Below are 72089 nucleotides of genomic sequence, written 5' to 3'. Positions count from 1 at the left end.
GAGGGAACCCTCGTGCTACTAGGCTCTTATTTTAATTATTACCCGTCCTAAATGCTATGCATAGAAATCAGCAACTTTTCCATCATCTCACACGGCATTTAGACATATTTCAACTACTCTACCCTCCCATCAATCAAATGTTGCATTGTTGTATAGATTTATAGGGCATTTTGCCATCATTTTATGTATAAAAAACGGGAAAAACCACACTAGAATAAGAAGGTAGGGTTGAACTGAGGCAAATCCTCATGCTTCAGTCCCCACAAACATTCACAAACATTGCTCTTATTTATCATTAATTTTCCGCACCCAAAATGCATTTTTCTCTTACTTTTAGTGATTTTTCTCCATTTTTCCTTGTATTTTCCCTTATTTTTTGCATTATTTAATTACTAAAAATTCAAGATAGGTTATGGGCTGTGGCCCTTAGTTCCTTCTTGCAATAAAAATGAAAATTTAGTTGGTGTTCCTATTCATTTTTCCATTTTTATGCCCAAAAACATCATTTTCCCTTGATTTTCCATATTTTACGTGTTTTAGTGTATTATTTTGAACCAGAAGATGCATATTTTTTTGATTTTCTGATTATGACCAGCAAGTACTCATGGAAAACAGCAACATAAACAATTTTTAGCCCACATGAACAACATTTTATCAATCAAAAGCTATGAAATCTTAAATTTCCTTTGAAAATTTTGAATTACCGCTTATTTGCGTGTTTCGGGTTTCATGTCCATGGCTGCAAATCTGAAAATCAGCAGCACTTCATGTCCAACACAATCACCAATCACCATTTCCAGCCCGTGGAGCAATCCGATCCATGCCGGACAAGCCTCCATCATTCTTTCTTCTTCCTTCTTCTTCCCACATGAACTTGCCTTTAGAAGAGAGAGAGGGAGGAGAGAGAAAGACTGAAATCAGAGATCTTCAGAGAGGGCATCATTGCGCGAGCGAAGGGCAACGATAGAGTCAGGGTTCAGAGGGGAATCAATGCCCAATGTCGATTGGGGGGGTTGCTCACAGGCAGGAGATGGCTCCTCCATGATTGAAGCGCAAAAATCGGACGTGATGGCGCCTTCTCTCCTCCACGTTTTTTTCTTCATGCAAGACATCAAACTTTCATGTGACATTTAAAATTGGGCTCCCAAGGGTCACTTGCCCATTTTGGCCAAATTTTGTCCACCTCTTCGCATCTTGACTGGTTTCTTGGCCATTTCCCCGTCCGGACTCGGAATCGAGCTCTGAAAAATCCTGGGCGTCCGGCTTAGCATCCCGCATTGGCCAGTAGCTCTTGTCAACTCGCACGATTGTCTGAAAAATTATGAAAAATCAACAAGTGTCGCTCGGGCGCCTTTAAAGCACTTTGACACTTAAAATCGTCCTAGATCGAGCCGTCGCCTTTGACATTGAATATTTTTCCCTTGATATTCATAATTTTTAGCTATTTTTAAGCACTTCCTGTCATCTAAATTCTGCTCTCATTGGCGACCACGGGATAGGGCGACTCAGCCCATCGAATCCACGAACATATCTGCACATAAACAACCAAAGAAGCATCAAACTGATACAAAACGAATCGACAATAAAACTCAGCACAATGCTCCCCCCACCCCTGGACAGAACCAAGGCATGACATCCACAAGGAGTAGGCCTAGCATCATCTAATAGAAGATCCGAAGTGAGTCACTAACCAGCTGCTCCAACACATCCAAACTAAAAAAACCTATCAAAGAGGTTGCCCTAAGTGGTAGTCTGCACTACTTACCAACTAAAGACAACACAACTAGGAGCTCCTACAAGGCGAGGGCTCCTATAGCCTGATCAAAGAGTATTTTCTGTCAGTACAGTTCTTCTGTGAGGATTTTTATTTGATCAATATACTTGGGCATGTAAAAAGGAGGGAGCTGAGCGTAGTGACCCAAGGAGAACAGGCATCGGCCTCAGGACCTGTCTCGGCACCCAAGAACCTACCAAGCCCTCGCAAGGCGACACTTAATCCTTTTCTAACGTTCACTTTTATTTTCGCTCCAACCTTCCTTGTTTTGTCATCATCATTTTTCTTTCAGCAAGAAGCCACCCCTAGGAAGACGATGTATCGGCCCCGGGTCTAATTCGTCCACAAGAACCTACCAGGCCTTCGCAAGGCAATGATCAACTGCTTATATATTTCATTGCATTACTTTTCTTTGATAGGGGTTAGAACCCCTTTTTACACACCTTCGTATTTATATTCATCTTTTAGGATGTACAGAGTTTCTGGGCATCATCATTATTATCTTCTGGCAGGCTTCTCTAACTGCCTCACTACTAACAAGAACTCCTAGAACGGCTGCCTAGCGGGTTAGCAGAACAGGGCCACTAGGACGTCCTTCTAAAATAGGTCTTTCGGTGTCTGACAATGTCTTTACAGGAGGCAATGACTACTCCGACCTCCCTCAAACATACTCAACCTAAACCTGGGACTTCATGCCTTGGTTGCCGGTCCCCAACAAAAATGTATCCCCTCAACAAGTACAAATACACATATAACAGGAAAGAAAGGTACTCGTAAAGGAGAGATATCACCTGGATTGGCCACAAGAAGCTTCCATCGATGCCGCGACAAAGGCTCCCTCCAAGCTTGCCTTCAAACCTGTCTAGCACAGCACTTAAAACAAAAACCCAATTAAACGCACCCGCACTAGACAGGCAAATGGCCCTCTTGGCCTAATGAAATAAAACACTACAACGCATAACACCCTCCTGGAAACAACTATGATAGACATCAAAGCATACCATTCCCAGGGGAACAGGGCTCGTAGCCCTAAACTAGATGCATTAAATTATGACCCATCCCTCCTGCGTATATCGCAAGAGGTGTTCGCATCACATGTTGTCTAATCAGTCTATGGGTCCTAGATAATAAAGGGAGATGAGTCTCGCTTACCCTCTGCATCACCCAAATCAACCATCGTCTGCCAAAGAGGGCATGTTCAGAAAGCATACCCCACAAACGACCGGGTCCTGTCTCACCATCAATAGATATATCGGGACAAGGGCCACAATTAAAGAAGAGGTCTTCTTCATACGCGAAATTAGCCAATGAATCGGCAAACTGATTCCAATTCCGTGGAATCAACTGAAAAGACACTCTATCAATTTCGTCTAGCAGGGCTATGGCAGTATGATGGTACATGCAAAGGATGGGGTTTCGTACCATGTACGTCCCATTGAGTTGATTTAAAACCAACTGAGAGTCCCCTCTCACCAATAACTGGCGAATACCACCCTTCTTTGCAATATTCAAACCCATTATCAGGGCTTTGTATTATGCCATATTATTGGTAAAATTCGCCCCGAGATAAGCAGCTAACTTCATGACAATGCGTCGTCGGGGGTCTCGGATGACAACTCCTACACTTCCTTTTTTGCATGGACCCCTGGATGCCCCATCAAAGTACAAGGTGTACGTCCATAAAGGGTTTACATATCCCGCCATCCTGAACTCTACTCGTAATTATGGTAATCGAAATTCAGCATATTCAACGGGTGGACTGTAGGCTCCATCCCTCCATCATCATTGAATTCAACAGGGATGCTCGTCAAAATTTGTAGACAGTGATGGTAGAAGACCTTGATCTCCCAAATAAATGTCCCGCCCTCTTGCTCAATCACCTTGTATCCTTTGCTCCACCAAATGAGCTTTCCCTGATGATACCTCTGTTCTAAATATGGGTGTTCTAAATAAGGGATCAGACGACCCATCGAACTCTATCACGATTTCCTTGCAGATGTTTGATCGATCTCTCCTAGACCTGCAAGGCAGTCATAGCATTAGTGCAATGAGAAATAATAAGGTTTAATCTTATTAAGATTAACCTTATTTTTAAATTCTATCCCCTCCAGATCAGCTAACAAGACTGTGGATTTATTCTTTCATATCCTAACAAATCATATAGGGCCCATCCCATTTGGGCTCTAGCTTGCCTAGAAATAATTCACGTCGTGCATCATAATACAGAACAAGCTGTCCTTTCTTGAAGGTATATTTCTTGGCTTTGAGGTCGTGTAGCTGCTTCATTCGGCGCTTCGCCACTTCTTGGTGCAATAAGCTCTGCAACTTAAGCTCATCTAAATGTGCCAGTGTCGTCAAGCGCTCAAAAAGTGTGTCTTCATTGCTCAAAGAATGATTGATGGCAAACCGAATAGTCGGCAGCTCAATCTCTAAAGGCAAGACACACTCCTCCCCATATACTAACTTGAACGGGGTATGGCCAGTGGCTCGTTTGAATGTCGTATTATAGGCCCACACAGCCACATATAACTTTTTATCCCAATCCCGCTTCTTTTCCGACACAATTTTGGACAGGATGCCCACAAGCTGCTTGTTGGTGCTTTCAACTTGCCCATTGGCTTGCGGATTATATGGGGTTGTCTTGTTATGCTTGATTTGCCACAGCTCTGTCAAACTATACATGGGGAAGAGAAGTGATACCACCCGATTGCTTTTGCTAGTCGGAAGCTGGGGGTATCCGAAATCAATTATACCTCGAAAGCTACCTTACAAGGGTCACCCCATACAAACGAACAGCTAAAGGACAATAAATTTGTAAGCGGCAACGTTCTTTCTGCTAAGGCGTTGATAAATCTACGGTAGTAACCAGCCGAAGACAGAAAGCTATGAACCTCTTTCGGAGTGCGTGGTGGACCCATGGCAACTATAACTTTAACCTTCTCGGGGTCTGTCGCAATTCCTACCGAACTGACCACATGACCCAGCAATAGTCCATAAGGTACTCCAAAAACACACTTCTGTGGGTTTAGGGCGATGCAAAATTGTCTACAGCGCTCAAAGCATTTTCTTAAAATGATCAACTGCCTTCCTCTCACGGTGGCAGCCCCTAAGTCATCAATAAACACCTTCAACTCTTCAGGGGATATGTCACCGAATGTCTTATCTACTGTTCGTTGCCACGAATCAGGCGCATTGCATAAACCGAAGGCCATCACATGGTACGCAAAAGTACCAAATACATTGATAAAAGTTGTTTTCAACTTATCCTCTTCTGCAATTGCCATTTGGTTATATCCTGCAAAGCAATCCATAAACGAATATATCTCCCTCCCCGCTAATTGATTCAAATTTGGTCAATAAATGGCAACGGGTAGTAGTCCTTAACTGTCTGTTTATTCAGCTCCCTAAAGTCTACACATAAACGGATTTGATTATTCTCCTTCTTTCTTATCACAACCGGCGAACACCATTCCGTGTGTTGCACAGGAAAAATCAAACCCGCTTTTCGAAGCTTCTGTAACTCTTCAAACAGGCCGTCCCTCAGTTCGAAAGGCATACGCCTTACTTTCTGCCGTACCGGACGACTGCCCTCTGTTAGATATGATCAATGCCCCACCCTCATTAGGTACTACCAATGATCCATGGTGCTCAAAGTTGTAAGGGCCCCATTATGAGGAGAAGCCAAGTGTGAGCCCGGACATTGGTGGAGTCCTGACTTGTATATCAGATGAGGTCTATGTGACCGGATGGCAAAAAGGTGACCATTGTGGGTCTAATCTTTCGGTTAGACAGAGTGGTTAAGCTGGTAGCAACTTGAGGCACATTGCATTGAGTTGCGTAGTAAGGGAGTTAAAAGGGGCCCCTATTGTGGGGTCGCGGAAGCGGCCCCTGGCTGGGGGGTCCGAGGGGGGCCAGCGGCCCCCCTGGCGGGGGTCCGGGGGCAGCGCCCCCGGCCCGATGGTAAAGGGAATATTCCCTGGAATATTCCCTGGCCGACTAGTGGAGGCTCATATGGTAGGTCGGTCAGCAGGGCGACCTAACGACCTTCGCGGGCTATGAAAGCTAAACCCTTCGCAGCCATCTGACACTCATCTTTCACCCAGTCAGAGTTGTTGTTCCAGCTAGCCTTAAGCTCTTCACCTATCTTCTGTCTAGATCGCCATCTAAGCTTCATTTAGTGGAAGCGCACGGGTGGACAGAGCCATCTTTGTATCAGTTGTTTGGAGTTAAAGAATTTTACTGATTCTCCTCTTATCTGTTGTGTACTCTCTATCTCTTTCTCAGATTCTGTTCGCTGCGCCGTGTAATATTTTACATGGTATCAGAGCCCAGGGGGCTCTAGAGATCGGAGAGCGTGCAAGAGGCAAAGGCTTCAACAGCAAAGAGAAACGATGTCGACTCCGGGAAGCAGTTCTGGCGCATCAGGAAGCGGTGCAGGAGGTGGTGCTGCTGTACCGGCTATTCAAACACTGAGGATTCGTTCACCAACCTTCAGCGAAGGCAAGTTAGATGGTACAAACTACACCTTGTGGAAGTTCAAAATTACAACTATCATTGATTCTTATGAGCTTCTGGAGACTGTGCTGGGGACTGACGCAGAACCACAGCCTATCCCCGACCCATCAAATCCTAGTGTGATGATTCCTCCGAATGCAGATCTTCTACGAGCTTGGAAACGAAGGAATGCAGATGCATTGTGTGCCTTAGTTACAAGTTGTTCTGACAGTGTTTTGACTCTGATTCAGCATACAACCAAAGCGTCAGAGGCTTGGAATGTACTAAGGAGTCAGTATGAAACACGAAACCAAACAAGGATTCAAAACTTGGAGAATCAACTAGCAGCGGAGAAGTTTGCTGAAGGAGAGACGGTTGAAGCATTCATCACTCGGATTAAGAATCTGCGCGACCAGATGGCTGGCGCTGGGATACAAAAGACTAGCGAAGAGCTAGCTCGGAGGTGTCTTCGGATTTGTCCACAAAAGTTTGATGGACTAGTAACTGCCCTTAATACTCAGGTGAGACCTCAAGCTTTGAATTTTGAGGAGTTTTGTGCATTATTAATGGAGGAGGAGTTGAGGCTGAAAGCCCGAGAAGGAAGCAACAATGGAGATGCTGCATTCTCTGCCAATGCAAAAGGCAAAGGTGTTTCCTCCACCAAAAATGATGGTGACAAAAAGAAAAAGGGCGGCAAGAAGAAGTTTCAAGGAGAGTGCTTCTACTGTAAGAAGAAAGGACATGCAATTGCAGATTGTCGTGTCAAGAAGGCAGATGAAAAGAATGGTACCCTTAAAACTAAAGGGAAAGAGACAGCCAATACGGCTGAAGCAGAGTTGGAATTATTCATGGCGACCATTGAGGAAGTGTGCTCCTCGGCGCAAGAAGAATCTACCACTGACTCTTGGGTGTTGGATAGTGGGGCCTCCCGTCACATGACCAACAAGAAAAGTCTATACAGTTCTATGCAGCCTCTACAAGAATCCATCACTGTGACGGTTGGAAATGATGCTAAATGCCCTGCTGCGGGCACAGGTACTATTTCTTTTGTTGCTGCAAATGGTGAAGTCAAAAAGCTTTCAAATGTGTTGTATGTTCCCGAAATCAGGAGAAATCTCTTATCAGTTGCTGCCATAACTGATCTTGGTCATGAAGTGAGGTTCAAGAAGACAGGTGCAGAAATTATTGATAGTACTGGCACAATTGTTGGCAAAGGAGAAAGAAGGAACAACCTGTATGAGCTAAGTGCTCTTACAGCCACCGCTGGAGTGGGCACAAGTAAGCTTTGGCATGAAAGGTTTGGACACATCGGATTTGCAGTATTGAAGGAGATGCAAAAGCAAGGTATGGTTGCTCACCTACCTACAATAACTGAATTGAAGGAACCATGTGAAGCTTGTATGATGGGCAAGCAACAGAGAAAGGCATTTCCACAAGAAAGCAAGAATAGAGCACATGCTCCTCTAGAGTTGGTGCATGCTGACTTGTGTGGTAAGATGCCTACACAGGCCTTGGGGGGATCTTCTTATTTTATGTTGATTGTCGACGACTACAATAGGAAGATGTGGGTGTACTTCCTTCGTGATAAGGCTCAAGCTTTTGGTAAGTTTAAAGAATGGCTAATACTTGTTCAGAATGAAACAGGGAAAAGTGTGAAGAAATTTAGAACAGATGGTGGTGGTGAGTTCAACTCAAAGGAGTTTGAAGGCTTTTGCAAGAGCAAAGGGATCAAGCGTTAATTGACGACGCCTCACACACCTCAGCAGAATGGTGTTGTGGAACGCAGGAATCGTACCATTGTGGAGATGGCAAGATGCATGCTAAAGGGCAAGGGATTGCCTAACCATTTTTGGGCTGAAGCTGTTAATACTGCAATCTACATTCTAAATCGGAGCTACACAAAGGCTCTCAAGGGAAAAACACCTCATGAGGCTTACACTGGTAAGAAACCATCTGTTTCACATTTCAGAATTTTTGGATGTGAATGTTATGCACATGTTCCAGATGAGAAGAGAAACAAGTTACAACCAAAAAGCAAAAAATGTATCTTCTTGGGTTATAGTGATGAGCAGAAGGCTTACAAGTTATATGACCAAGAGGCAAAGAAGATCATCACGAGCCGTGATGTGGTGTTCAAGGAGGAGCCGCATACAGTGGAGGAGGAGAAGGCAAGGTCTTTCACTTTATCATCAAGTGAAGAAGTAGTCCACTATGAACCTGTCCCGAGAGCTATCCCTATCCTTAAGGAGGAGGAAGCATCATCTTCAGATGATGAGGAAAAAGTTCACCAACCTGACATCACCCCACCGGAAAAGCCATTGCCGCGCTGGGTGAAGCAGCTCTATGACCACAATAATCCTATGCCTGCATCTGTTGAGGAGAAGGCAGACGGACCAAGGAGGTCTCAGAGAATAGAGGAGCAAAGGAGGGCTTCTGCTCACATAGTCAACATGGCCTTGATGGTTGAGATTATGAGAGAAGTAAAGGAGCCAACTGACTTAGAAGAAGCACTTACAGATCCATCATGGAAGGCTGCTATGCAGGCGGAGTATGACAGCATAATGAAGAATGACACTTGGGAGCTAGTGGATCGGCCAGCAAAGCGGAAGATTATTGGCACCAAGTGGATCTGGAAGGTAAAGTACAAGGCTGATGGTACCTTAGAAAAGTACAAAACTAGACTGGTTGCCCAAGGATTTTCACAAGTTGAAGGGTTTGATTTTCAAGAGTCATTTGCCCCAACTGCTAGAATGACCACTATTCGCACGGTACTTGCAGTGGCTGCCCACAAGAAGTGGCCAGTGTACCAAATGGATGTTAAGTCAGCGTTCTTAAATGGTGACCTCAAGGAGGAGGTGTACGTGGCTCAGCCACCAGGGTTTGAGGCCCCCCATTCTGAGAACAAAGTGTGTAAACTGAAGAAGGCATTGTATGGGCTGAAACAAGCCCCCAGAGCATGGTACCAGCGGATAGATAGGTTCTTTTTAAACCTAAACTTCAAAAGATGTGCCTCAGATGCTAACTTGTATGTTTACAGGGATGGTAAAAAGTCTGTAGTGATTGTCCTATATGTGGACGACCTTCTTATTACAGGTGACTATGAAGATATGATCAACCAAACTCGAAAGGCTTTGAGTTTTGAGTTTGAAATGACAGACTTGGGCTTGCTGCACTATTGTTTGGGGATTGAAGTCTGGCAAGAGCCAGGAAAGATCTTCATCTCTCAGAAGAAGTATGCATGGGAGATCTTGAAGGCATTTGGCATGACCGAGTGCAAGGAGATAGCTACACCTATGGAGGTGAATGTAAAGTTATCCGTTGAGGATACATCAGCACTAGCAGACATTGGGAGGTATAGGAGGTTGGTCGGCAGTCTAATCTACTTGTGTAACACCAGACCAGATATCAGTTTTGCTGTTGGTGTTTTGAGCAGGTTCTCAAACAAACCTCATGAGAGTCATTGGAAGGCTGGGATGCGGGTGCTCAGATACTTGAAGAAAACTCTTGACTATGGTATCACATACAGTTTCGGAACTTCTCTTGTGGGGAACTGTGACTCAGATTGGGCAGGAGACATTGATTCCAGGAAGTCAGTTTCTGGTTATTATTTCTCTTTGGGTTCAGGAATTTTCTCTTGGATTAGTAAGAAGCAACCAACAGTGGCATTGTCTTCTACCGAAGCAGAGTACAAGGCAGCTTGTTTTGTTGCATGTGAGGCCGTATGGTTGAGAAGGATTCTATGGCATATGGGAGTGCAGGATGAAGAACCAACTGTGCTGAGATGTGACAATCAGAGTTGCATCGCCATTGCCAAAAATCCAGTGTTTCATGCACGCACAAAACATATAGAGATCCAGTATCACTATGTGCGTGATTTGATGGAGGATGGGATAGTGGAATTGGTCTACTGTCCAACAGAGGAGAATGGAGCAGATATCTTCACCAAAGCACTTACGAAGGATCTGCTTCAAGTTCATCTTCAGAGACTCGGCATTGGGCCGAGGAGATAGTTCACCTATGGGTGGACATTGAGGGGGGGTGTTAGATATGATCAATGCCCCACCCTCATTAGGTACTACCAATGATCCATGGTGCTCAAAGTTGTAAGGGCCCCATTATGAGGAGAAGCCAAGTGTGAGCCCGGACATTGGTGGAGTCCTGACTTGTATATCAGATGAGGTCTATGTGACCGGATGGCAAAAAGGTGACCATTGTGGGTCTAATCTTTCGGTTAGACAGAGTGGTTAAGCTGGTAGCAACTCGAGGCACATTGCATTGAGTTGCGTAGTAAGGGAGTTAAAAGGGGCCCCTATTGTGGGGTCGCGGAAGCGGCCCCTGGCTGGGGGGTCCGAGGGGGGCCAGCGGCCCCCCTGGCGGGGGTCCGGGGGCAGCGCCCCCGGCCCGATGGTAAAGGGAATATTCCCTGGAATATTCCCTGGCCGACTAGTGGAGGCTCATATGGTAGGTCGGTCAGCAGGGCGACCTAACGACCTTCGCGGGCTATAAAAGCTAAACCCTTCGCAGCCATCTGACACTCATCTTTCACCCACTCAGAGTTGTTGTTCCAGCTAGCCTTAAGCTCTTCACCTATCTTCTGTCTAGATCGCCATCTAAGCTTCATTTAGTGGAAGCGCACGGGTGGACAGAGCCATCTTTGTATCAGTTGTTTGGAGTTAAAGAATTTTACTGATTCTCCTCTTATCTGTTGTGTACTCTCTATCTCTTTCTCAGATTCTGTTCGCTGCGCCGTGTAATATTTTACACCCTCTTTCAACGGAATTGTATGCACAGCAAGACTAGGAGGGATGCCTCTCAACTCATCATAACTCTAGGCAAAGATATCACAGAATTCCTGGATCAAGGCCACATAGTCCTCCCTTTCTGTTGAGCTGAGCATAGAACCTAATTTGATTGGCCGCGAATCATCAAGCATACCAAGGTCTAGCTCGATAACATCTACATCTCTTATACGCTCTTGGCCCTCTATCGGCTCATTCAAAGTGATCTGATAGATGTCTTCCGTGGTGGATCCCTCTTTGGACTCATCACTCGATGATGTCTCACTGGCAGATAGATCTTCTAATGTCTCCAATTCTGTAGAAGATAGAGGAGCTCTCTCACTCTGCGGGGACTCAGGATAAGCATCAACTACCACACGCTGGGCACCTCTGCCGAATATCAGTCGACCGGCGGGTATATCTACTTGGCAGTCCGCTTGCAAGATCCAAGGTCGTCCGAGTAATACTTGGTAACTTGGACGGCCTGCAAAACGAATCACCCTAAAGTCCAACAAGCATTCTACATTGGCAACAGTAACATGGACCTTAGTAATGCAGCCTTCCGGCTATCTCAAACTATCATCTGCCATTCTGAGAATTGTGGAGGTATCTTTCTGGATCGCGAGACCCAACCTTTTCATCAGTTCAGAACTCATAATGTTAACAGATGATCCCGTGTCGACAATGACATAGTCTACTAATATCCCATTGACATAGGCTGCAACCCTTGGGCAATGCTTCTCAGCATGCTCGAACCAATCATCACCAACTCGCGCAATACTCAAAGGTTCTACGATATACCCGGTATGTAGAATCTTTCTAAATTCCTTACGTACTCCTGGGGAAAGCTTAATAAGCTGTAAAAGATTCACATCCGGCTTGACTTCTCAAAGAGAGCTCGCCAAATCGAATTCATGATAGTTTGATAGAGCTCGCTTTTCACGCCAAACCATCCGCTCTTTAGGTCGCTGAACTGGCTTTATTGCCTCTTTTTTAACTTTCACCTTATTCTTTTGTTCTTTATCCTTCTTAACATCGGCTTTACTCTCCACGTGCTTCAAAGGTCCCCCTTCCATGGAAGGATCCAAAACTTGCGTTCCTTCGTCGCCTTGTTTAGGGTTTCCGTCGACAGGCCTATCCTTGTCGGCTTCTCTACCCTTTTGACCTCTTGTAAGAACAGCTCGCAGATTAGAGGTTTCAGCATCATTAACGCGTACAGCCTCAATCAAACTAACCCCACTACCACTTGGTAGCTCCTCCACTGTAGTCTTTGGTCGTTGAAGTATTTTGTCTAGGCCCGTCCTCTCGTTGGGAATCATTTCCTTGGGCACGATGATTAATAGGCCCTGGTTGCCTACTTCCTCGCTGGAGGGAACTGATCTTACTCCAGCAAGTAGCTGCTAAATGGCCAGATTTTCCACAGATGTCGTACTTAACATTTGGGCAATTTCTTGGATAGTGCTGCCCTCCACACCATTTGCAACTAAACCTCGAAGGTGCACCCTCATCTGGATATCTACTTCCTATCAAGTTTTGTTGTTTTTTAAGGAAGTTGACATCCACGGCTATTTGTCGATACTGCTCCGTAATCATGTCGGTATAATGCTTCATCATGTCCTTAACCTCGCCAAGAACATTGGAAGAACTCAACTCATAGCCTTGGTCATTACCATGTCGTTCCATCGGCCTAACAATTCGATTAGGCACTGGTTGTTGAGCCACAGGCATGGTGTTAGAATTGACCGCCTGGCTTCCACCATTTGGAATCACTTGACTGCACGTAGGCATCGACATGCTAGGGGGAGCTGGTAATAAAGGGACATTCTGCATCATGTTCCCTCTCCCATTTAGGGTTAGCCATTGCTATCCCTTGGCCACTACTGCCATTGGCCATTGCCATATTGTTTCCCAATACTAAACCCATATTCGAATTGCCTCGAGAAGCATAGGCTGCTTATAGTCGGGATTCCACCTCTTGTGCTCGTGTAATGGCAGTATCTATATCCCCCAAGGGGACACTACTCAACTGCAATTGGATATTAAAGTCCAAACCATGTTGGAAATATTGCAATTGGGCAGTTGCGGGGATAGGAATAGAGGTGTCCAACTTACGGAAAACCTCTTTTATCTTCTTCGCATACGCACGGATATCCTTGTGTGGTTCTTGGCGGGTCACGTTAAGTACACGCAACCAATATTGCCCACCCCTTTCAGGGGCAAACTCCCTTCGAAAAGCTCCATAAAATGCATCAATGTTCAATATGGTTCCGGCTTCTAAACCATGATACCATATAGCGGCTCTTCCTTTGAGAGTCATATTGAAGAACATCATTAAATGTCCTTCTTCTTAAATGCGACAGTTGAACATCAGCTTTTGAAACTCCCTAATGTGGAGTTCCGCATCTTCCTCAACTAGCCCATTAAAAATGGGTAGCGGGTAACCTAGAGCCGGTAAATCCATCGTTCCTGCTGGAATTGCAATAGGCTGCGCCATGACGCGGATTGGATTTGCACTAGGAATAGGGGACGGTGGGGTTACATCTCCCGCAATTGACATGGACTGGCTTATGGCAAGAAGGGGAGCACTAGAGCTTCCACCTTCTCCTAACTTGCTGCTTGTGGCCCCAAGACCACTAGATCCACTCCCTCGTAAGGGTTCAGCACCGCTACGCTTAGGGGAATATCTCCTAAAAATTTCAGCATGTCGCCTAGCTCTTTCGTCTCTTTCTTACTTTTGGATTTCAGCTAGACGATGCTTATCAATAAATAACGGATCAATCTCAGTATCCTTTGGCATAAACTGCTAGTTGGTCCCTAGAAAACCAGGATTCGAGGACCGCCACTTTTAAGCAGCTCCCGGCAGACGCACCACTGATGGACCTAAAAACGGGCCGGCACTGGCTCATGCACTAGCCGGGCCTCGTCACTACGCACAAGACAACCCCTCGGCCTCGCGGCCAGGAGCGTCTATCAAAATCTCTGCCTTCCTAAACATTGTGTTTGTAATACGTTGTAGTCCAACTGACCCTAACCCAATATTACTCCTTAGAGGGAGTCCCTTGCACATAGCCAAAAGGCTCGAATCACATACACGTGGGGTTCCTCCTACGGCTGAATGCCGTCAACCCTCTACGACTCTCCTACCTCACCCACATATAAGGATAGTACTCCTCCCTCACCCACATGATGGCGTCGTGGTATGCAAGTTGATAGCGTCCACCCTCTGTCTGTGATTTCTCGTCCCTCTAGCCTTCTTGGCTTCTTGTAATTATTCTCGTGCCTCCGTTGCACTTCATAATATACATATCGAGTTACCTCATTTCCGTGTCGTGTTACCTTGCCCGTTACGTGTTACCTGCGGTTTTCCGTGACGCGTTCCGTGTTACCTCCAAAAACGTTTCCGCATTGCTGTGGGGCTACCGAATAGAGGGTGATCCCTCATGAGGCAGGCTCCATAGGGTGGGTGTTGCCTACCCAAAGACGGCACCGAGAGGTCATCGTCACACTTGGTATCAGAGCAAACTCCTCGGCTGGTGCGTAATGACCCCCGAGTGAGTGAGCCTGGGCAAAGTAGGATGGGTAAAAAGAAGAAAGGTGCTGGAAAAGTGAAAAATGAGCACAAAAGTGTGGATAGGCCTGAAAAAGAGGCTGAAAAACTGCAAAATGAGCAGTTTTATGCTGAAAAACACAAGATTTTGACTCACTGGTCCAAAAATTAGGCCGAAAAACGGCAAAATAATGATTTTTATGCGAAAAAAATGGAAAACGAGCAGAAAGAAGTGGAAAAAAACTGGTTTTCAGGCTGAAAAACGGCGATTTGAGCAGAAAGAAGCCGAAAAAACTGGTTTTGAGGCCGAAAAACGGCAAATTGAAGATTTTTATGCCGAAAAATACAAAATTTTGGCCCAATGGTTTGATTTTGAAAATGACAGAAGAGTTCTCTGGGCCACAAAAGTGAAGTGGCTGCAAGATGGCTATCCTTTTTCGAAGCATGAAGAAGTAGATCTAGACACGCAGTTGAAGCTTGTTAAGCAACAACAGATAAATCTCAAAATCAAGCTTGAAGAAGTCAATGATAACATGGTCGAGTGGTCTGAGGAACACAAGAAAAATATGGATTTCGACCTCGTGATGGTGGAGCGCAAATTGAAAATGTTCATGACACAAAAATATGGTGAAATCATTGCACAGGGAGGTATGCCAGATGACAAAAGGCAAATTGATATAATCCCAGTATGCCAGGTTACAGAAGATGCTGAAGGCTACTCCTCTGATAGTGAGTACGAGTCAGAAAGTCAGTCAGAAGAACAGTGTGCTGCTATGCATAATTCACATGCAGATTTGGAGTCAGAAAGTGCTAGCGTTGCACAACATCTATTGAATGATCCAGATTGTTTGTCTGCAGCAAAATGCACTATAGCCATGGCTGAATAGATGATATCACAGGGCCAACTAACTCCCGAACAGCAGATAATGCTACCTCAGATGGTAGAAAGAATGAAGCAAGCGCTGGCAGCACATAATCAACAAACTCAGGATACTGTTCAGTTACAGCTCAATAGTATGCATTCAGTATATACAGATTCCGATGCCGAAGATGAGCAAAGGGTCAATCAAGAAGAAGCAGACTATGAGTAGTATTATTGGAGAGCAGAAAGCTGGCGTGATGACTCAATTTATGATCAAAACACACAGGATAGCCATACTCCAGAAGTAAATGATCAGCAATATTATGAGCAACCATTGGGTCCAGATGAATCAGTTGTGGGCAGTGAGTCATATATGCAGAATCAGTATGAAGAACTCGTAGCGGCACGGGCGAGTATAAATGAAACCGTGGCCCAGAAGCCTCCAGGATACATATAAGGGGCCAGTATGCCCAGTTACATGGTAGATGGAGTGCTTATAGAAGAATATGAAGAATGGCAAGCGACCTCTGGGTCGGATTCCGATACAGAAGAACAGCATGAAGAACTCGTGGTGGCATGGGCGAGTATAAAGGAAACCGTGGCCAATCAACCTCCAGTATGCTTACCAGTGGCCTTTGGGCCTAGTTATTTATTTCATGACGTCTTGATAGAAGAATGTGCTGAAGAAAAGACGACCTCAGAGTCGCATCTATTATCAGATGGAGTGATACTGGAACAATGCAATGTCGTGGATGAGGCAATTTTAGCCCATTCCCAAGCAGTTTTCCCCCCTGATGGCATGGAGTCGAGTTCGAACTAGCATGATCCAGTCAGTTATGAAGACTCCTTGAGCCGGGAGGATAAACGAATGGCCAGATCACAAGGTGAAGACTCCTTGAGCTGGGAGGATAAATGAATGGCCATATTCCACGCTCACATCTTTGAAGACTCCTTGAGCCGGGAGAATAAACGAACGGCCAGAAGTCAGGAAGAAAACAAAGAAGAAGAAGAAGAAGTACAAGCAAAAGAAGAAGAAGACGAAGCAGAGCAGAATGCAAATCTTACACCAGACGAAGTCAAGTCAGAAGCAGATCAGGAAGATAATCGTCAGCAAGGGAGAGCGGTCTGTATCTCCTCACAACAGATTGACATGGCAAAGGTTATGCTCAGACGGGGTGACACCCTGAAGGGAACAAGCGCTCAGACGGAGTCGAGTTCGAACTCGCGGGCTGCTGACCATCCCATAAAGCTGCTGGAGGCCATCGTCAGGTTTGAAGAGGTGAAGGCAGAAACTGAGCTCCCAAGTTCAGATTATGACAATTTTCAAGATCAGTTATGGGATACTGAAAATCTACAGTTGAAGAAGACCGACATGGACCAGTTTATGCCGCGAGGGGGTGAAGCCCTCAAGGGAAAAAGGGGCCAGACGGAGCCGGATGCGAGTTCGCGGATTGGTGACCCTCCCTTTGGTATCGTCGAGCTGCTGGAGGTCATGGTCGTGTGTCAAGAAGATCAGCACAAAACCGAAATGTTATATTCAGATAGTGGCAGAATTGAAGACTCCCTGACCCAGGAGGATAAAGAACGGGCCGTACAAGAGATTGTGAACACATTCCTCCACTCCTTGACCCAGGAGGATAAAGATACGGTCCTTCACCATGAGCTACAATTAAACGACTCCTTGACCCAGGAGGATAAAGATACGGTCCTTCACCATGAGCAAAAATTAAACGACTCCTTTGGCCGGGAGAATAAAGAAACGGTGACATCTTATTGTGAAGACTCCTTTAGCCGGGAGAATAAAGAAACGGCCATCCTGGATGTCGAAGACTCCTTATGCCGGGAGGATAAACGAACGGTAACAGGTTATGTGGAAGACTTCTTATACCGGGAGGATAAACAAACGGTAACAGTTTATGTGGAAGACTCCTTATACCGGGAGGATAAACGAACGGTAACAGTTTGTGTTGAAGACTCCTTTTGCCGGGAGGATAAACGAACGGCCAAAGAGTTTGTTGAAGACTCCTTGCGCCGGGAGGATAAAGAAATGGCTATGCAGATTGATCATATTTTCGATCGCTCCTTGCGCCAGGAGGGTAAACGAATGGCCACACATCAAAATGAAGACTCCTGGTGCCGGGAGGATAAAGAAATGGCTATGCATATTGATTATCTTTTCGAAGGCTCCTTCTGCCAGGAGGGTAAACGAATGGCTATGCTTATTGATGATCTGTTCATAGACTCCCTGTGCCAGGAGGATAAAGAAACGGACAACTTTTCTTCACATTATGTTGAAGACTCCTTGCCGCGGGAGAATAAAGAAACGGGCATGTGTGCAGTTGAAGACTCCTTGCCGCGGGAGAATAAAGAAACGGGCATATCTTACCTTGAAGACTCCTTGCCGCGGGAGAATAAAGGAACGGGCACAGCTTACCTGGAAGACTCCTTGCCGCGGGAGAATAAAGAAACGGGCACTTGTTCTCTTGAAGACTCCTTGCCGCGGGAGAATAAAGAAACGGGCACTTCTCAGGTTCAGCCTGAAAATACACCAAGCTCCCTGCGCCAGGAGCCTAAACGAACGGCCATTTATCCAGTTACTATTTGGTACTTGAATAGAGTACAACTTCGAAGGATAAAGATCTCCCGTCGCCAGGAGTATAAAAGAATGGCTTATTTGCAAGCTGCTAGGAGAGCAGTCCAACACTCGCGGTGCCACGAGTATAAACGAACGGCTAGTTCCTCTTCACTGGGCGCTTTATGCGTCATTATAAGGATTGGAAACTCGCGTCGCCACGAGTATAAACGAACGGCAAGTCCTATTTCACTTGGTGCTGGAGGCGTCATCACAAGAGCTGCAAACTCGCGTCGCCACGAGTATAAAAGAACGGCTGCTGCTCGTTTAATTGGCGATGTAGCAGCCAAGACGAGGGCTGGAAACTCGCGTCGCCGCGAGTATAAAGGAACGGCTATCCCCCCTTTATTGGGTGCTTTATGCACCAACAAAAATGCTACCTTCGCAAGAAAAATGCTACCTCCTTGTTTTGTCATCATCATTTTTCTTTCAGCAAGAAGCCACCCCTAGGAAGACGAGGTATCGGCCCCGAGTCTAATTCGTCCCCAAGAACCTACCAGGCCTTCGCAAGGCAATGATCAACTGCTTATATATTTCATTGCATTTCTTTTCTTTGATAGGGGTTAGAACCCCTTTTTACACACCTTCGTATTTATATTCATCTTTTAGGATGTACAGAGTTTCTGGGCATCATCATTATTATCTTCTGGCAGGCTTCTCTAACTGCCTCACTACTAACAAGAACTCCTAGAACGGCTGCCTACCGGGTTAGCAGAACAGGGCCACTAGGACGTCCTTCTAAAACAGGTCTTTCGGTGTCTGACAATGTCTTTACAGGAGGCAATGACTACTCCGACCTCCCTCAAACATACTCAACCTAAACCTGGGACTTCATGCCTTGGTTGCCGGTCCCCAACAAAAATGTATCCCCTCAACAAGTACAAATACACATATAACAGGAAAGAAAGGTACTCGTAAAGGAGAGATATCACCTGGATTGGCCACAAGAAGCTTCCATCGATGCCGCGACAAAGGCTCCCTCCAAGCTTGCCTTCAAACCTGTCTAGCACAGCACTTAAAACAAAAACCCAATTAAACGCACCCGCACTAGACAGGCAAATGGCCCTCTTGGCCTAATGAAATAAAACACTACAACGCATAACACCCTCCTGGAAACAACTATGATAGACATCAAAGCATACCATTCCCAGGGGAACAGGGCTCGTAGCCCTAAACTAGATGCATTAAATTATGACCCATCCCTCCTGCGTATATCGCAAGAGGTGTTCGCATCACATGTCGTCTAATCAGTCTATGGGTCCCAGATAATAAAGGGAGACGAGTCTCGCTTACCCTCTGCATCACCCAAATCAACCATCGTCTGCCAAAGAGGGCATGTTCAGAAAGCATACCCCACAAACGACCGGGTCTTGTCTCACCATCAATAGATATATCGGGACAAGGGCCACAATTAAAGAAGAGGTCTTCTTCATACGCGAAATTAGCCAATGAATCGGCAAACTGATTCCAATTCCGTGGAATAAGCTGAAAAGACACTCTATCAATTTCGTCTAGCAGGGCTATGGTAGTATGATGGTACATGCAAAGGATGGGGTTTCGTACCATGTACGTCCCATTGAGTTGATTTAAAACCAACTGAGAGTCCCCTCTCACCAATAATTGGCGAATACCACCCTTCTTTGCAATATTCAAACCCATTATCAGGGCTTTGTATTCTGCCATATTATTGGTAAAATTCGCCCCGAGATAAGCAGCTAACTTCATGACAATGCGTCGTCGGGGGTCTCGGATGACAACTCCTACACTTCCTTTTTTGCATGGACCCCTGGATGCCCCATCAAAGTACAAGGTGTACGTCCATAAAGGGTTTACATATCCCGCCATCCTGAACTCTACTCGTAATTATGGTAATCGAAATTCAGCATATTCAACGGGTGGACTGTAGGCTCCATCCCTCCATCATCATTGAATTCAATAGGGATGCTCGTCAAAATTTGTAGACAGTGATGGCAGAAGACCTTGATCTCCCAAATAAATGTCCTGCCTTCTTGCTCAATCACCTTGTATCCTTTGCTCCACCAAATGAGCTTTCCCTGATGATACCTCTGTTCTAAATATGGGTGTTCTAAATAAGGGATCAGACGACCCATCGAACTCTATCACGATTTCCTTGCAGATGTTTGATTGATCTCTCCTAGACCTGCAAGGCAGTCATAGCATTAGTGCAATCAGAAATAATAAGGTTTAATCTTATTAAGATTAACCTTATTTTTAAATTCTATCCCCTCCAGGTCAGCTAACAAGACTGTGGATTTATTCTTTCCTATCCTAACAATCCTATAGGGCCCATCCCATTTGGGCTCTAGCTTGCCTAGAAATAATTCACGTCGTGCATCATAATACAGAACAAGTTGTCCTTTCTTGAAGGTGTATTTCTTGGCTTTGAGGTCGTGTAGCTGCTTCATTCGGCGCTTCGCCACTTCTTGGTGCAATAAGCTCTGCAACTTAAGCTCATCTAAATGTGCCAGTGTCGTCAAGCGCTCAAAAAGTGTGTCTTCATCGCTCAAAGAATGATTGATGGCAAACCGAATAGTCGGCAGCTCAATCTCTAAAGGCAAGACACACTCCTCCCCATATACTAACTTGAACGGGGTATGGCCAATGGCTCGTTTGAATGTCGTATTATAGGCCCACACAGCCACATATAACTTTTTATCCCAATCCCGCTTCTTTTCCGACACAATTTTGGACAGGATGCCCACAAGCTGCTTGTTGGTGCTTTCAACTTGCCCATTGGCTTGCGGATTATATGGGGTTGTCTTGTTATGCTTGATTTGCCACAGCTCTGTCAAACTATACATGGGGAAGAGAAGTGATACCACCCGATTGCTTTTGCTAGTCGGAAGCTGGGGGTATCCGAAATCAATTATACCTCGAATGCTACCTTACAAGGGTCACCCCATACAAACGAACAGCTAAAGGACAATAAATTTGTAAGCGGCAACGTTCTTTTTGCTAAGGCGTTGATAAATCTACGGTAGTAACCAACCGAAGACAGAAAGCTATGAACCTCTTTCGGAGTGCGTGGTGGACCCATGGCAACTATAACTTTAACCTTCTCGGGGTCTGTCGCAATTCCTACCGAACTGACCACATGACCCAGCAATAGTCCATAAGGTACTCCAAAAACACACTTCCGTGGGTTTAGGGCGATGCAAAATTGTCTACAGCGCTCAAAGCATTTTCTTAAAATGATCAACTGCCTTCCTCTCACGGTGGCAGCCCCTAAGTCATCAATAAACACCTTCAACTCTTCAGGGGATATGTCACCGAATGTCTTATCTGCTGTTCGTTGCCACGAATCAGACGCATTGCATAAACCGAAGGCCATCACATGGTACGCAAAAGTACCAAATACAGTGATAAAAGTTGTTTTCAACTTATCCTCTTCTGCAATTGCCATTTGGTTATATCCTGCAAAGCAATCCATAAACGAATATATCTCCCTACCCACTAATTGATCCAAAATTTGGTCAATAAATGACAACGGGTAGTAGTCCTTAACTGTCTGTTTATTCAGCTCCCTAAAGTCTACACATAAACGGATTTGATTATTCTTCTTCTTTCTTATCACAACCGGCGAACACCATTCCGTGTGTTGCACAGAAAAAATCAAACCCGCTTTTCGAAGCTTCTGTAACTCTTCAAACAGGCCGTCTCTCAGTTCGAAAGGCATACGCCTTACTTTCTGCCGTACCGGACGACTGCCCTCTTTCAATGGAATTGTATGCACAGTAAGACTAGGAGGGATGCCTCTCAACTCATCATAACTCCAGGCATAGATATCACAGAATTCCTGGATCAAGGCCACATAGTCCTCCCTTTCTGTTGAGCTGAGCATAGAACCTAATTTGATTGGCCGCGAATCATCAAGCATACCAAGGTCTAGCTCGATAACATCTACATCTCTTATACGCTCTTGGCCCTCTATCGGCTCATTCAAAGTGATCTGATAGATGTCTTCCGTGGTGGATCCCTCTTTGGACTCATCACTCGATGATGTCTCACTGGCAGATAGATCTTCTAATGTCTCCAATTCTGTAGAAGATAGAGGAGCTCTCTCACTCTGCGGGGACTCAGGATAAGCATCAACTACCACACGCTGGGCACCTCTGCCGAATATCAGTCGACCGGCGGGTATATCTACTTGGCAGTCCGCTTGCAAGATCCAAGGTCGTCCGAGTAATACTTGGTAACTTGGACGGCCTGCAAAACGAATCACCCTAAAGTCCAACAAGCATTCTACATTGGCAACAGTAACATGGACCTTAGTAATGCAGCCTTCCGGCTATCTCAAACTATCATCTGCCATTCTGAGAATTGTGGAGGTATCTTTCTGGATCGCGAGACCCAACCTTTTCATCAGTTCAGAACTCATAATGTTAACAGATGATCCCGTGTCGACAATGACATAGTCTACTAATATCCCATTGACATAGGCTGCAACCCTTGGGCAATGCTTCTCAGCATGCTCGAACCAATCATCACCAACTCGCGCAATACTCAAAGGTTCTACGATATACCCGGTATGTAGAATCTTTCTAAATTCCTTACATACTCCTGGGGAAAGCTTAATAAGCTGTAAAAGATTCACATCCGGCTTGACTTCGCAAAGAGAGCTCACCAAATCGAATTCATGATAGTTTGATAGAGCTCGCCTTTCACGCCAAACCATCCGCTCTTTAGGTCGCTGAACTGGCTTTATTGCCTCTTTTTTAACTTTCACCTTCTTCTTTTGTTCTTTATCCTTCTTAACATCGGCTTTACTCTCCACGTGCTTCAAAGGTCCCCCTTCCATGGAAGGATCCAAAACTTGCGTTCCTTCGTCGCCTTGTTTAGGGTTTCCGTCGACAGGATTATCCTTGTCGGCTTCTCTACCCTTTTGACCTCTTGTAAGAACAGCTCGCAGATTAGAGGTTTCAGCATCATTAACGCGGACAGCCTCAATCAAACTAACCCCACTACCACTTGGTAGCTCCTCCACTGTAGTCTTTGGTCGTTGAAGTATTTTGTCTAGGCCCGTCCTCTCGTTGGGAATCATTTCCTTGGGCACGATGATTAATAGGCCCTGGTTGCCTACTTCCTCGCTGGAGGGAACTGATCTTACTCCAACAAGTAGCTGCTAAATGGCCAGATTTTCCACAGATGTCGTACTTAAGATTTGGGCAATTTCTTGGATAGTGCTGCCCTCCACACCATTTGCAACTAAACCTCGAAGGTGCACCCTCATCTGGATATCTACTTCCTATCAAGTTTTGTTGTTTTTTAAGGAAGTTGACATCCACGGCTATTTTTCGATACTGCTCCGTAATCATGTCGGTATAATGCTTCATCATGTCCTTAACCTTGCCAAGAACATTCGAAGAACTCAACTCATAGCCTTGGTCATTACCATGTCGTTCCATTGGCCTAACAATTCGATTAGGCACTGGTTGTTGAGCCACAGGCATGGTGTTAGAATTGACCGCCTGGCTTCCACCATTTGGAATCATTTAACTGCCCGTAGGCATCGACATGCTAGGGGGAGCTGGTAATAAAGGGACATTCTGCATCATGTTCCCTCTCCCATTTAGGGTTAGCCATTGCTATCCCTTGGCCACTACTGCCATTGGCCATTGCCATATTGTTTCCCAATACTAAACCCATATTCGAATTGCCTCGAGAAGCATAGGCTGCTTATAGTCGGGATTCCACCTCTTGTGCTCGTGTAATGGCAGTATCTATATCCCCCAAGGGGACACTACTCAACTGCAATTGGATGTTAAAGTCCAAACCATGTAGGAAATATTGCAATTGGGCAGTTGCGGGGATAGGAATAGAGGTGTCCAACTTACGGAAAACCTCTTTTATCTTCTTCGCATACGCACGGATATCCTTGTGTGGTTCTTGGCGGGTCACGTTAAGTACACGCAACCAATATTGCCCACCCCTTTCAGGGGCAAACTCCCTTCGAAAAGCTCCATAAAATGCATCAATGTTCAATATGGTTCCGGCTTCTAAACCATGATACCATATAGCGGCTCTTCCTTTGAGAGTCATATTGAAGAACATCATTAAATGTCCTTCTTCTTGAATGCGACAGTTGAACATCAGCTTTTGAAACTCCCTAATGTGGAGTTCCGCATCTTCCTCAACTAGCCCCTTAAAAATGGGTAGCGGGTAACCTAGAGCCGGTAAATCCATCGTTCCTGCTGGAATTGCAATAGGCTGCGCCATGACGCGGATTGGATTTGCACTAGGAATAGGGGACGGTGGGGTTACACCTCCCGCAATTGACATGGACTGGCTTATGGCAAGAAGGGGAGCACTAGAGCTTCCACCTTCTCCTAACTTGCTGCTTGTGGCCCCAAGACCACTAGATCCACTCCCTCGTAAGGGTTCAGCACCGCTACGCTTAGGGGAATATCTCCTAAAAATTTCAGCACGTCGCCTAGCTCTTTCGTCTCTTTCTTACTTTTGGATTTCAGCTAGACGATGCTTATCAATAAATAACGGATCAATCTCAGTATCCTTTGGCATAAACTGCTAGTTGGTCCCTAGAAAACCAGGATTCGAGGACCGCCACTTTTAAGCAGCTCCCGGCAGACGCACCACTGATGGACCTAAAAACGGGCCGGCACTGGCTCATGCACTAGCCGGGCCTCGTCACTACGCACAAGACAACCCCTCGGCCTCGCGGCCAGGAGCGTCTATCAAAATCTCTGCCTTCCTAAACATTGTGTTTGTAATACGTTGTAGTCCAACTGATCCTAACCCAATATTACTCCTCAGAGGGAGTCCCTTGCACATAGCCAAAAGGCTCGAATCACATACACATGGGGTTCCTCCTACGGCTGAATGCCGTCAACCCTCTGCGACTCTCCTACACCTTGGGGATTGGCCCCTCGATGCGTCGCTCAACATATAAACATTTCGCACAAAAATCCACTCAAGGTACCATTTAATCGTATACAGGAATGTACCATTGTCCTTACTTCTCTTCTCCCTAGACCCCACGACTAGCCTATGGCTTAGGGTGTCCTGTCTCTCACTCAACGTAGGTCAATGTCCTAATGAAAACAATTGCTGTGCATCCAGGATTTCTGATACCTTTAAATATTTCCATGATTTATGCATATTGTGGATGCCAAGTGCTCAAACAGTTATGAAATCAATATTGTGCACATGTGGAAAACATCCTTTTCATGACTTCCAACTACCGTTCTTATGCGGCGTTGCACGGACCTAGCACCGAGGGAACCCTCGTGCTACTAGGCTCTTATTTTAATTATTACCCGTCCTAAATGCTATGCATAGAAATCAGCAACTTTTCCATCATCTCACACGGCATTTAGACATATTTCAACTACTCTACCCTCCCATCAATCAAATGTTGCATTGTTGTATAGATTTATAGGGCATTTTGCCATCATTTTATGTATAAAAAACGGGAAAAACCACACTAGAATAAGAAGGTAGGGTTGAACTGAGGCAAATCCTCATGCTTCAGTCCCCACAAACATTCACAAACATTGCTCTTATTTATCATTAATTTTCCGCACCCAAAATGCATTTTTCTCTTACTTTTAGTGATTTTTCTCCATTTTTCCTTGTATTTTCCCTTATTTTTTGCATTATTTTATTACTAAAAATTCAAGATAGGTTATGGGCTGTGGCCCTTAGTTCCTTCTTGCAATAAAAATGAAAATTTAGTTGGTGTTCCTATTCATTTTTCCATTTTTATGCCCAAAAACATCATTTTCCCTTGATTTTCCATATTTTACGTGTTTTAGTGTATTATTTTGAACCAGAAGATGCATATTTTTTTGATTTTCTGATTATGACCAGCAAGTACTCATGGAAAACAGCAACATAAACAATTTTTAGCCCACATGAACAACATTTTATCAATCAAAAGCTATGAAATCTTAAATTTCCTTTGAAAATTTTGAATTACCGCTTATTTGCGTGTTTCGGGTTTCATGTCCATGGCTGCAAATCTGAAAATCAGCAGCACTTCATGTCCAACACAATCACCAATCACCATTTCCAGCCCGTGGAGCAATCCGATCCATGCCGGACAAGCCTCCATCATTCTTTCTTCTTCCTTCTTCTTCCCACATGAACTTGCCTTTAGAAGAGAGAGAGGGAGGAGAGAGAAAGACTGAAATCAGAGATCTTCAGAGAGGGCATCATTGCGCGAGCGAAGGGCAACGATAGAGTCAGGGTTCAGAGGGGAATCAATGCCCAATGTCGATTGGGGGGGTTGCTCACAGGCAGGAGATGGCTCCTCCATGATTGAAGCGCAAAAATCGGACGTGATGGCGCCTTCTCTCCTCCACGTTTTTTTCTTCATGCAAGACATCAAACTTTCATGTGACATTTAAAATTGGGCTCCCAAGGGTCACTTGCCCATTTTGGCCAAATTTTGTCCACCTCTTCGCATCTTGACTGGTTTCTTGGCCATTTCCCCGTCCGGACTCGGAATCGAGCTCTGAAAAATCCTGGGCGTCCGGCTTAGCATCCCGCATTGGCCAGTAGCTCTTGTCAACTCGCACGACTGTCTGAAAATTTATGAAAAATCAACAAGTGTCGCTCGGGCGCCTTTAAAGCACTTTGACGCTTAAAATCATCCTAGATCGAGCCGCCGCCTTTGACATTGAATATTTTTCCCTGGATATTCATAATTTTTAGCTATTTTTAAGCACTTCCTGTCACCTAAATTCCGCTCTCAGGATTCCACAACTAAAAACTCCTATAATTGAAAGTGCTAGAAAGTATGTACCAACACAGGTTAGAGTTGCAGAAACACCAAATAGTGCATGGCCACTAAGAAGTTCAAAAAGCACAAGACATTGAGTGGAGAGACTAACTTTTAATGGTTATATGCATCTACATTATACGTATATAGTATCACATGGGTAGCTTATTGAACCCGCATGTTTTGAAGAGGCATTTGAGAATAAAGATTAGAGAGAAGCCATGGATGCTAACATGGACACTCTAGAAAAGAACAAAACTTAGGATATTGTTAACCTACTACATGCGGATGCTAAAATGGACACTCTATAACATAACAAAACATAGGATCTTGTCAGACTACTAGCAGAAAAGAAGGCTATTGGACGTAAGTGGGTGATTAAGGTCAAATGTAAAGTTCACGAGACACTTGAACAATATCAAGAAATGATGGTTACGAAAGTATTGCACAAACATATGATTCAAATCGTGATGAGACATCTAGTTCCATTGCTCAAATGACTACAGTGAATGATTGTTTTTGCTTTAGTTACCATATATGTTTGGAAAATATGGCATATGGACATCGAGAATGCTTTCTTACATGGAAACTTGGATGAGGAAATGTAAATGCAACAACTACAAGGCTATGTACATCCCAAATAGCTAGAGTATACATGCAAACTAAAAAAGGGATTGTAACATCACCTAGAGCTTGGTGTGAGAGAATCAATAGATTCTTGGAAAGTGTGGATTTCATGCAAGGGAAATCTTATTATTCTCTTTATGTGAAGTACAAAGATGATGTAAGGGTTTTGATAGTTATTGGCCTTATCATTACTTGAGGTAGTGATAAGGAAATTGCAAGTATCAAAGATGGATTGCATAAAAATTTTGGCATTCAAGACGGGACAACTTAAACACTTTTTGGAATTTGAAATGATAGATATCCCACATGCTATATGGCTCAACAAAGGTAGTATGCATTGGATATGATAAAAATGTGGGTTCGCACCATCCATGGCGAGACCGAGCCGAAGATTCCTTGGCTGTCGCGCAAAGCCTGGGAAGGTAGAGTCAATGTGGCTCCATGCGCGTGAATTCACTGATATTCGTTGAACTCCATCTGTGGACCTATTCTGCACATGCCACGTTGTCAAGCTTGCCATGCCGAACGTGCGAAACATGTGGTTTATGTGGGGGATGAGCGGAAAGTGTCTGAGAACTTTTTTAGGAATGGTTTGCCCTTGCAAGTCCTGTCGATACCTGTGAGCACCACACTTTGGACATGTCTCCATAGTCTCATATTCATCTTGAAATAGTATGCAGTCGTTGATACATGCATGGATGTTATTGTAGTCCATGCCAAGCTTCCGTAAAACATGTCGTGCATCATCACGAGACTCAGGCATGGTATTTACAGGTGGTAATATATGATATTTCAATAACCTGAAAAAAATCATAAAACACCTTGAAAAAGCACAAATGTTTGCAATAATACTGTAAAAAATAATAATCAATGAAGCCTATGTGCAAGGTACCTGAATAACTCGGTCACACTCGTATCGCTCCAACTGTATTTTGCTTGCACACTTAAGAGTGCAAGCAATGTCTTCAACCGAGATACTCGGCACCCATCATATAATGGTATGGATACTTCCTCTCTAAGCGGGTCAGATGTCTCAACATCCATGGGAATCAATGCATCAATCATTGCCTCCATCTCAGGCTCCATGATTGTAGGTAGGTCAGGAAGGTTGTCTGTCTCCTCTGGCATTGACGGTATAGATGGGCCTTGCGAGTGGTGGATTGGCTCCTGCAATCCATCCATCGCACGTCCACGAACTCTTCTAATTGGCCGCAAAGGGTGCACTCCCCCTTGGGTCGAGACATCACCCCCCTGGATAGAAAATTTGCCAACAATACCCAATCTTATTGTGTATGGTTTTCAATTAGCTTGCGAGTACAATGCATGATTAATATTAACTTCAAATTACCGTTTGCTAAAAATCCGCAATCGCCTGATCAATGATCTCAGATTGAAACTCGCCAAATCGTCGTATGTGTTCTATAGACAATTAGCGTTTTCGTCTAATTGCCAACTTGCATTGAGAGCAAGGACATGGGACACGCTAATTAAGATACGTCTTGCGATCTTGAACAATAAGACCTTCTTCGTTTTCCATCTTATCTACATTACAGCAAATGAGGCTTAAATGGATATCTTTATGGAGATGTATGTCAAGTTGCAAGTTGACCATAAATCTTGCATTGTACATAGTAGTTGAGAGATTTATTGATGTTATATCTCGGCCTTGTATCATGCTCAAGGATTTGTTTGTCCCGGTAGATAGTTATTCGTTATTGTAAAAAACTGCACTAGAGGGCTTTGAGTATAAGTAATCCATTTATGAGCATCATTGAGGATCTCTTAGTCTAATAATAAATTAGTCTCAATAAAAAGCATCTTAGAAATGTGGTTTTTTTGTCCTAGGATCGCGTATTAAAATTAATGCCATCTATGAAATTTATCAACTATAGCAATAAAATTTATTTCAATCAATTCTACTCATAGTCATAAGACCTGAGAGAAAATATCCTATACTCAATTTAAGGGATTCTTCTTCTATAACAATACTTTTGGGTTCATTTTGATGAAGTACCGTAATGACCATTAGCTAGGGTATCATTTTCTTTTAGTCCTTCCGTTGACTAGTTGGCATGATTTCTAATTTGTTATGCCTATAAAGTTAATACAAAAACAATGAATTATGCATATCACAATTAGATCCCCTACTTGGACATTATGAAGGACATGACCAATTTTAAGCCATCTTAAAGAGTCACCAATGTACGTGGCCCATGGCAAAGCACATTGCATACCATTATCGATAAGTCTATTATCGTGCATCTTAAATCTCCTAATTAGACTTTATAAACGGTATGACTAATTTTTAGCCCCCTTAAGGAGTCGATGTAATGGTACCCATAAAAAAAGTAAAGTGGATACCATTACCATAATCATGGATATGCTATCATTCCAATATATGTTATCTTTCTCTTTCTCTCCCTCTCCCTCCCTCTCTTTCTCTTTCTCTCGTATTTCCTCTCCCTCTCACAATATATCTTAACACTCTCCAAAAGCAAAAGGGAGAGGGAGAGAGAGAATGCACTCTCCCTCCCTCTCCCTCTCTTTCTCTTTCTCTCTCATTTCCTCTCCTAAACAAGCAAAAAATAAAGTGATTTAAACATTAAACAAGCAAAAGGGAGAGGGAGAGAGAGAATGCACTCTCCCTCCCTCTCCCTCTCCCTCTCTTTCTCTTTCTCTCCCTCTCTCATTTCATTCCCCTCCCTCTCCCTCTCCCTCTCTTTCTCTCATTCTCTCTCATTTCCTCTCCTGAATAAGCAAAAAATAAAGTGATTTAAACATTAAACAAGCAAAAGGGAGAGGGAGAGAGAGAATGCACTCTCCCTCCCTCTCCCTCTCCCTCTCTTTCTCTTTCTCTCCCTCTCTCATTTCCTCCCCCTCCCTCTCCCTCTCCCTCTCTCTCCCTCTCCCTCTCCCTCTCTTACTCTCTCGTTTCCTCTCCTAAACAAGCAAAAAAGAAAGTGATTTAAACATTAAACTAGCAAAAGGGAGAGGGAGAGAGAGAATGCACTCTCCCTCTCCCTCTCTTTCTCTTTCTCTCCCTCTCTCATTTCCTCCCCCTCCCTCTCCCTCTCCCTCTCCCTCTCTTTCTCTCCCTCTCTCTCCCTCTCCCTCTCTTTCTCTCTTATTTCCTCTCCTAAACAAGCAAAAGAGAAAGTGATTTAAACCTTAAACAAGCAAAAGAAAGAGAGAGGGAGACTCACCGATGAGATATGGCGAGCGTGGGGCGGCTCCTCTTTGCGATGAAGGCTCCTCCTCTCCTTCGCGAACAACGGCGGCGGCGGCAGCGGCAAGTCTTCTTCCTCTCCTTCTCTCACGACGGTCGCTCTCTCCCTCGCTCTCGCTCTCAAAACTTACAAGCCGCAAACGCGAAATGAAAACCGCGCTCAGTTTCGGTCGCTTTTTTTCCTTGTGGAGCGTCGCTATTTGCGTTGCGACGCAAATAGCGACGCCAATAGCGACACCACTATCCGCCGTCGCTACTAGCTCAAATCCTTGTAGTGATTATTCTTTAACAGGCTCCATATTCATTGGCCACGTTTAATGGCATTGGCCATGTTGAAGTAAATTTACTGCCTTCAAATAGCCTCATAAGCTCCTATGCTTCCAAATCACTCGGTGTGAGATTGAAAGCCTAAAAGCATGGCATTACACACACACACACACACACACACGCACACACACACACATACCATAAGCATTGCACCACACCTAGAGATCCTTAATTTAAGAACATGTGACAACCTTGCTTGGATGACTTTGTTTCTAACTCCTAGTTCCTCTTTCCGACCTCCCCCACATTCAATCAAGCCCCATCAAAGGTAGGACACACCTATAGAGTCTCAACTCACTTATGGTTAGATTTGTCTCCTTGAGTCACTTACACTATCCCCCTCTCCCATTTCTCTTCATCCAATGCCAATAAAACCATCATGAATGCAATGCAAAAAATGCCAATATAACCATTGTGAATACAAGGTAGAAAAGGCATATTAATAAAGAGCCACCAATTACTTCGACTCCTACTAGTTGTTGATCCATTAAAGAACCTTGCCCTTCAATATTTGCTTGGATGAACTCTATCCACCCTATCTTTCAAGTTGCCTTATGATCCTCTACAAAAATTCATTTTCCTTCAGCAACAATAAATTGTCCCATCTTCATCCACCAAAGTGTCGTGCTTCACTAAATACGATGATAAGAAGAACCTATGTAGTTGTCTTTTAATCACATTATAGCCTACATAAGCACACACACAAACACATTCACATAATATAAACCTAAACATGTATTAGGTCCTCAAATGTGGGGCAATACACCAAGATTGCTTGGAGTTCTACCCATCTCCCAATATAGTAACATATGTGTTGTACATACAAAAGAAGACTAGCAGCACTGCCCTTTCATGGATTTAGGAAGTACGGAGGGATAAAACATGAGGTAGGAAGTGGATAACCACCATGTGAGAGGTGCTAGCAATCGAGAGAGTGTACAATGCCCTTGAAGGGATAATGGCGCATTTATTTAGCCATATGGATTGTGGTCTTAGCCTTTCTATTTTTGGTTTATTGCCAAGACAAAATGTGAATACTACATTCTCCTAGTCTCTCTACATCCTCTTGGATAGAGGAATGATAATAGCGGTGATTGCTAGTAGGAGATGGACAAAATAAAGATCTACTTTTTGTTGCAATAAAGCATCGCTCTTTCAAGACCTATTTGACTAGGTAGGAAATCAAATGGGAAGGGAACCGGTCCACTAGTTGATCATAGATTAGTATTGGAAAGATGATAAGGTGAGTTGGATAGCCCCACAATTATCTTTAAAAACTAAAGAAAAACCGTAAAGATGCTCATCTCTTGTATGAGAGTGAATAGGTTGTAAGCAATCGTGAATTGCTCGTGCATGAGCATGCATACAAAGCACTAAATCATAACCTTTTGAAACAACAAAGCCACTTTTTCATCATTTGAAGCCTTTTAGAACACAAAATGGGCATCATTAGATATATCTATCTTTGTGTATAGCACTCAAAATGAGACCATAAGTCAAGCAAATGCATTACATTACATGTAGTTTACACTCATCAAAATAGACATCAAGAAGAGGGGCTTTTTTAAAAAATCATGTTTTTTGTGTTATTGATGATTTGGAATCATTTTGTGCATGTTGAATGCATGAGATGCCATATTTGGGAAAAATAGTGTGCCGTTTTTTCCATTAAAAAAGGGGGGGGGGGGGGGGGTGCAGTGGTCTGTTTGTTGTCATCTCCCTCTGAATCTTTTTTTTTTTTAAGCATTAAGATTTAAAGCTTAAAGCTTTTGTAACTTACCTTACTTGCCAAGTTTTAAACCTGTTTGGTCAATCGGTCAATCTTCGACTTATGGCTCACAACTCTCGTTCACGTGACAACTTCTACGTCAAATGGCTATGGTCCTTGTTAATATGGGAAATTTTCAAATTATGATCTTCGGGTCACTTTGCTTAAGATCTTCTCTATTTAATGTTTTAGAGTTATTCAAGTCCATTTTTGCAAGAAGTTAGGAAGATTTTAAATTAAAGTCGGGATATCACATCCTCTCCCCCTAGAGGAATCGAGATGTCCTCATCTTGAATGAAACTGGGGATATTGGTTACATAATGATTCATGGTCAATCCAAGTGGCATCCTCTTCAGGGTAGTCTTTCACTGGACAAGATATTATTCGAGCATAATAGATGGTTTTGATGAGTTTTTTTAGAATCACTTACTTTGCATCACTAGAACACTCAACCTTGCTTATATTGATTGCTAGAACATTGTCATGCATAGATTATTGCATTGCTTAGGTGATTGCACCTCAATCATCTTACATGGTTGAAAACCTATAGCTCAAATATAAAGAGAAAAAATACCTCAATTCTACATCCTCTAAACTCTTACTACCTCATAAAATCTCATTGTTTGATGATGTTTGAACCATTAGTTTTGAACACTAGACAAGGACATAGTATTATAACTTGCTTGTTTTGATGAAAGGGGCTCCCAAAAGCTTCAAATCAACAACTACTAAATAACTTAATTCTATTCTCTTTGTACTCTCACCATACTCAAGCACCAACATTTAAGATTTGATTTGCTAGAACACCTTGCATGCATATCACTTCAACCCATCTAGCGTAGCTAGAGACATTTGACCTTGCATTTTGTTTGTAGACCCATTGCTACTCGAATTTTACAAACTTGAGGTATTCTCACATGAATGCCTTGAGTCTAGTTCCATTATCCCAAATCTTTGCATTAATGCCTTGGAATTTCAAGTCAAAGTTCTTGGAAGACCTTGCTTAAACCCTTCATAGATCATATTTCCTTTAAGAGGCACATGACTTGTTGTTGCCTTGAAAATGGAGCCTTCATTCCATCCACAATACACTCTATGTATTGATGGAGTAAAACCTTAAATTTTGTGCACAAGGCTAAAACTTTCTATTTTAATTGTTTTTAACATCTAATCTTTAGCATCACCTTACTTGCATCACACTTGGACTAGTTGACCTATTGCAGAGGCCACCTTGATCTTAATTAGATTTGTTCCATCCTAACATTGAGGATACAAACTAAAGGTATCCCCCCTTGAATACACTGAGGCTTAGCCTAGCCTAGAGACATCCCATATATTGAACTTGACTTGAAGATGCTTCATACTTACAAGATGCATCAAGATTAATGTATTAAAGATTGAACAACTTGAATTGATACAACCACTACCAAGAACATCATTAGAAAGAGCTAGCCAATTGGAGTATTGTAGCAACACATCTAACTATCTTTGTTTGTGAGTTACCATATGAAATATATTATCTAATGAAGAGGACGACATGTTTGAGCTTAAAAGAGTATACCCTCAAGATATTGAGAAATATTGGTAAGGAAGAGGAAATGAGACACAATTGCAATCAATAACCAATGTCAATGCAATGAAAACTATGGCAATCTTTATACAATAGAGAAGGGTGGTTAGGGCTACCAAGTACAAGTGATGGTCTAATCCCCCAATCCAAGGTAGACCATTAAGGAGATCAATAACGCATACAATTGTAAGAGTTTTGGCTACACTCAACATGATTCTACACTCTCAATGCTACACCCTTGTGTGTGTGTGTGTGTGTGTGTGTGTGCGTGCATGTGTGTGTGTGTGTGTGTGCGTGTGCGTGTGCGTGTGCGTGTGCGTGTGCGTGTGCGTGTGTGTGTGCGTGTGTGTGTGTGTGTGCGTGCGTGTGTGTGTGCGTGTGTGTGTGTGTGCGTGCATGTGTACCTGTGTGTGTGTGTGTGTGTGTGCATGCATGCATGCATGTGTACGCGCGTGTGTGAGTATGTGAGTTAGTCAAGGGCTCCATTTTTCTTTTATATAATAGTTGATGTAAACTTGGGATTTGTGTTATCTTCCACCAACAAGAAATCAGTAGGACTTAAATGGATATGCAAGCTTAAATTTAACAAGGTAGATTTAAGTACATAAAGTTGGGTCAACTATTAAAGGATTTTCTCCAATATATGGTACTTACTATAAAGAGATTTATGCTCGTACGGCCAATATGAGCTCCATTAGGTTGTTGCTCTCTTTGGATACTCTTCACAAATGGAATCTATGGTATATGGATGTAATCAATGCCTTTCTTAATGGACAAATCGAATAAGAGGTCTACATGAAGCAACTAGAGAGCTATGTTGTGGCAATTAGAGAGCATTCAATATCAAAGCAAGCATATTAAAATATTGCTTAAATAGCGTAAGACACTCTAGAAGTGTAGCATTGACAATGTAAATTGGTGTTGAGTGTAGCCAATACTCTTATCATTGCATGCATTGCTATATAAGAATCGATCGACCTCCTTAGTGTTATTGTGGGTTTGGGGATTAGTTCATCACGTATACTTGGTAGCCACATCGATCCTTTTGTATTAAATGAAGGTTGCTAATATTTTCGATATTATCAATGTGTTACTAGTTGTAATTTTGTCTCATTTTCTCCTCCTCACCAAATTTTCTCATGCACATGATAAATTTTTGTGAGGAAGAGGAAATGAGATACAAATGCAATCAACAATAAAGGAAACAATAGTACTCTTTATTCAATAAGGAAGCATAGCTATGTCTACCAAGTACAAGTGCTAAGCTAATTTCCAAACCCAAAACCAACATTAAAGAGCTCAATCAACTCTAATATAGTAATGCATACAATGGTAATTGTATTGACTACACACACTTATAGAGAGTCAGACAAAGTGATATACTATAATAATGCTAACATTGAGAGTGTAGATTCATTCCCTTGAGGGAAGCTTTATAAGGCCTAGTCTTGCTCTATGTTTGAAGAAGAGCTCTCTCCTTAGAGCTTTAGTAAAAATATCAACAACATTCTCCTTATTTTCTATTTTTAGATTCCTAGATTGGTCAAGTTTCATAGATCAAGCTAGGAAGATACCACTAATAGAAGTTCATGTTATTATATTGAGGCTACACCATAAAATCCATGGTGCTTGGGGCTTAATAACAATAGATTCAAGTAATCCAAGCTTGATTGTGGAATTGTTTCCTTGAGGAAATGACTTGCTATGTGTAGCTCCTCTTTATGTGCTGAATGTATGTCTACTAAAGCATTGTTGTCTATCACTCCATATGAGGTTTGGCATGGCAAAAATCCATATGTTGCTCACTTAGATGGTTTTGGTTGTCTAGCTTAGGTATTACAAGTGCAACATCCCAAAAAGTTTGTGAAATGTATATTCATTGAGTAAAATCTAACAAATTCAACATATTTTGATAAGTCATAATGATGTCTTTGTGGAAGACGTTGTGTAACCTTTACTTTAGCGTACTAAGGAACAAATATATGTTAGAAGATTAATGCAAAATCTAACCTTGTGTCATTTTAGAGGGTTGAGGTGAGACATTGTCTTATGGGCAAAGGGGTCAATATGCTAGCTCCCTCTTGTTTCTTACCCTCTTTAAACCAAGTGCACTTCGATTTGGGCTAATTTGCACAAGCAATTGCCCATTAGCAACACTAGATAATTTGTGAGGTGACATTATTTGGACATTTAGTTTAAATGATGTGACGGGGTTATTTCTTTGTGTCGAGCAATGTGTATTGGGACATTGTTGCAAAGATTTGGTCTTCAAGAGTGCAAGCCTATTGCTACTCCTTCGAAGACAAGTTTGAAGTTGAGTCCTTGTGATGTTGAAGATGGCTTTGATCTCTTTCTCTATCAGCAAGTTGTTAAATGTTGGATTTATGTATGCATTATGAGGCCTTGATATTCAAATTGTAACCTCACAAATGACAAGGTTTACACATAGCCCAAGCTCCAAGCATTGATAGGTAGTAAAGTGTATATTTCACGATTTGAGTGGGACTTGGCACCTTGGGGTCATCTATCCCAAGTGGACATCGTGACCACCAATTTTTCATGCTTTTTTGGATTCTAACATGGCTGGGTTTTATAGCTTAGGTGTGTTTTGTGTTATGCTTGGAAAGCACTCATATGAAAGTTGAGAAAGAAGTAGCCCACTATGGCCGCTTCTAGTAGTGAAGCTAAGTACATGGCAACTTTCATTGTGACTATCAAATTTGTTTATTTTACATGCCCTTTTGTTGATTTGGATGTTGGATACCCATCTACCACTAGCTTCTTTGTTAATCATCATTATAGCACATTCCTTATTGCCCAAAATCTAGTATTCCATGCTCACACTAAACACATTGAGGTGCATTATCATTAGGGAGGGACTCTCTGCAGGAGAGATCAAATTGGCTTATGTACCAACACATGACAACCTTCATCACAACTTTAAGCTTACTCCCCTTTGTGGATTGTTCATAGTCCATTGAGCTCGGCACTTTCCTATACATGAGTGCTAACTCTAATTCATCATAACACTATTAGGGGGATTTCTTACCATATTTTAGTAGTGATGTCGGGTAGCATACTTAGGCCCACCCAAGACACCTTTGTCCCTCACTAGGTTATTTTTATCCTTTGTCCTTGTATATATTCCCATTTACTCTAGGGCAAACTTAATCTTGTAAATCTTTTACTTTATATTTCTTAGTACACTTTGTATTGTGTGCTCTTAAGCTTCTTCTTCTACAAGTTATATTTATGCATTTTTGCAACCTTGAATGTGGCAAATAGTTTTAAACTACATTGCCTAAAGTGCCTTTAAAGTGCACACCAATGGCAAAAAAATGCCACAATAAGAAGTTTGTGGAGTTGATGAAGATTTCAGAATCTAAAAAGTAGTTGATTTATGATGCTATAGGAAACCTACATCGAATGTTGGATTATGCCCATAAGATATGTGACATTACAACACAAGGAAAGTCATGCAAAAGTGAATACTTGTTCTTAAGTTTGCAAGGATTTTAATTGCAACTACAAATTTATACCATTGCTAGGATGATTTATAGTACCTCTATGTAAGCTTGAGCTCATGCCAATGGTAACAATTTGTTAAGTCCTTGGTGGAAATTGTAGCAAATTAGGTACACATGAGTTAAGCACAAGTAATGAAAAGGTTAAAGGAGATAGTTGCAAATAACGAGCAAATAAATAAACTTGACTATATTGAACCTAGAGGAATTCAAAGTTGAGAACCACAAGTAACTAGATTTTGAAGATAAACACATATCTTAAATCCAGTTAAACATTTATTAGAATTCACTTACTAGTATGTGGGTGATTTAAATGAGTGACACATGAAAGAATATAAAATGCTTCGCTCTTACATCCCCTTATATATTTGTATAGTAAATCTTTAGAGAAGTTTCATACTTGACATATGCTCAACAAATGAAAAGTAATGCAAGGATGATGTGCCAATGATGGGGAGACTTGCATAGATAAGAACAAGAAAGGGAACTTTTCAAACAAAGGAACTCCACAAACTTCTTAAGTCTCGTTGGAATCTAGCAACAAAGAATTATAGCTACAAAGCTTTAAGCATTTGTAGCATTTAGTATGTGGGTGATGTATACTTTAAAGGCTTCACCTTTCTTCTAACTTTTTTCCACCTTTCTACATTTGGCTTACATTCAAGTTCACAAAATCATGGTAATAGCCCTCCTTTTATTCAAGCGTTTCTTTTTGCACGTTACAAGCTTTAACTACATCCATTATCGACTTCTCACTTTGTCAATATGGAGAACATCAGAAGGTTGGTTTGTTTGAAAGTTACACTAAATGACATTTTAAAGGTAAAGCAACCAACAAGAGGAATATGTTGAATTAATATTTTTTGGATTGAGAAAACTTCTCCTCAAGAAAGAACACTATTTTTAAACATTTTCATTAGTGAGGAATTGTTTCATCCAATGCAAAATAATGAGGTCAAAATCTAACCCTCTCTTAGATTGACCATTTTGCAACGATACAGTTTGTGGAATAGGATAAATCTAGTTTGGTGAGATATCTAGTTTATCTAAGGTCAAAATCCACAACCTTTATAGACCCTAGTTGTCTTTTGGTGCCAAACCAACATGTGAGAGGTGTTGGGATTAAGGTAGGGAGGGTTTTTGAGGATGAGAATATTGAGAGAGAGGTAGATTATATGCCCATTCAAGCGATGATGTAGAGTGAAATGGCCTTGCATTCGAGATTGCAAAGCTATATAAATATTCTCCCATTTTATTGATAGTTTTTTGTTGTACATTACAAGCTTTAGTGCATCCATCAACAATATGAGGAAAATCAAATGGTTGCTTTGGTTGAAAGGGATTCTTACTACATGACATTCTAAAGGTTAAGCAATTGACAGGATAAATCATTTGAATTAACACTTTTTGGATTGAGAAAATTGCAAAAGGATGGATCAAATCTCAAATATTTTCATATTTCACAAAAGCTTTAGCAATTGCTTATTTGCTTCCAAACAATAAGGCTAGAGTTTAACCATATCTTGGATTGATCGCTTTACAATGGAGTCAAATGACATTAAAATTATTTGGTGGATGTTTCTTTTGTTTGTTTTGTTCAAAAGTAAAATTCTGCAATCTTTCAAACATTAGAGTTGTCTTGCGGTATCGAGTCATAGGCTAAAAGTGTTGGGGGTAGGTGAGGAAGAGCTTTTGAGGTAAGGAGGATTGAAAGAGAGCTAGATTGATATGGCATTGGAGTGAAGAATGGGGTATGTTGGGGTCTCATCACATCCATTTCAAATTTTCATTATGTTCTTGAATCTCCGAGATCCATCTTAATGCAAAAGCAAATCAATATAGAAGGTTTAGTCCAACTTTGGCATTTATTAAATGCAAGATGTTGATTTGTTACACGATTTGAAAGAGCTAATTAGGAAATCCAACTTGAAACTAGTAGGGTGGGTTAGCATAGTATAAATGTAGGTTAATAGATTATGTATAGATCATAGCTCTTGCACCCTTGCTATCAAACAATGGGCTTCTTTGTCAACATTCAAGCAAATGCACTAATCTTTTTGTCAAGGACAATCAACAAGTACAAAAATACTTAATTGGAGTTTCACAATCACTCAATGACATAGTTTTAAGTGTCATACATCTTCTCATTACCACAGTTGAAACCTTGTTTTTAAGTTGTGGCAACTTTTCAAGTCTCTACCACCTTTATACAAATAAATTGAAGGCTTTATATATCCCATCCTAATGTTCAAAACTTGTTTTGCTAAAATCTACAGGGATATTGCATTAAAACTTGATTAGTTAATTTGATTTGTTTAACAAACCTCGGATTTTCTTGAACATTGGCATTGACAAAGGAGGAAAAAGGGAAAAAACAATTGTGCACTGGGCGTGTGCTCGAGCATTGTCTTTTTAGCTCCAAGCATTACTTACTTTAATTCCCAAAAGCAAGGTCTACTTTTTCTCTCTTGCGAAGGGTAGTTTGCCTTCACCATTCCCCATGTCAGTGAACCATTGTATAAGCATATGCCTAGATCGACAATGCTAGGTAAAACCTACTTTAATTTCCAAACGCAAGGACTACTTTTTCTCTCTATTCCCAAAACCAAGGGCTACTTTCTCTCTCTCTCTCGGAGTAAATTTTTATTCACGATGCACCATGTCACCCAAACATTAGGTAAGCATAACACCCTAATGGGCGATGCTAATAACACAAGATTAGTAATAAAACAAGATTAATGAAGGTGGACCACATGGGCTGTGTGTATTGGGAGGGGTGGAAATAATAACGAGAAAAACACGGGGGGCAAAATGAAAAATGAGAGCCAAAGTGGCGAGAAGGGACTTCGGGTGTCCGTTTTTGCCTTTACTACGAGTCCTCTCTCGCCCCGTCCCGTTTCGGAGGGTTTGAGCTTCGCACACCACTCCCCCCCCGTCCCTCCCCCAATGGAGCTCACCGCTTCTTCTTCGTAATGTGTACAGCCCCCTCGCGGCCCCTCTACAGGCGCCATCGCCATATCTCGCAGCCTCGACCTCGATCGGCCTCCTGTCACTCCAGGTATACCTCCATCTTCTGCCTTTTTTGCTGTTTTCTTTCCTCGCCGTCCATCAAATGATCATAATGACGATAACCGGGTCCGCATCAGCTAGGGTTTGTGTAGATATGGCTCTATGCAGACAAAAAGTTAGGCCGCTAGCTCTGTTTTCTTCTGGCTTTTGGTCGTCCCCTCACTGTCCGGCTCATCTTTCTTTTCCCCCCTTCCCCCCTTTCTGGTGCATCATTGCGCGGTTGCCTTATGCAGGTAGCCTTGTCAGCTACCGTGAAGGTCTCGTGGAGCCTCATGCTGCGCTGCAAGTTCTGAACTGTCGAAGAGGGTCCTACAGAAGGGTTAGGACAATTACCTGGACATGTACAAAGACAGAACTGAAGGTCGTGGCGGTAGTCGAGATTCTTTAGAAAACAAGAAGCGTCTCGATGATGCTCTTGAGAAGACTTCTCCATCGACCTCTAAAGGAGGGGGGATCATGAGGGAGAAGGAGCGGTTGTCTATGGCTTCTACATCCACGGGTAGGCGTGGAGGGACCACAGATACAAGGAGTACATTTGAAAAGACAAAGTACCCTGATGATGGTTAGTGAGGCAGATTTTGACATGTGGTGGTTTTTTAAGCTCGGTAACAATGCTGTGCTAGCAGGTTATTGACTGTTTGCAACTGTCTGTACCACTTCTGTACTCTTCATTTTGTAGCTGATTCCTTTAAACTGATCTGTGAATATGAATGCCTGTATTCAATTTCTGCAAGTTGCCCCAGCTTAGTGCGTCCATTTGGCTCTTTGGCCATGCCTCTATTGCATTGTGAACTGAAAACTCATTCCTGGAAAGCTGAAAGTCTGAAAGAAGTAACTGGCTGTTTTGTATGTTTGCTAAGATCTTAGGCATCCCGCTTCAAATGTATGACACAGCAGGCTTTCTACTGTGCTTCATTGTATCATAATTTATAGTAGTGTTTAATAGGAACTACTGCTAGCTTGGGTGGTAAAATAGCTGCAGGTTGATTGCTCATGATATCTGGGATCACAATAAACATATCATGGCTCTTTTGTTGACATGCAGCTATCTATTCAACCATCCATCCATCCTTTTGCCAGTCATTTGCCTGTCTGTCCATCCATTCATCCATCTATCAATGTCTGTGCATGTGTACACATTCATGAATACAAGTCTGGGCCTATAATTTTTAATGTATGCAAAAGTGAGTATATGCCTCCACTATAGTCAGCCATAAACATATCAAAGTTTAACCATATTGGGTTGTAATGTTCAAAGAATCGAATGGCTACTTATTTGAAAGAAGAGGCCTTTTTAGGAATTTGATTTCAACGGATTGAATGAAGATGCTCTTTTGCTAAGGGAGTGTTTGCTATTAGTGTTACTAGTATTTTGATGGAGGTTGACACCCTGGTGGTGATGCCCTTCTTCTTGTTTGATGGTTGGATAATTGTCAGGATAGGCTTGTTTCCCATATACTTTTGTGTTGCGTCAACTTTTATAGCCATGCGTGCATGAATTTGGATGCCACAAACTAAGAGTTGTGACATATTAAATAGCAAGTACAGATATCAACAAACGTGTTTCAATCATTTGCAAATATTTTTCTTCATATACACTAATGATTCATCATTAAAATTAAATAATTATTACTTACTCAAAAATTTGCATATGCATGCATCATATTTCAAAAATGCCGATACTCTTTATAGTGGCTGACACTTTCTTTGTAATTTCTTGATCCAACCCTTGCCGATGCCCATTCCCCCTCATCCTCTTAGCCCATGTGAACCACATTTATGGCAAGAGAGAAAGAGGATAGAGAAAGAAATATGAATTTAGTACAAATTAAGAAACTTGTGACTACTCTCAAACAATAGATTCTATTGAGTGTTGGAATAGAAAGAATTGAGTATTAATTCGAATGCAGAGCAAATGTTAAAGAGAGATAGGAGCCAACATTAGAGACAATTGTTTAGTTGCAAAGAATCAATATTCCATATGGAGGGAGAAATAATCAAAATGACACTATTTAAAGGTGATGTCAAATACTTGGTTGAGTAATTTTGGTTACACCATGGTGAAAGGGAGGGAAAGAAGGAACAACAACATCAGTGTGAAGTTTTGGGAGTCTATTGAAGGGTTTTAACTAAATAAAAGAGAGCTTTTGGTAGATTTGTAGTCGGCTATATAAGTGGTCGATTGGCTAGAGTTTGTCAATATCACATCCTTCGACCAATGCTTTGCGCCCTACCTACTACTTTCATTTGTATTGTTGTAGTTGTCTATTTGTGACTTTTCTTAGCAAAAGTGATTTCGATTGTAGACTCTGGACCATGTTACTTATCATATGTCAGTTTAGCATGTTTTAAAGTTCTTAGTTTTATTTATGTAAAAAAAAACAAGTATAGGTTTGTGGAAATATCATGTATTAAAATTTATTAGTGTACATTTTAGTCTTACACTAGGTGACTTCATATCGACTATTAACCATTGACCATTGATCGTTGACCATTGACCATTGACTACTAGGTTACCAGGTATGAACATTGTCTAAACACTAGTAGTTAAGGGTTGCTAGTGGATATGGGTTGAGGTTTGAAGGGTGCTAGTGGTGGTTAGAGTGGGAAAATGTGGGAAGATTATGCAAATGCTTAGTGGGCAGGTCAAGTAGCATGCGGGTCCTTCTTAGCAAGCTGACCTGATCTTTTTTTTTTTTGATTTATAAGGTTATTCTATAGGGTGGTGGGTAGGCCGAGCAGAAAGCGGTGCTTTTATGGCAATTGGTTGGCCATTTTCGATAGACTGACATGATCATTCTATTGGCTATTATAGTTTGCTTGGCCACATGGTCACTTTTCAAGGTTGGAAATAGATGATGACAGTTGTGCAAGCTTTTCTCTTGTGAAAAAGTTAGAGAATAAATCCAATTGATTTATTTTCTTAGACTTAATTATTGCGTTGCATGATTGTCTTGAAATGCATGACAACAACTCTCAGCCATACATGAAGGTTTGTTATTGCAAACCCAAAGATTGATAGTGATTTTGAAGAGAGTTGTGCAAGCTTTTCTCTTGTGAAAAAGTTAGAGAACTGTGTCCTCTATAAATCCAATTGATTTATTGTCTTAGACCTAATTATTGCATTGCATGATTGACTTGAAATGCATGATAGCAATTCTCAGCCCATGTATGAAGGTTTGTTATTGCAAATTGAAATATTGATAGTGAATTTGAAGAGAGTTTGTTATCTATGGTAAGGGTGACTTGCATGCAATCGTTGAAGACTCAATTGGGCTCTTTGAGTGTCTGAAAATAAGAGGCAATTGTGGATTATTGATGTTGGTTACTATTTTAGGCTGTAAATTGATGTTGGCCATTGTTTTAGGTCTTATAAGAAGAGATTTTTCTCTCATGCTTCTTCTTTCTCATCTTGGTTAGAAGCATGTAATTTGGTAGTGGATTTTGGAGATTTGAGCGTTAGTTTTGGACTTGATGTGGTATTAATTGAGGATTCGATAATCTTAGTTTGAAATTAGTAAGGTTAACGGTTTGAATTCGATAATCTTAGTTTGAAATTAGTAAGGTTAACGGTTTTCATAGCCGTGTTTTCTGTATTCATTCTTTAGTGAATGAGAAAGAATGTTGTTGTAAATCCAGAATGGGTGAGATGCTTAAGGTTTAGAGGAGGTTTTCTTTTTAATGTGTATAGCAAAGAATTCAATTTCAGCTTCCTCGATAGAGGAATTAGATGGCAAATCTATTTTATGATTATTGGTTATAGAGAATAATAAAATATTTTGAACGTTGTAGAAGAATTGGCTTTGTCAATAGACGAAGTGAGAACTCAGAGCTTATCTCTTGAGTTTGAGGCAAGGTGTGACACTTAGGGATTTGAGTCAAAATTTGAGTTGTACAATGAGGTTTTGGAATTATTGTGAAAGAAATATCCCAAGGTATGAGATAGTACAGATACAATGTGAGTCACCGGTTGTGGAGGCATTGGCACCTGCTCACTCTCTCCAAGAACTGTCTAGTGATGAATGAATGAATAAGTGGAGGAGGGAGCTAGACAATATATAGGACAAATAAATGCCCAAAATATGACTGGTTGGCCAACATTAAATGCTGGCCGACTGGTTGCAAATAATGCCAATCTACAACAAAATAATGGCAAACAAAATGCCTAAATAATTGAGACTTAACCATGAGCTGACTAATTTGCTAACACCCTCTCTCAGATCATGGGGGATTTGATACAATACAATATACAATGATAATGCCTGATCATAGTACACACAACAATGTCCACTAGAGTAGAACCATGGATACCCAAGTAGTGGGTGCGCAAGCCACCACCAAGGTGCCTCGGAGAGAACCTAATGTCAATGTCGATCGTACCAGCTCCTGAAGATAGAGAAGATCATAGCAGCTCTCAATGTTTGTCAACAATGCCCTTGATGTAGCATACGTGACCATCCTGTCACCAATGCCGTAGCACATTAATGACCATGAATTCCCTGTCTTTGGCCAGACCGCTAAAGTGTCCCCTCATGTGAGCTCCAGACGAAAGCCACCCGCTCTTTGTCAAGTAACCAGCCCATCATGAACCCGGATGCCAATCCCAACTCCAAGATTTGTACCTGCCAAACTTCGGTTGATGTGTCAAGGATGTCCCTCTTTAGATCTTGTGCATTTGTATAAAAGTATAGATGAGGCACAGCTGCCCCATCTCACCACCCTCTCACACTCCCTCTTTGGCACTGGAGAGTTGTGAGGGATGATCGCATCACCACCACTAGAAAGTAGTTGAGGAAGGGGCCACTAAGCTCTTTCCTCGATCTGAAGAAGAGGATCCCTTCCGCACTTTGGACTTCGCCTTGGCTGGAGGATCGCAATGGAAATTTGAGGCAAATGGCGACTCGTTGGAGGAGTCCACATCCCACTGTGTCTTCTGCTCCTTTTTCTTCGTGGAAGCCGCTAACTCTATGCAGTCTTGCGGTAAATGACCTTTCTTGCCACAGTGGTAACACTGGGCCTTCGACTTCTTTGTCTTCAAACCCCTCTCTGAAGCTGCAAAAGCATGACAGGAATCTCCATGTAGCGTATCAACAGTGGATGTGCACAAAGGAGCCATGTGGAGAGGATGTAGAATAGAAGTAGAGAAAAGAAAGTATTTGGAGAGGGAACACAGCCAAACCGCGAGCACAAATTGCAAAAAGCAAGAGTTCACATATAGTATAACCCAAAATCTGACCAAAAGACGCCAAAATCTGCTACACAAAGTCAAAAAATCAGTTCAAATCTGCTAGAAACAGCAAAAACGGTCTGTTTTGCTAGTTGCCCAGCTCAAAATAGTGCCGAAAACAGCAAAAAGCAGGCTGCACATTGCATAAACAGGTGTAGGGTATTGTCGCTAGCAGCCTGATGATGAAAACACAGGCAGTAGAAGGTGTTGGACAACAGGCGATGGCAAATCTGCAGAAAACGCAGGTCAAACAGGTCGCCTGTTTGGAGCAGCAGCTGCCTGATCAGCAAGGGTGAAAACAGTCCTAAAATCAGCAAGAAAACACAGCGGAAACACAAATCCTGATAACTGATACCATGTTAGAAGTGGTGCAGCAATGGAAGCGTAAACATGTGCTGAAGTAAACCGCTGAACACAAGACAAAAGAAAAAAATGAGAGAACACAATACAAATGAGAACTCAGATGTATGCTCGGGAAATAGAATCCATATACCAAGACATGAGATAGTACAGATACAATGTGAGTCACTGGTTGTGGAGGCACTGGCACTTGCTTCCTCTCTCTAAGAACTATCTAGTGATGAATGAATAAGTGGAGGAGGGAGCCAGACAATATATAGGACAAATAAATGCCCAAAATATGATTGGTTGGCCAGCATTAAATGCTGGCCGGTTGGCTGCAAATAATGCCAATCCACAATAAATAATGGCAAATAAAATGCCTAAATAATCCAGACTCAACCATGAGCTGAGTAATCCACTAACAAGTGCTTATTGACTCATCTTGGGGTCTTAACGTAGCTTCTTCTAACAAGTTGATAAGTGTTTGTTGGTCTAGGACTTTGACGCATTAGCGGGGTTTTAAGGCAACCTTTTTTATCAAGTTGGTGAGTGTTTGCTGCACTATGACTTCGGAGTCTTAACACAACTTTTCCTATTAAGCTAGCCAGTGTTTGTCCATCTAGACTCAATTTTCCGTTTATTCTTGGTATCATGCTAGTCCATCCTCGACTCAATTACATTTGAGGAGTGGAGGCTTTGCAAGTTCTATGGTAAGTTAAGTGATAACTTAAGGTACATTGGAAGTATTGTTGGGATTCTCTTTCAGCTAGGTAGTGAAGGCCTCGTTGCCACATTTTTGGGCTCCGCTTTTGAAATCCAAGTGGCTTCTTTGAGAGGGTGCCCTTTCTACTTGGTGAGATACTCGGGGTAACCTTTGTGTTCTCGACGTCGAAGAATTGCTTCTACTTTGAAGGGGTTGTTGAAATGAAGCAATGGAATGTGCCGCCCCCATTGGGTGTCAGGGTAGAACTTGTGCAGAAGGCGAGCATGGTATGCACTGTGGACAAAGATGTTTTTTGGTAGGTCTAGCTTGTATGTGACCTCATTTAGGACTTGGGTGATGTGGTAGGGTCCATGGTAGCGATGGTTGAACTTGGGGCTCATATTCTTTGGAAGGGACATATGCTTGGAGCTGACCAAAACCATGTCTCTTTTGGTAAAGAGGATTGCCTTGTGTGTCTTGTTGGCTTGTTTGATCATGGTGATTTCACTCTTTTTCAAACTCTGCCTAGTTGTTGCATTTATTTCTCTCCATGTTTTCAAGAAGTCTTCTGCATCTTGATCTTTGGCTTTCGCAGCTCTCGAGGCTCAGGTTGAGGATGTTACGACTTCTTTTCTTGTGGCTAAATCAAAGGGTGTATGACTTGTTGAATGAATTGAGTTGTTGTAGTGGAACTCAGCACATCAAGATTCAATCGCCAAATTTTTTGGTCCACCTTGGTATAGCTTCTAAGATAGTCTTCAATTTCTTGGTTCACTCTCTTTGTTTGCCCATTTGTCTTAGGATGTAAGGATTATGAGAATCTCAATCCTTTGTCTCCTGCCAGACTCTGACAGGAGCTCACAACCAGGAGATGACAGACTGAGAATGATAATAGAGCAGGCTAACACCCCCTCTCAGATCCTGGGAGGGTCTGAAGACCTAAGAACCGCATGTGATGAAGCAAAGAAGCCTGAGGCAAAGGCTTCGTGAAGAGATCAGCCGCATTGGCCGCCGTAGGACAATAGACCACCACGAGCTCCGAATCCACGATCCGCTCTCGAACATAGTGATACTGAACCTCAATATGCTTCGTGCGAGCATGAAACACCGGGTTCTTCGCCAGAGCAAGAGCACTCTGGTTGTCCACGCGCAGCTCCATAGGTCCGGTCTGGGAAAAGCCAATCTCCGCCAGTAAGTGACGGAGCCAAACTGCCTCCATAGCGGTCGAACATAGGGCCCGATACTCAGCCTCTGTAGAAGAAAGTGCCACAGTAGGCTGCTTCTTGCTGCTCCAAGAGACGGCACCTGATCCAAGGGTGAAAGCATAACCTGTAGTGGATCGTCTCGAATCCACATCACCTGCCCAATCAGAATCACTCCATCCGGAAAGGGTGATCCCATCTCCATACATGATAAGGATCGAGTCCCCTGTAAATATCGAAGAACACGCAAGGTTGCCTGCCAGTGATCCTGTGTAGGAGTCTTCATAAAAGAAGACAACAAAGCCACCACAAAAGAGATATCCGGCCGAGTGTGAAGCAGCCAGATGAGCGAGCCTACAAGGCACCTGTAACGAGTGGCATCTGTAAGGGGAACTCCATCTGCCAAAAGCTTGGACTCAGGGTCCATGGGGCAAAAAATAGGCCGACACGTGACCATACCAAACTCCGAAAGAAGCTCGGAGATGTACCTGTGCTGCGAGATAAGGATCCCCTGTGCCATCTGATAGATCTCTAGTCCTAGAAAGAAGTGAAGGATCCCTAGATCCGTCATGTCAAACTCTTGCTGAAGAATGGACCGAGTATGCTCCACCTGCTGAGTGTCGCTCCCTGTAATGATAAGATCATCGACATACAAAATAAGGAAAACACAAAGAGAATCCACAACCCGTAAGTAGAGGTTGGGATCATGAGCAGAGCGCTGAAAGCCACTTTGTAGAAAGAAGCGGTCAATCCTCTGGTACCAAGCACGAGGAGCCTGCTTCAGGCCATAAAGAGCCTTCCGCAGCCTGTAGACATGATCCTCCTTCCCCTGCACAAGAAAACCAGGAGGCTGTGAAACATAAATCTCATCCTCAAGGACGCCATTCAAAAAATACGTCCATCTGATAAACAGGCCAACGGTGGTGAGCTGCAAGAGCCAAAATAACTCGAATGGTGGACATCCGAGCTGTAGGAGCAAAAGTCTCAAAGTGGTCCAATCTTGCCCGCTGTGCAAAACCCTTGGCAACAAGCCTAGCCTTATGCTTGTCCAAGGAGCCATCTGCAAGATACTTGGTCTTAAAGACCCATTTCACACCTATCACCTTCCGTTTCTTGGGACGTGGTACAAGCTCCCAAGTATGGTTTCGCTCGATGGAAGCGAGCTCGGTTTGCATAGCCTGTCTCCAAATATCTTGTGCAAGAGCCTCCTCCACAGTGGAAGGCTCGGAATCCTGAAGAATCTGAGATATAAAAGCATAGTTCACACACAGTGAACTATCCCGTTGGGCCTGTAATCGGGCTGATCGACGTGGACCTGTAGAAGAAGCAGGAAAGTGAGTAATACCTGAATCTTGCATGAGCCGGCGATACCATAAGGGAATCCTAAGAGACTCCTCCTGCTGCGAGGGAGACCGAGTAGTCTCCGGAACTTGCAATGCACCCATATCGGAGAGGGACTCCCCCTCACCACATGAAGATAGATCCTCTGCACCTGAAGAAGGTTGTGTATCCTGAGAAGACTCCTGTTGGGAGGCTGAAGGGGTGGAAGAACTCGTAGAAGAAGGAGTCACATCCGCCAAAGGGGAAAGGGAAGCCGTAGGAGGAGGAATGGGTGGGGTGCTAAGGGGTATCTTGGAAGGAAGAGAAGGGAGAGAAGGTGGGGGGGGGGGGTCCGGCGATGTCGAAGAAGCACCTGGAAGAGAACCATCAATCGGATCCTCAGAGGCCGAAGCCTCATCAAAGATCACATCCCTGCTCACCTCAACCTTCCGTGTCGTCGGGTCGTAGAGCCAATATCCCTTCGTGGTCATGCTATAACCCACAAAGATAAGCTTTCTCGACTTAGAGTCGAACTTCGTCTTCCTCTTCTTCTTGTCCACATGGACAAAAGCATCGCACCCAAAGATGCGAAAGTGGGACACGGAAGGCTTCTTCCCAAAGAAAGCCTCAGAAGGAGTCATGTCCTGTAAAGCCGAAGTCGGAGAGCGGTTGCGAATATGCACCGCTGTAGCCACTGCCTCACCCCAAAGGAAATGAGGAAGACTCCTATGCTCCAGCATAGATCGGGCCATCTCCACCATGGTCCGATTCGCACACTCCACAACACCATTCTCGGATGGTGTGTTCGGATGGGAATACTCCACCCGAATACCATGATCCTTGCAAAACTGAGAGAAAAGGTGAGAAGTGAACTCGCCACCGTGATCAGCTCGAACGCCACGAACTTTGGAAGTAGTTTGGGTCGCCACAAACACCTGCCACTCGCAAAAATGGGAGTACGTCTCGCTCTTGTACTCCAAGAAATAAGACCACACATAACGACTAAAGTCGTCCACAATGAGCATCAAATACCTGGCCTTCCCAAGGGAGGCCATGCCCATAGGTCCGCAAAGGTCGGTGTGAACCAACTCAAGCGGAGAAGTAGCCCTCCTAGAGGCAACCTGAGGGTGAGGCTGCCTATGTTGCTTGCCCCTCAAGCAGCTAGGGCACAAAGTGTGAAGAGGAAGGAAATCTGGAAGTCCCTCCACCATCTTCCTTCGAGAAGCCCGCCGAAGAGAATCGAGGTTCAAATGACCATATCTAGCATGCCAAAGCAGCCCAAGCTCATGGGAAGTCCGTGCAGCCAAGGCTGTGAGTGTATAAAGCCCACCGTCTTGTGTACCCGTCCAAAGAGCATCACCTGTAGAAGCATCCTCCACTGTGACTGCATCCTGTGTAAAAATGACTCGGGTACCTAGTTGAGTAAGGCCATGCACAAACAATAGGTTAAAACCCAAATTAGGGACATAGAGAACTTTGGCAGAGGAAGACCGCCTGTCAGAAAACATAGGTAGAGTTCCCACGCCTCAAACAGGAACTGTAGAATTGTCACCAGTGGTGACAGTGCCCCCTCTGGAACGAAGATCCTGAAGCCAATCCTGTCGGAAGGTCATATGGGAAGATGCTCCATTGTCCATGAGCCAAGGCTTCTCCAGAGTGGTAGAAGCTAGGGTTGTATCCTTCTCAACAAAGACATGCACAAACGCAGACTTTGTCGTGGCTGGGGCCGCCTTCGAGTCCTTCTCCTTGGGCTTCAAATGGGGGTACTGCGAACACTTCTCCTCGGGATGAGTACCCTTCCCACAGTGGGGACATTTGTTTGGGCTTCTCCTTCGCATCCTTCTTGTCCTCCTCCTCCTTGTCCTTGGCCTTCTCCTTCTTTTGTTTCTTCTTCTTGCCGCCACCGGTACTTGCCGTAAAAGCCTTGGTGGAGCCACTGGCACCCACCTCTTTGAGTCACTCGTCATGCTCCAAGACAAGCGGGGATAGTTCCTCCCAGAGGAGTTTCTCACGGGTCCTGGAGGTGATGAGGCTGGTGTAGAAGACATCATAACGGGGTGATGGCAGCTGAGTCAACAGAATCATCGCCATATCCTCGGACGATATCATACGACCAAGAGAGGCTAACTTGCCTCGCATATCCTCCATCTTTGTGATGTGCTCCTTCATGGAAGAAGAATCATCAAGACTGAGCATTCGCAACTTCTTCTCCAAGGAAATCTTGTGGGCAACGTCTTGTGCTGATACAAAGACGCAAGCTTCTTCCACACTTCTGCCGCAGTCGGTAACCTGTGAACATGGACAAGAACAGAATCATGTAGACTCATAAAAAGAAAGGAACGGGCTCGAGAGTTGAGCCTATCCCACAAGGCTGCACGGTCCATAGAGGTGCCATCGAACGAATCCACGGGGAGACGGTCGATGGGTGAAGAAATAAGCTCCCAAAGGTCGAATGTATCGAGGATGCATTCCACCTTGCACGATCAGAGGGAGTAGTTGGAACCATCCAACTTATCTTCCTTCGGAAAGGAAGGGAGAATCGGCACCTGAATAGAGGGAATCAAGGAAGGCATCCGGACATCTGAAGCAGTCTCCACGGAAGACACCTTCACGGTAGATGGAACCCTCTGAGATGCATGGACTGAAGAGGGACGGGTGGGAGGAGGCTCCTCCTGACGTCGAAACTCCTGATAATCCCGCCTCCGCTCAGAGGAATGATGAGAAAGGAGCTCATCCTCTGAGTCGTCAAAGCCTGAAAACTGCTAAGACATCTTCCAATCTGCAAAATACCAAACACCAAGGAAAACTGTGCCGAAGCCGAAGTATGACCAGCAGTATGGTCACCAACCACCTAGACGCAGGCTGTAATAGCCTACAAACACCTGGATCTACAAAACGCAAAGATAACTAATGAAGATCACCAGAAAAGAAGCTGCCAGCACCAAGACGCATCCAGAAAGTGGGTCGCCAGCAGGAGATGTGCCGCCAGGAGTGGAAACGACCATTAGATCTGCAAAATGCAGCCTTATGATGTGTCGCCTAGCAGAAGGAGGGACAGCCTGATGGAAAACGCAAGGAGGAGGGGTTGCTGGCTGACGTGGCAGCCTCAGAAGAAGTCGTCTGCAGCAAACGCAGGAAGAAGGGCCACCTAGAGGGGCCGCCTGGGCAGTTGAAGATGGGATGACAGCAGCAGAAGTGAGGTATCTCTCCACTTGGTTAGGTCCTCCGTGCTCTCAGTCAGGCGATGATACCATGTGAGAGTGCGCAACGGAAGAACACGAACACAGAGGAGGGGAGAGAGAAAGCAGGGAATGAAGGAAGAAAATCTGCACTGACTGAAATGAATGCTGAATACACTGAAATGGACTGATCAGTCCCTGCACGCAGCCCGGAGCGTCAGTGAGGGCACCAGAATAGACTGAAAGCAATGGCAGCACCAATGCCGGAGTGGGAGAGGACGGAGAGTGTGCTGAACCTGCAGAAGAGAATGCTGAGAATAACTGGGGGGCTGCTATATATAGCCCCAAGCCAGAAAACTGGCCGACCTGCCAAATCTGGCCGACTTGGCCAGATCTGGCCGACCTGCCCAAAAATCTGGGCCGACTGCACACCAATAGGCCCAGTTTGGGCTGTGCACACCAATAGGCCCAGTTTGGGCTGTGTGACTCCCGGAAAAGGAATGTAGACAAAAACAGCAGCTACCAAGCTGACAGAGCTCCTCTGTCTCCTGCCAGACTCTGACAGGAGCTCACAACCAGGAGATGATAGACTGAGAATGATAATAGAGCAGGCTAATAGTTTGGAGCCACAAAGCATTGGCTACGTTATCAAACTATGGAGTGAGTTTATAGAGCACAATTCACACAAGATGAGCCTTTGGAAGCGTAGATTGTATATGCCAAAGTTGATCTTCTACGTGTGTAACAAAGTAATAAAGATTGGATAGTATCCTTTGGCTTGAACTTCGTTTGTTGGAGTTGATCATAGAGTCATTGTACACATAGTCGATGGAGCCTCATACAACTTTTGAAGCTTCTTCCATACCATTGAGGTTGTTATATAGTAGGTGACCGTCGATAGAACCTCTTTAGAGTACCAAAAAGGAGAGCATAATATGCACGGGCATCATTGGAGTCCCATGTAAGCACAACTTCCTCACCCTTGACAGGGTTCTGATCATTGGAAGGGGAATGGGAGGTTGAGGTTGCTCAATAGCTCCAAAAACTACGTACCATAATCGCTTCTGCACAAACCATGCTTTCATGATAGCACTCCATGTGAGATAGTTAGGGCCATGAAGCTTATCATTAGCAAAACAGGGAGATGCCATTTGGAGAGGATATTAGAAGGGAAGAAAAATAAAAGGAATAGAGAGAGTATAGCCAACTGCACCATAGATTGCCCTATTAGGAGTTTACACAGTGTGTAGAGAGGAGCTAATCCGAAAACGAGTGCAAATATGAGAAAATTAGGTTGATTGCAGCCAACAGAAACAATTTAGTTAGAGCCGATTTTGCTCTTTCAAGCTTAGCAAAACATAGAAGGTATAGAGTATTGCTTGATGCTTGGGGTATTGTAGGCCAATAGTATTTTTGCCATTGGGATCAGTGTTCAGTGTACTAGTCATATAGATGTGTATGGTTTGCACCTAGGCTCTGAAACTATACAATTGCAAGGTTGCTAGCATGTATGGAATACATGGAATGTATATTTGGATGCGATGTACATTTGCAAGGCATGTATGGAATACATGAATAGTATGCAATGTGCATTTGCAGGTGATGCAAGAGAAGTACAATTGCATAAGGTACATGTGGTTTGCAGGTGATGTATGCCTTACGTGAGTATTATGTTGTATGTCATTGTGATGAGACACTGGTTATGTTTAGTTTATGCATTACAATGCTTTGGTGGTCAGAATAACATTGGGTTTTGGCATCTGGATGCATTCCTTATGCTTGTGATAAAGGTTGTGATTCATGTGTGTGGATTGTAACTGGTTTAAGTAATTAGAATTTCACATGTAGAGGGCATGGGCATGGTTAAGCAATAGGTACATATGTTGTTTGACTATGATGCTAGCACGTATTTTCAATAGTGGCAATAAGTGCTTTGGTACATTGTAGTGTAATCGAGGACGATTGTAAGGATTTCAAGGGGGTGGTTTGTCACAAGGACGTGAAGTTTTATTGCTTTGCTTAGCATTTGATTTAAAGTTAATCAAATGTGCTAATGTGACTTGCAAATTCGAGGTGCAAGATAATTATTTCACAATGTGGGATCCAAGACCTTGAGATATCAGTTGGTGTCAAAGTCTAAAGTTGTAATAAGTTATGTATTATAGGTACTATGTGGTACTCAGTGTCAAAATTGGACCTAGACCAGTTTATTGGCCACTAATGTTAGCGATGACATTAGAGACTAGGCATTAATTAATTAATTAATTAATTAATTAATGCCAATCTAAGGGTAAATAATTGCTCAAGGATACTTGGAAGACAAATTGGTGTAGTCAATTTAATTATTGGTTGGTGGAATTATCTTTTTGGGTATTAGAATAATTATTAAATTAATTTTTAAAATTACTATTTTAAAAATTAATTTTATAATTTGAATAATGCTTCTAGAGTCAGCAGGTTGTACATTGTCCAAGGTTAAAGTGGTAATTTTTGCATTTTTTTTAGTTTATGTGAATTTTATGCTTGTCATAATTTAGGTTTAATCAAGTTATTACCATTGTCTACAAGGAGGAAGGTTGGTTGGAGTAGCTATGTTAGAAGAGGAAAACAATCAGTGGAATAAGGAAAGGCACAAGATCAATGAAAGAGACAATACACAAGATATGATAGAGAACGAGGAGCCATGGAAGAAGCTACTATTATGTGAATTATATGCTTGTCATAATTTAGGTTTAATCAAGTTATTACCATTGTCTATGAGGAGGAAGGTTGGTTGGAGTAGCTATTATGGAGATTAGAGAGGGTAAAGTGATAATGTTTGCATTTTTTTTAGTTTATGTGAATTATATGCTTGTCATAATTTAGGTTTAATCAAGTTATTACCATTGTCTATGAGGAGGAAGGTTGGTTGGAGTAGCTATGTTAAAAGAGGAAAACAATTAGTGGAACAAGGAAAGGCACAAGATCAATGAAAGAGACAATACACAAGATATGATAGAGAATGAGGAGCCATGGAAGAAGCTACTATTATGGAGATTAGAGAGGGTTGTTCCGGTTCATGCAAGGTTGTGGCTATAGTGACGGGTTAGGCACGAAGATAGAGACAGTAGGAGTTTCTTAGGCGCAAAGAGAACAAAGAGAGTGAGAGAGCGCAATGTGCAGAGTGTGCACGATTTTAGGTACAATGACGAGTGTATCACTTTAAGTTTTTTAGATAGATATATATGTGTAAGTACAAGTGCTAAGGGTGTGTTCACACTTGAGCACATTTAAAGGCACGAGGGCCTTTATTCCCAATAACCTCCCACCTAAAGGCAATGTGCCTTAAGAGGGGAAAAGAATCAGCTAAGTCTAGGTATGTACGAAGGTGAAATACATATATCTATCCAACTTCCATCATCTGTCGGCAATGAGCAAACCACTCTGTTGGAAGACCCTTTGTGAGAAGGTTTGCAGGATTATCATCTGTATGCACTTTGTCAAGCTTAATGCTCTTGCTGTCAAGTACATCTCTAATGAAGTGGTACTTCACCTGTATATGCTTTGTCTTTGCATGAAAAATAGGATTCTGTGCTAGCATGATAGCACTCTGACTATCACAATGGAGAATATGTAACTTTATGATGCCAAGCTCTCCCACCAGACGTGAAAGCCATAAAGCCTCCTTGCATGCCTCAGTGGCAGCCACATACTTTGCCTCTGTAGTAGACAATGCAACACACTTTTGTAGCTTGGAGATCCCTTCGTGAGAAGGTTTGCAGGATTATCATTTGTATGCACTTTGACAAGCTTAATGCTCTTGTTGTCAAGTACATCTCTAATGAAGTGGTACTTCACCTGTATGTGCTTTGTCTTTGCATGAAAGATAGGATTCCGTGCTAGCATGATAACACTCTGACTATTACAATGGAGAACATGTAACTTTGTGATGCCAAGCTCTCCCACCAGACGTGAAAGCCATAAAGCCTCCTTGCATGCCTCATTGGCAGCCACATACTTTGCCTCTGTAGTAGACAATGCAACACACTTTTGTAGCTTGGAGATCCAAGAGACTGCTCCTCTTGTGAAAGTAAGCACATACCCAGGAGTGGACTTTCTGTAGTTTGCATGACCAGCATAGTTTGCATCCGTAAAGCCTACAACATATGCCTTCTGCTTTCCAAAGCAGATGCACAACTCTTTTGTGCCTTTGAGGTATCTCATTATACCTTTTAGTGCATCCCAATGCTTCTTGCCAGGGGTTGCCATGTACCTACTAACCACTCCCACTGCAAAGGCAATGTCAGCACATGTAGCAACATAGCATACATCAAACTGCCAACAACTGAAACATATGGTATCTTGGCCATTTTAGCCTCCTCATCATTAGATGCAGGGCTGTCCTTTGCATATCTCTGCATTGAGTTTCACATATGGAGGCAATGAAATCCCAATTGTTTCTCCCCCCCTCCATAGTGAAACGCTGTGAAACCTCGGAGATATACTCTTGCTGAGATAGATAGAGTAAGCCTTTTGATCTATCTTTGAGTATTCGCATGCCAAGAATGTGATTTGCATCACCAAGATCCTTCATGTCAAAGCTGCCATGAAGACTTTGCTTCGGTGAATGCAAGGCATGAGTATTCTTGCCAGCAATCAGCATGTCATCAACTTACAGAACGAAGATAATTAGGCTGTCATTTGTTGCCTTCTTAGTGTACAAGCAGTGATCCACTTGATTTCTATGAAAACCTTGAGACTGCATGAATGTATCAAACTCATGATACCATTCTCTTAGTGCTTGTTTCAGCCCATACAAACTCCTTTTGAGTTTACATATCATATTCTCTTTCCCTTTTACCCTTTAAGTTGCTGCATATATATGTCTTCATGCAGATCACCATGTAAGAATGTAGTCTTTACATCTATCTGTATGAGCTCCATATCTTCAGTTGCAACCAAGTCCAAAATGGTTCTCAATGTAGTCATCTTGACTACAATAGAGAAAATCTCATCAATGTCAATTTCATGTTGCATATATATGTCTTCATGTAGATCACCATGTAAGAATGCAGTCTTTACATCCATTTGTATGAGCTCCATATCTTCAGTTGCAACCAAGCCCAAAATGGTTCTCAATGTAGTTATCTTGACTACAGGAGAGAAAATCTCATCAAAGTCAATTCCATGCTCGTGTTTGTATCCCTTCGCAACCAATCTTGCTTTGTATTTTGGTGAGGAACCATAAGTGACCTTCATCTTGTAAACCCATTTGCATGGAGGTGTTTTCTGCCCTTTAGGCAATTGCACCAAGTCCCAAGTGCTATTTTTTTCAAGAGATTCTATTTCTGCAACATGGCTTTATACCATTTCTTGTTGGTGTGTCTGTCCAGTGCTTCCTTGAAGCAAGACGGTTTACCACAGTTTGTCAACATGACATAATCAGCCACATTATTTGCACCAAGAATGATTATCAGGTTGTCTAGTAGCCCTAGACGATCTCCTAACCCAATAATCATTATTTGTTGGTAGTTGAGCATTTTCAGCTTGTTGTCTTGGCATTTCAGCTTGCAAATCAGCATTAACAGCTTGCTGTCCTAGCTGTTCTTGCACATGTAGTGGCTCATTATCATGGGCAATAGCTGACTGATCATTTCCAGCATTATTTTTTGTATTTACAGGTTCATTTACAGCAGCTATTTGCTGCTGTATTTGCTGCTGTACAGCGGGCACAGTTTGCTGTCCAAAAGGTATTTCTTCCTAGAATACAACCCTATGGACCTCCTCAGTCTTTTCGGGTTGTTTATGCATGCGATCTTCTCGGAAGATAACATCATTACTGCGTACTACTTTCCTTTTCTCCAGGTCCCATAATCTCTAACCCATTTAACCCTTGTCACCATATCTTAGGAAAATGCATTTACAGGACTTTGGCTCAAGTTTGCTGCGTTTTTCTTTACGAATATGCACAAAAGCCTTGTAGCCAAACACTTTTAGGTGAGCATATGAAGGTGGCTTACTCGACCATGCTTCTTGGGAAACTCCCTCTCCCAAAGATCTGTTTGGTGACCGATTAAATAAGTGTACGGCTGTCATAACAGCCTATGCCCAACAACCATGGGGTAATGCAGCATGAGACAGCATCGTACGTACCTTATCTTGTATGGTTCGATTCATACGGTCTGCAATTGCATTTTGGGGTGGATTATAAGGGATAGTGAGCTCCCTCTTTACCCCTTTGTTGTCACAAAATGCTTGAAAGGCCTTGGACACATATTCCCCACCATTGTTAGAGCGAAGACACTCAAGTGTCTTATCTGTCTGATTTTCAGCCAATGCGAAGAATTTTTTAAATTTGTCAAGCACTTCATCCTTGTTATGAATAGGGTAAACCCATACTTTCCGTGTAGCATCATCCACAAAGGTGACAAAATGTTTCTTTCCCCTTAAAGATAATCTTGGCATGTGACATACATTTGAATGTACTAACTGTAGAGAAGAAGATTTCAGCGAAAGAGAGTTTTTATGAGATGTCTGTGCATGTTTACCATTAATACAATGATCATAATGCTCAAAATCAGCATAATGAAGACAAGGCAAGTAATCCAAACGAGAAAGCACTTTCATTCTTGTTTGACTCGTGTGTCCCAACCGGCCATGCCACAAAGAAACACTTGGCTGCTCGGTCACGGCAATAACATGATCACTCACACTAGATACATGGAGAGGATACAAAGTATCACTTTTACAACCTTTGGCAATCACTCTATATCCCTTACAGATCTTCCATTTTCCATCGCCAAAGGTGGTATGAAAACCATCATCATCTAGGTGCCCTGTGCTAATCAAGCTCTTCTTGAGTTGAGATACGTGTCGTACATGTTGAAGTGTAAAGACAGAGCCATGCTGAAACTGTAACTGCACACTGCCAATACTTGCAATGTCACATGCATAGTTGTCCCCAAGATGGATAACACCATGTTGACCCCTTGTATAGGCAGAGAACCACTCTTGATGAGGGGTGACATGAAATGAAGCACTTGAATCGAGAATCCAGGTATGCATTCATCATCTATATCTGCAAGTAAAGCATGTGCACCAAAGTGTGAAGAGACCAAATGTACGTCACTCTCTGTATCACTGTCATGAGTGACTACATTCACCTCTTCAATTTTGATACTGCTCTTCTTAGGTTGACTGTCTTTCTTCTCTTCCTTGCTATCATCTGTCTTTTTGCCTTTTCCTTTCTCTTTCTTCCATTTGTAGCAATCACGTTTAAAGTGACTCTTCTTACCACGATGGTGGCATTCATCATCTTTGCCACTTGATTTATTGCGTCCCTTGCTATCATATTTGCCTTTCTGCTGTGATCTGCCCCTAGTATGCAAAGCACTAGAAGACTTATTGGATGCATTGTTATGCCAATTCATTTCTTCCATGAGTAGAGCACTCTCTACATCAGCATACAAAAGGATCACATTAGAATTGCTCATAGCAGTCTTGAATGTATCCCAACTCTCTTGTAGAGTGCAAAGCAAGAAAGTAGCCTTTAATTCCTAATCAATCATGAACTTCAAGGCAACCAGCTGGCTGAAAATGGAGTTAAACTCACTCAAGTGAGTAGACATTGCTGTACGCTCTTTCATGTGTAAATCCATAAGCTTTTTCAGCCAATACACTTTGCTTGCAGTACTTTTTTGCGCATACAGTTGTTCCAGTCGAGTCTATATAGCATATGCAGAATCCAAACCTTCAATGTTGAACAAGGCATCAGAAATCAATAGCTCGATGGTTGAGCGTGCAAGCTCATTTTACTCATCCCAATCGTCCTATTCCATATCTGCGGGCTTTACCCCTTGTGTTTTAACCGGCTTTGCTTGCTTCTTTTGCCAAACTGCAAAACTTAAGTGCTCCTTCAAGCTTCTTTATGTGCATGAGATTATTGCTGTCACTGCTGCCAGCCATGATTTTCAGCCCAAAATGTGACTAAAAAATCAGCAAATGCAAGCCCAAACTTTCACCCAAGTGACCAAGGTACAAACAAGTACCAACCATCAATAAATGACAACGCTATCCGTTGTCGGTTGTTTGCTTCTGTTGTCAGCGTTGCAGTTGTCCGTCGTTGCAACTGCCCCGTCACGTGTCATTGGTTGTGCTGGCCTGGTCGTGATTGTTGGTTGTCGCCAGTCCGAACAATCGCTGCCCCACTGCCAGCCGTCGCCCCACTCGCCAGTCGTCGTTGAGGCGTGCAACGTCTAACGTCAGCGCTGCCACACTGCCACGCTACAGCTCTTGACCCTCCACACTAGGGCCAGGTGCACACTCTTTACGTTGGAGCCTTCTGCAGTTCACGACTTGCTTGCCTGTCTTGATTGATCTCCGATAGGTATGAATTTCTCAACCGTAGCTCTAATACTAGTTTATAGTGACGGGTTAGGCATGAAGATCGAGACAGTAGGAGTTGCTTAGGTGCGAAGAGACAAAGAGAGAGAGCAGAGCAAAGATTGTGCACGATTTTAGGTACAATGATGAGTGTACCACTAGGTTTTTGCTAAGGGTGTGTTCACACTTGAGCACATTTAAAGGCATGAGGGCCTTTATTCCCAACAGTGGCAGCCTAGCATACATTGGCTATTTCAGCATATCCAAGCTACAGGACTTGGGAAGTGTTTTGAGGTTAGATTTGCTGTATCTATTATACGTGCATGGAGATCAATATCTACAGGACTTCATCAGATTGATCCAACGAGTGTTGAAGAGAAGTTGAGGCGGCCACTTCTTTTTAATCAACTACTCAAGACAGAGAGAGGGCCACGCCATTGAAGAGAGGACTCACCTATCTTGGGGGAGATTCTTTGCATAGATATCTTCTGTTAGGAAGATTGTCAGCTCATGTGTGAGTCTATGCATACCATTTAGGGCTAGGTACAATGTCCTTATTTTAGGCATTATTGTTGTGATTTATTTGTGGTATTTTAGGCATTTATGCTAGTTAGCCAACATTTAATGTTAGTTGACTAATTGCTATTTATGGCCTATTTTATGCTTATTTATAGTGGGGCTCCTCCTCCTCCTCCTCCTCATACATCATCCTCATCATTCACTAGGTGGACTTTTCGTTGGAGAGATGAGCTAGTGTCAATGCCCATGCATCTACTCATTGTTGTACGTGACTGTCGTGTGTTCGCTATATATATTTCATTTCTCAAGCACATCTTTGAGTTCTCTTCTTTTGCAATGTTCTTCTATTTTCTTTCTCTTCGGTCTTGTGTGTGTAGGAGTTTATTTCAGCACTTGCCTATACTTCCATTATTGCACCACTTTTGACGTGGTATCTATCATATTGTAGGATCTACATTCTTGTCGCAATTTTTTTGTTGAGTTCAGGTCTTCACCTTCTAATTGCTGATCAAATAATAATTTGTTGCTACCACACGACTTGTTTGCTGCTTGTCCTACTTGCGTTTGCTGCATTTAACGCAGCATCAGCCTCAATTTACCCTTCACAATGTGTGTTTTCATGTTGTGATGCTTGTTCTCCTCCTTGTGGCTCCTCCATAGCTGACGACTGCTGATTTTTTGATGAGTATATTTGCGTTTTCAAGTTTTGCCCGTGGTCTTGTGCAGGGCAACATTCTCTAACTGTCTTTTTGTAGCTTTTGGTGCTTCGAGTTTTGCACTTGTGTGCTCAGCTTGTCAATATTGCGTGTGAATTCTATTATTGTGCAGTCTTTGTTGTTGGTTAGTTGTCTTCTCTCTTTGTATACTTTCTATTCTCTATATTCTTTTCTTATTCTCTCCATATGGCTCCTCCGTGCACTTCTAGAGATTATAAGATACATGGACATGACTATCTAACATGGAGTGCTGTCATGAAAGCTTGGTTTGTGTAGAAGTGGATCTAGTATATTGTTTGTGGAGCTATTCCAGGTCCTCAGTGTCCTTTTCCACTTCCAAAAGATTTTAATGAGGACAATCATGAGGGAGTTGTGCTTAGATGGAATATAGATGACGCCCTTGTCTATTTTGCTATTCTTTGATGTATTTCTAAAGAAATTTTATCGGCGATTACCTCCTATAGAGCATCTCTCGAAGTATGGTTAAAGCTTCAGATGTTATACAAGGCATCTTCCACCATGTGTGTAGTGACCCTTTATGGCGAGCTTCAACAGATGAAGTTCTAGCCTAAGGACACCATTCAATCATTTTTGCTCCATGTTACACATGTACAAGATCCAAGTTTTCTCCAAGGCATCTTGGCGGTGGCTTGATCACCCATTGCTTGGGTATCCATCGTTCTACTTTAATGGTTCTATGTTGTATGAAGTATGATGAGTTATTTTCCTTGTATCATTGTATCAAATCACCCACGATCTGAGAGAGGGCTATAAGTAGATGCTGAAGGTTGAAACCAACCAACCAATTGCCAAAAATGCAACAAAATTAGCTGAATTGTCATAAGTGTTGCCATCCTACACTAAATGCTACCAACCACCCTGCCACACAGCAAAACCACAATGACACACTCAGCATGTACAGGGTAAACATATCTAGGAGTTGATTGACTAAGCTGGAATACATTAGATGCTACCAACCAGCCTGCCACATAGCAAAAGCATAGTGACGCACTCAGCATGTATAGGGTAAACATAGCGAGTTGATTGACTAGTGCTGGAAGCTGAAATGCAAATGTACTAATGATTGTCAAAGCTCCCTATCAAAGTGTCCCATCACTGAGCTTAAAGTCATAGTAGTTGTTGGTCCTAGGATTTGTTAGTTGCCAGACTAATGTATCTAGAAAGTTTTCCTTAAGGGTCCCTCCCCATCATATAAATGTACGATATGTATAAACATGTCCAACCTCCACTCCCTTACAGTCCCTCTTTGTCCTAGGGATACGAGAAGTGCTACTTTGCTACTATAGGATGGACATCCTCGCTCTTTGTGAAGGCATGTATGCTGAGAAATGCTCATAGATAACTCAAAGGCTCTTCATCATCCTCAGACTCCAACTTCGATTCTAGTTACGTTGCTAAGGCTTTGTTGATTGAAGAGTTTCTTTTTTAGCCCTAGCGGTGTTGTGGATAGTGAGTGGTGCTTATTCATAGTTTGTTCTTGCATTTAGTGGGGGGGAGAGGGGAGGTGGGGGAGATACTTTGGCGGTGTGGTTGGAGAAGGTGAATCCAAGGGTGAGTGGTGCTTACTTCCAGTTTTGTTCTTACATTTTGGGGGGGACGGGGGATTTACTTTGGCGGTGTGGTTGGAGAAGGTGAATCCAAGGGCATGACATGCTTTTGCAAGGAATTAGTGATAGGTATAGAGATTCGACTACAATATGATTGACATTGATATCATTGCTTTTTTGAGACATCTTGGTGGTGAGGTGATTACCCACCACTTGGGTATCCATGGTCCCAGTTGATTGTTGTATGTATTGTGATGTTATAAATTGGGGGGGAGGGGGAGATACTTTGGCGGTGTGGTTGGAGAAGGTGAATCCAAGGGTGAGTGGTGCTTGCTCCTAGTTTTGTTCTTACATTTTGGGGGGGGGGGGGGGATACTTTGGCGGTGTGGTTGGAGAAGGTGAATCCAAGGGCATGACATGCTTTTGCAAGGAATTAGTGATAGGTATCGAGATTCGACTACAATATGATTGACATTGATATCATTGCTTTTTTGAGGCATCTTGGTGGTGGGGTGATCACCCACCGCTTGGGTATCCCATGGTCCTAGTTGATTGTTGTATGTATTGTGATGTTATAAATATTGGCAGATCAATGTTATGGTATAGGATGTGGTGGTGGTCTCTAAGGGTTTGTATGTTTCCCATCATTGTATTTTTCATTGTACTAATCAATGATCACCCATAGTCCCAGAGAGCTTGTTAATTTAGTATGTATCAAGGGCTTTAGGCATTTTGTTTAGCATTCAATTGTAGGCTCACCCTCTTGAGATAGTTGGTGATGTGTCTTGGAATCCTTTACTGAAATCCAATTATAGCAACTTGTGCTTATACTGGAGATTAAAAACAAGAATACTCAAAATGAATTGGCAATAGAATCCCTAAGAAGCATGAGATATGATATAATACTAATAGGGCATCGTTGCAATGATGACAAACAATAGTGCTTGGAATTTGCCGCTCTCTAAAGATGCTAGATGATGCAATATAACAATTGAGAGGGAAGTAGATCATATATAGAAACCTCAAGGTGAGATATGAGACAAGTGAAAAAACCCTAAAAGCCTTGGGTTCAGACATGAAACAACTAAAGAAACACTAAATGGGCTGTCTAGTATAGTAGCCTCTTTTTAGCTCTCAATTGAAGCCTAAACACAATGCCTAAAGCCCATGATACATGTTAAATTGATGCCCCTCTCGAATTGTGGGTGATCATTGATTAGTACAATGAAATATACAATGATGGGAAACATTCTAACCCCTAGGAATCACCACCAAGTCTTGTACCATAAGATTCATTTGCTAAAAGTTGTAACATCATATGCATACAAACAATGGCAATGAATTCAGACCATGGATATCCAAGCAGTGGGTGATCAAGTCGCCACCAAGTCAAAATGAACAGACAATGGAATATGTAAGAAGCATGAGATGTGCCCTATGATACAATAGGCCATTGGCATAATGATGACCAGAAACGGTGCCTTGAGTCTTCCTCTTTCCAAGAATGTGAGATGATGTACTACAACAATTGAGCACAAAGTGGAGCATATAGAAGCCTTAAGGCGAGACATAAGACAAGTGAAGAAACCCTCAAAACCTCATGTTGATTTGCAAAACAACTAAAGAAACCCTAAAATAGGTTGCTTAGTTGTCTCTTCTCAACACCCAACTAAAGGCTAAACACAATGCCTAAAACCCATGATACATCATAACTAACATCCTTTCTTAGGTTAAGGGTGATCATTGATCCATCCAATGAAATATATGATGCGATGATGGGAAACATACAAACCCCTGGGGATCACCACCATATGACATACTACAATAGTGATTTGCCAAAAGTTACAACATCATAATGTATAGAATCAATGACAATCAACTACAACCATGGATACCCAAGTAGTAGGTGACGAAGCCACCACCAAGTTGCCTTGCAAGGACACAATGATGACCAACATTAGTGCATATAGTCTCCCTCTCTCCAAGGAGTGAGATGCAAGATGAGTGAAGAAACCCTGAAAACTATGGAGAAACATGAAAATGGGCCATCTTGTGCCTTTGTCAGGCACTCACAACAAAAGGCTAAACATAATGTCCAAAGCCCATGATACGTACTACACTAACACAAAGTGGGTTACTCATTAAAGGAACATATGTGGAAAGTATATCATTGATATATGTTTGGATGCATTGAGCATTTGTTTGGATTGTATGTTTGTTTGCATTTAGTACCTTCTTATGCTCACGACACACCACTTATGTGGACATCAATGGGATGGTCATCGGCACAAGGCTAAACATAGTGTCCAAAGCCCATGATGCGTACTACACTAACACAAAGTGGGTTACTCATTAAAGGAACATATGTGGAAAGTATATCATTGATATATGTTTGGATGCATTGACCATCTGTTTGGATTGTATGTTTGTTTGCATTTAGTACCTTCTTATGCTCATGACACACCACTTATGTGGACATTAGTGGGATGGTCATCGGCACAAGGTTTGTGAAGTAGACTACAGCCCTTTGAGTCTAGACTTTAGGGTGGGTAAATAATCTCGAGGAACATAGTTCTTGCGAAAGACTTTGCATGCTGTTTGTGGATTCATGTGTAGCTTTGTTTTTGGCTAACATTGATAATGTTTAGACTACACGATAGTATTATTTGGAAGGTGTCTTTGTGCCTTTTTCAGACACCCACAACGAAAGGCTAAACATAGCCCATGATACATACCACATTAACACAAAGTGGGTTAATCATTGAAGGAACATATGTGGAAAGTATACCATTGATCTGTGTTTGGATGCATTGAGCATATGTTTGGAGGCATTTATTGTATGTTTGTTTGCATTTAATGTCTTATGCTCATGACGTACAACTTATGTCGACATTAGTGGGATGGTTATTGGCATAAGGCTTGTGAAGTAGGCCGTAGGCCTTAGAGTTTGGACTATAGGGTGGGTAGACCATCTTGAGTCGCATAGTTCTTGCGAAAGACTTTGCATGTGGTTTGTGGATTCATGTGTCGCTTTGTTTTTGGCTCATATTGGTGACATACAAACTACATATGATAGTACTATTTGGAAGCAAGCATAGTTAGGCTTCAAGGGGAAAATGAATCATACTGTCTTCTCCATGTGGCATTTGCAAAGGGTTAACCCTCATGGCAATCTAAAAGTAAGAAACCTAGTATCTAGCTCTCTCCCTAGGCTCTCCAAGCTTTCTCATTGGATTTTAAAGGTGCTTCAGCCTTTGTGTCCAAATGCAAGGGCAAGGTCTTGTTTGTTCAGCTCTTTGCTAAGGCAGATAAGGTTTAGCTGTTACTAACACTGTAAATGCCTTTTCTTACCTTTTGTTTTGACATGATGTGGGTTCCATGTTGGGCTGAATCAAAATTTTCAAGGGGAAACATGTTTTAGAGTGAATGTTGAAACATGTTTGGGTTTTGTTTGGAAACATCCTTTGGTCTCTAGAAGCGACACGCCCCCTAGGATCCGACCTACACACGCGACACAACACAAGCCAAACTCGACATAAAAGGGACTAGACACCAAACTCTCCTCCCAGCCATAGAGTCAAATGAGCTCATCCTTGAGCCTAGGAGCTAGCAGCACTCTAGGCTATGATGACATCCCAAGGGTTGGTGTCCCAGACTATCAATCCACTCCATCCCTATATATTGATGTGTTGGCCAACGGGCCAAGAGTTCAAGAGTGGTGATCACACAAAGCATGTGCACAATAGGGCCTTGAGTCCTATTTATAGGACTAGACTGCCCTAACCCTGAAGTGTCCTCAGTGCATTCGCACTAAGTCACTTCATGGCCAGTGTGACCAATGCTACCAGTGCCCATGCGGATGTTCAGGGACATAAGAGGAAGGGTGAGGTCATGTACTTTTGTTACAATAATGGATGCGTTCTTGGTACAACCTTGCTGCTGTTTTTTTCTAAAGACAACAGTCAAAAGTCCATGATTGAGATGCATTGGTTACAATAATGGATATGTTCTTGGTAAAACCTTGCTGCCGTCTTTACTAAAGACAATGGTCAAAAGTCCATGATTGAGATAGCTGCTCCGGATGCCAGACACGAATAATGCTTGAGCTGTACAATGTACAACTCTAGGAAATGCAAGTTGGAAAACAGGCACTTAGTGAAAAACACTATCTCGTGTAGAGTAATCAATATTATTTTGGTTTTTTAATGAAAGTGTTATTATACATTATTTTGTCCGGTTAATTTGGACTGCCTGTTTTTTTGTCTTTGATGTATGTAGCGTCTAGCTGTGTTTGTAAAACTTCTTATATCGAAGGTGTGTTTATACAACTCAGATGTTGTATGATCAAATAGTTGAAATCTCTCAAAGTGTGTGCACATTCTCTATCTTTTCGATGCAGGAGAAGACTCAGAGACAGATAGTGAAGAGTCGGACGTCAGTGGTTCCGATGGAGATGATACTTCATGGATCTCCTGGTTTTGTGGCCTAAGAGGGAATGAATTCTTTTGCGAGGTTGATGATGAATACATTCAAGACGATTTCAACTTGAGTGGACTTAGTAGTCAAGTTCCATATTATGAATATGCCCTGGATCTTATCCTGGATGCTGAGTCTCCTAATGGTGAGTGTTGCTTCTTTTGAGATCAGGATAGTTTCTGTTTGTAGCAAGCTGAAGAAATATCCTTAAACTGACCTCGTATTTGTTGAAACTGTGGGGTCACCTTAATATGAAGGGTGTTGGTGTGTTAGTAAAAGCTTGTTTTGTGTTTGTGCTTAGCTGTGTGCATGTGTATGTGCTTAAACATATTATTTTTTCTGCCTTGTTCATATGTGCAGGAAAAATAACACAACCAAGAGACAAGGGGTGTATTATAAGAAGCAATTTATGAGGATTTCCTGTATTCTTACCTCTAAAATAGTATAAACCTCATATTATTGAAACTACGAGATATCCTTAATGGGAATGGCCTATTAATAAGCTTGGTTTGTACCTTTGCTTAGCTTTGTGCAGGCATATGTGTTTAAACATATTTACTTTGTTTGCTTAAAAAACACAACAGATATGTTGAGGTTTGTATAAGAAGCAGCAATTTATGATGATTTCTCATATTCTCACCTCTGATAGTATATGCTGACCTTGTTGTTCAATTAAATCATTCCATTGTTCAATTTTTATGAAATTTTCTTTGCCCTTTTGCTTTTAGTATCTTATGCACTTCTTTGTTACAAATGCAGTTGATATGCTCACAGAGGAACAAAATGAAATGGTAGAATCTGCTGCTGAAATGTTGTATGGGTTGATCCATGTCCGTTACATACTTACAAGCAAAGGCTTGAATGCAATGGTATGTAAAGATGCTGTACCTTTTTATCACTAGAGTATCTTCAACTGCTTTCCAGGGAAGCTCAATGCCTACATGTGCTTCTTTTCAGTTGGAGAAATATAAAAATATGGATTTTGGCAGATGCCCAAGAGTTTACTGCTCTGGGCAGCCTTGTTTACCCGTGGGACAATCAGATATTCCTCGTACCACTACTGTGAAGATTTACTGTCCGAAATGTGAGGATGTTTACTATCCACGATCCAAGTACCAGGGCAGTATCCTTTGGTGTTCAGACACTTAAATCCTTTATAGGCTTTTTTCCCTTCCAAACTAGATTTAAGACACACAGAATAACATAACATAATGTTATATCACACATTTTAAAGATAAAATTTCTGAGTAGCACGTTTTGATTAGACTTGTTCTTTTCTTAATTAAGCTCAGACATTGATGGAGCCTATTTTGGAACAACTTTCCCGCATTTATTCCTGATGACGTATCCATACATGAAGCCAGTCAAGCCAACAGTGGGCTATGTGCCAAGGATATTTGGTTTCAAAATTCACAAAAGTGCAAGGTAAACATTACCGTATTCCAAGTGACAACCCGAAATATTTTCGAGTTGCTCTCAGCTTATTATACATTTTGAGTTCATCTCTGGAGGAGGTTGTTGAAACTTCTGTCACACCTTTTTGAAAGATCAGTTTTTTTTCTTTGCGTTGTTTAAAGCTAGTTTTATTGGGAAGAGGCCAGGGAAACTTGTAATTTTACCAGTTATTATTCTGTTGTTTAATTGAGATTGGAGATGTTTGAGCATCGATATGAAATGGGAAAGCTATGACAGTAAAATCCAGTATACGTATGTATATACGTGTGGCTGCGATCAGCTGAAGTGATTGAGAAATGAGAAAGCTATGACCATAAAATCCAGTATAGGCATGTATGTATATGTGGCTGCAATCAGCTGAAGTGAATAGTTTGTCCAAGTTGTTTAAACTGTTATTCTCATTTTTTTTAGTGGTGGTGTTTGAGCAATTTGGGTATGTATAGATGGACACAATGTGACTGAGTAGGTATGATTACGAGGTGAATCTAAATCTGAGTTGAGTTCCTAGTCGAGTTCTAAACCAAATGATCTGTTATTTGGCTCTGCTATGAGCCATTTTTAATAATCTTGCAAGTGTTAAGGTATTTATTATATGATATTTCCATTTGTAGTGATGGTCTTCTCAAGGCTCTTAGTTAGTGCTCTTTCAGGACATTTCTCTTGGCCGTATGATTTGTTAAGAGTGAATATGAAGTGTTGGCTCTACACTCTTAATAACTGTTCTTTCTACTGGGATTGCGATGTTAATAAACAAAAATTATGTGGCTATGGAATAGCAAGAGGATAATAATAGGTGGTTCTGAAATAGTGTACCATCTGTTCTTATGCTCTACCTATGTATTATCAGTTATTAGTGTATCTGCACTTGATTAAGGTGCATTTTGGTGCACATGTATGTCTGGTGAATTCCAATGTGGGTTGGGCCTTGAATGCAAGTGAATGATAAGTCATTCGTGCCTGATGATTGCTCAGGAGCCTTGTACCCTTGTTGTGTCCCCTTTTTTAAGTGAGGGAGAAGACAGTACCAGACCTTGTACCCTTGCTTTTGGCTGTATTAGATCCTAGTGACACATGATTGATGTGGAAGTTCTAGTAAATCAATTCCATTTTAATAGTTTGGTAGTAGTCATATTTGTGAAAAACTACAGGAGGTGTTTGTTGAGCTTACTGAGGCTTTTTGATGAGGATCCTACATGAGTAAACCAAAGTGTAGGAAAATGTTGAATTTTTTATTCATTGGCAAATTATGAGCTTGTACAGAAAGACGTATGAGAATTGCTTGTATTGGACTAACGTGTGCATCTATCAGGGCGTCAAAAACGATGCTTAATAATGGTGATATTTAGGGAGAATATTAGCATTAAGCAAGGATCATCACAACCATTGTGTACATAGAAGTAATCATGTCTTTGTTTAACCTTCACACTTGGAAGCATAAGACTTACATCTTAGAGGTTTTTGTGGAGGTTGATTTGGTGGTGCATAAGACTTACATCTTAGAGATTTTTGTGGAGGTTGATTTGGTGGGGCATAAGCAAATAAATCAGAAGTTTGATTTTCAAGCTCTTGAAAAGTCAAGGAATGTGAGATGGCTAGTCAAGAATGATATTTACTATAGAAAATCAAAGTCGTGGTAAGCATACTTCAATTTAAATGGCATATCCATGCCATAAAACAAGTGTGTCAAGCAAACTTTTCGATTACAATGAGGGTTTTTCATTACGTGGCAGGTTTACTCTATGTAGTCACCTTTAGTAAGTCATTGAAAGATGCATAGTATGTAATGACCAATCATGTTTAGCAATCACAATCCAATTAAATGTAATAGCTAGAGAGATTTGATATTGATGAAATGAGGAATGGCTTCACTTCGATGCACTTGATGAGAAAGTAATAAGTACTTTGTATGCTAAGTGTTTAAAAGGATGTTGCTTACCATATTAGAACTTGCAACAAGGAAAACACCAAGCTTGCCCTTGCTCAACTTGGGTGACATCGTCTAGGCAAGGTAGATTCAGATAATTCATATTGTAGCTCACTTGCGTGAGCTTGAGAAGCTTTA

General features: G+C 42.4%; 1 protein-coding gene across 2 annotated transcripts; it reads left to right on the top strand.

The window, feature by feature from the left end:
* Positions 1-40773: 40773 nt before the first annotated feature.
* Positions 40774-70247, top strand: LOC148039166 (casein kinase II subunit beta-1-like). 2 transcript variants are annotated; one of them, XM_087675058.1, is made up of 6 exons: positions 40774-40948; positions 41193-41521; positions 68496-68717; positions 69332-69441; positions 69530-69692; positions 69865-70247. In XM_087675058.1, exons 2-6 carry the CDS (start codon positions 41299-41301, stop codon positions 69999-70001), a joined length of 855 nt encoding a protein of 284 aa, XP_087531184.1. In that variant the 5' UTR covers positions 40774-40948; positions 41193-41298; the 3' UTR covers positions 70002-70247. The 2 variants fall into 2 exon arrangements, with proteins under 2 accessions (XP_087531184.1, XP_087531182.1); XM_087675056.1 differs by having other exon boundaries at positions 40777-40948; positions 69530-69695.
* Positions 70248-72089: the final 1842 nt, after the last annotated feature.

Source organism: Lygodium microphyllum, chromosome 3, assembly GCF_053477565.2.
Source record: "Lygodium microphyllum isolate KBCC chromosome 3, Lygodium_microphyllum_v1.1.10, whole genome shotgun sequence".
NCBI lineage: Eukaryota > Viridiplantae > Streptophyta > Polypodiopsida > Schizaeales > Lygodiaceae > Lygodium > Lygodium microphyllum.
The sequence above is the reverse complement of the archived record's forward strand: the minus strand, read 5'-3'. Positions and strand labels throughout refer to the sequence as shown.

What these genes read in the sequence shown, in the direction of transcription:
- LOC148039166 (XM_087675056.1), top strand. Translation starts at nt 41,299, where the DNA reads ATGTACAAAGACAGAACTGAAGGTCGTGGCGGTAGTCGAGATTCTTTA. An exon ending in GACAAAGTACCCTGATGATG is followed by an intron (nt 41,522 to 68,495) that starts GTTAGTGAGGCA and finishes TTTTCGATGCAG; the next exon opens with GAGAAGACTCAGAGACAGAT. An exon ending in GCAAAGGCTTGAATGCAATG is followed by an intron (nt 69,442 to 69,529) that starts GTATGTAAAGAT and finishes GCTTCTTTTCAG; the next exon opens with TTGGAGAAATATAAAAATAT.